The 60,848-nt window shown below is 43.3% G+C and overlaps 1 protein-coding gene and 1 non-coding gene across 3 annotated transcripts; both read left to right on the top strand.

Annotated features, from left to right (window-relative positions):
* Positions 1-13,863: 13,863 nt before the first annotated feature.
* On the top strand, positions 13,864-50,789 carry MICOS10 (mitochondrial contact site and cristae organizing system subunit 10). Of its 2 annotated transcripts, none has more exons than XM_027109942.1 (4): positions 13,864-14,017; positions 46,866-46,913; positions 48,246-48,355; positions 50,349-50,511. In XM_027109942.1, exons 1-4 carry the CDS (start codon positions 13,954-13,956, stop codon positions 50,364-50,366), a joined length of 240 nt encoding a protein of 79 aa, XP_026965743.1. In that variant the 5' UTR covers positions 13,864-13,953; the 3' UTR covers positions 50,367-50,511. The 2 variants fall into 2 exon arrangements, with proteins under 2 accessions (XP_026965743.1, XP_026965744.1); XM_027109943.1 differs by lacking the exon at positions 50,349-50,511 and adding an exon at positions 50,535-50,789 and having other exon boundaries at positions 13,865-14,017.
* Positions 34,286-34,392, top strand: LOC113622500 (U6 spliceosomal RNA). The gene has a single exon (XR_003433544.1). It is a non-coding gene; the product is annotated as a U6 spliceosomal RNA (small nuclear RNA).
* Positions 50,790-60,848: the final 10,059 nt, after the last annotated feature.

Raw genomic sequence — 60,848 nt, 5'->3', positions numbered from 1 at the left:
ACACGTGGAAAGGTCTTGCACTCGACAAGTGCTAAACAGAATTGTGAGTTCCCTTGCCTCCCTCTCCCGCATTTGGTTTCAAGCAGAAGACAGAAGTGTCTGAGCTCTCAGGATAAATGGTCCCTGTTAAGAGCATCCTGTTCTCAAAGGGGAAAGTCAGACTGAAAGTCTCATTGGTCCACAGAGCATCCCCATGAGTTTGTAAAGTAGGTTGAGGGAACTACATTTGTCTCTTTACAAATTAAGACTTTGAAGTATCGAGTACCATCCTGAGAGCATCAAATGAGCACTTTAATGTTGACAACAGCTCAGAACTCAGACTCTCATGAAGGAGCTTACTGTTCACTTTTCAGATGGGCAATGAGGGAGAAAACATCAAATGGCCCATCCACCTGACGCTTTTATATGACCTGGGCAGCATATTCAAGCTGGTGCAGGGATGAGATATAAAGTCTCCACAAGCATCCCCAGCTTGTCTCTGGACTCCTTCCAGACCACCTCCTTGTCTCTCCATTCTGCTGCTCCTTGTTCATAAACTCTCTTTGTTTTTGGCTTCATGCTATGGTTCCTAGCCTCCACCCATCTTTTTGCTAGATGGTTCTCTAGGCTTGACTCACTCTCCTGGCTCTCACAACCTCACCCATCCAAGCCATTGTTTTTGGTCTTTGTCCTTCCATCTCCCACCCTGCTTCCATAGGTAAGAAGCAGCCCATCTGTGGGGTCCACTGGAAGCGCCCCACTCCTCACCAGGACCGTAAGGGTCATGATGGCCAGCCAGATTCAAGATGGCAAAGTCCTTTCTCCCCACCCCCCATCTTTAAAAATCACTCAACAAGAAATGAAACAAAAATATTGTTTACAAAACCAGGAGACAACAGCTGCCCTTAATCACACTAGGTAAAGTAGAGAGAGGAAAAAGGCAAAGCATCCCAGTTGGTTCTGACAATGGTGGACATCAGGATGCCCTCTGAGAAGCACCAGGCTGGATCTTAACGACAGAGGGTTACTCTTATGCATCTGTTTATTCCCAGAGCTTAGCACAGGATTGGCCAAATCAAATCTCATGGAACACTTTTGAATGAATTACATCATTTTATATATATCATATATAATGAAAGCACGTGAAAAGCATATTTTGCTCTAAAAAGAACTGTTAGAAATGTTTACTACATTGCTCAGTGGAACTGCCATTACTTCTATTAGCCAGAGGGCCCTTCTAAACCCACACGCTGGGACTTCCCTGGCAGTCCAGTGGTTAAGACTCTGTGCTCCCAATGCAGGGAGCACAGGTTCGATCTCTGGTCGGGGAAGTAAGATCCTGCATACTGCACGGCACAGTCAAAAAAAATATGGTAAAAAAGAAAAAAAAATCCAGTATAAACCCACACTTTGAGGAAGAGAACTCTAAGAGATTCCCTTTTCCTGATGCTCAGCATCTCATGGCTTCAAATATTTTTTCAGACTTTCTGCTCTTTCATCAGCTCAGTTTTAGTCTTTCATTATTTTAACATGAACTTGGTTCCTATGGAGGTCAGGACTTGATCATTACATTCAGCCCTTTGCAATGATTAGGAACCAGGTAACAGCCCTGACATTTAATATTTAATTGTTTTTGATCAGCATTAATTAGTCACACATGCACACCAGATTCCCATTTAATTAAATACTCTTGGGAACACATTGTGGGCTCAGGGATTCTAACCACATCAAAAAGGAAATGTTCAAATTTAAAAGCTGGGCCCTGGAGACCCAGGCATCCATGGAAAGGAAATTCCAGATGTCTAGCAACCTCCCTCTTTCCTCAGAATCAAACCTCCTACTTCCAGCCCCCTGGAATCTAAAAATCTTAGCATTTCTGCTGAGAACTTCAGGCTGCAGCCGTCTCCTCTCTTGTCTCTCTTGGATCATCGGTTTTACCCCCTATCCTGAATCATCCCCTCCACACACAAACATGAGTAATCTCTCCCGTCCTAAAACCCGCTAGCAACTCCACCCCTTCTCAAGCTATTGCTTGCTTCCTTTGTCCCTCCTTGGAGAAAGCTCCTTGAAAAGACAGGGTGCGCTTGCTGTCTCCGGTCCTCCTCTTCGTCTCTCTCAAATCCACTGTCTTAAACTTTGGTCCTGACCCTTCCGAGGAAACTGTCCTTGTCAATGTAACCAAAATAACCTCCTTGATGCTAAATCCAATGGCCAGTCCTTCATCTTCATTTGACCCAGTTAATCATGTTCTTTTTCTTGAAACATTTTCTTCATTTGGCTTCCAGAAAACCATTCTTTTTGGTTTTCCTCCCAGGCACAGTCATTCCTTCTCATTCTTCTTTGCTGATTCATCCTCAACTCCCCAGCCTCTAAATGTTACAGCGCCACAAAGCTCAGTCCCTGGTCTTCCTTTCTCTCTGTCAATACTCCTTCCTTAGGTGATCTTAGAGAAGTCTATATATATGCATTGAACTCTCCATTTTTATCTCCAGCACAGACCTCTCCTCAGTTCACTCTGTATTTCCACTTGAATATGGACTTAGCCAGGTGCCTTAGAAATGCTCTATTGAAGAAGTGAAATCCCAGGGCAGAAAGTGAGAGAAAGGGAAAATGAGGCCAGGAGTGAAGGTAAGCAAACACAAGGGAATGCCTTATCAAGCTAGTCGTATATTCATAAGAAAACACAACTAGTGGTGTGATCACATGGAAACATCTCCAGAGAGGCCAGGGTGGGAGTCAGGGTGGAGGTGGGGAGACACCACAGCACATGGTGCTGCCTCTTAAGAAGGTAAAGTTGGGCTTCCCTGGTGGCGCAGTGGTTGAGAGTCCACCTGCCGATGCAGAGGACACGGGTTCGTGCCCCGGTCCGGGAAGATCCCACATGCCGCGGAGCAGCTGGGCCCGTGAGCCACGGCCGCTGAGCCTGCGCGTCCAGAGCCTGTGCTCCGCAGCGTGAGAGGCCACAACAGTGAGAGGCCCGTGTACCGCCCCCCCCCCCAAAAAAAAAGAAGGTAAAGTTTATTTCTGGCCTGCAGAAGGAAGTAGAATTCATCTGTTGACTCCTCATGTCTTGTCTCTCAATGATAATTGTTTACCCCTGCACCGCAGGTTGTAGTCCCTGGCCTTTTGGGGCTTCTTGAGGATGCCCACTCCCCCAGCCGTGGTTTAGAACTTAATCCTGGACTCAGAAGCATTGGGAGGAACCATATCCGCCATGGTCTCGTCGTTTGGGTCTGATGCCTGGAGCTTTTTCAGCTTCTCTTGCAGCAGGCATGGTGAAGGTGAGCTGGAGCCTGGCCCTCACCCTGGGAGAGACTGAGACAGCCAGTGGTCTTAGCAGGAGACTATTAGCTGTGGTGACCAAGGCTCTTCTTTGAGTAAGCAGTCAAGGGGCCACGGGGAGGAGAAAGAGTTGAGGAAATATGGGGCAGCACATAAACTGGGTCTACTAGGCAGCTCCAGACTTCACCTAACCGAAATGGAATTCCTGATTCTGTTCCCCCATGCAAGCTTCTTTCTCTCAGTTTTTCCCATCTCAGTGTCAATTCCTGCCTTTCTGCTTGCTCACTCTGAAAATCTTAGAACCATCCTTAACGCCTCTTTTTCCCTCAAACCCTACACCCCATCTATCAGCAAATCCCATCAGCTCTAACTTCAAAAAAATCCAGATGTCAACCCCTTCTCACTGCCTCCTTTTTCATCATTTTTGGATGATTGCAATATCCTTCTATCTGATTCTCTGCTTCTGCCTTGCCCCCAACATTCTATTCTCAACACAATGGTCAGAGTGGCCTTGTTAAACACAAGTGCATGGCGTCACTCCTCTCCTCAAAACCCTCTAATATCTTCCCACCTCACTCACAGTAAAACCAAAGTCTTTGCTGTGGCCTGTAAAGTTCTACACCATCTGCTTCCACCACCCCTCTGACTTCACTCCTGTTTGCACAGTCTGTTCCAGCCATACCGTGCCTCTAAAGCAAGCTCTCACCCCAGGGCCTTTGCACTTACACCTCTCTGTGCCTATGAAGACTCTCCCCTCAATTATCTTTGTGGTTTGCTTCCTCAGTCTTTCAGAGCCCTTAATGATGCCAAAAGCTTGACCTCTGTGCACTGGTGCCAAATCGAATCTTGGAGACAGAGTTTTGGATGAAGTAGAAAAGAATAGCTTTATTGTTTTGCTGGGCAAAGGGGGGCACAGCGGGCTCCTGACCTAAAAAACTGGGTCCCAGCCCGGCAGGGTTTTGAGGAGTTTTATAGCAATAGTTCAAGGCTGGGGTTGCTGAGAAGATGAGGGTGTGTGCAGGGCCTGCACTCCTCTAACCTGGTCTCAGGTTATCTTCTTGATGAGCTTCTCTGTTTCCTTTAATCTCGCCTCAGGTGTTTTCTTGGCTGCTCCTCCCTTGATTAGCAACTGTTCAAATCTGCCCTTTGGAACTCAGGGAAGGTCATGGAGGCTGAACAGAAAGGCTCCCATGCGCACAGGGTCCTGCTCGGGTTTCATTAACACCTCTAAAATCCATTGCTTCTCAGCCGGAGAAGGCTCCATGGAGGAAGAAAAGGCTGAAGAATGGGAGAGATTAGGAAAGCAGGAAGGAAGGTGTGACCTCTTCAAGAGCTTGTTGGAAGGTCCAAAGTGATTGCAGGAATAATTTGGTCAAGAAGGAGACCTTACATGGAGACCTTATTACTGAACTCAGGTTTAGCTGATGAGTGTTGGTTGGAAAGGAAAGGAAAGGAAAGGAAAAGTTGCTTTATTCAGGAGGCTGGCAACCTGGGGAGAAGGCAGACTTGTGTCCAAAACCCAACTCTGAAGATTCTGCTCCACCATGATAGTTTTTAAAGGGAGAGTCATTTGGGGGAGGGGGTCAGAGTCTTCCTTATCTTCCACTGTGTGCAGACTTTCTTCTGATTGGTTGGTGGTGAGGTAACAGGGCAGTGTTCCAGGAATCTTGTGCTCAACCTGAAGTTACCATCTTCCACCTGGGTGGGGGCTTTAATTCTTGCAGCAGAACTCAAAGGTGTTGTTTATGTATTTTCCTTCAGGAAGAACTAGGACCCTGCCCCATGGCTGCACTGTTGTTTCTTGACTGCCCCTCCTCTGTTTCTGCATTCCTTCCCTACCTTGATAATCAACTGAATCTGCCCTTTGGAACTCAAGGAAGGTCAAGGTGGCTGAATGAAACCTATTTCCTACAAACGAGAAATGGGGGACACTGAAAGGATTTGTACCCAGGAGGGCCCCACAGGGTCCTGCTCCGTTTCAACCTCATGTAGGAGAGTAGTGAAAGAGTTGAAGGGGGAGCGGAACTGCTCTCAAAAGGCTTTGGATGCAAAGTTAAGGAGCTAGGTGTTTATCCTATAGGCAAGTGTGTCCAAGTGAGAATCAAGGTCAGTTCATTTAAGTTTCCACTGAAAACCAGGACCTCTGAATCAGAATTCGTTCAGGTGGTCTAAATATGTCCATAAAGGAAGCAAGAGAAACCAGCATTGACAAAGGAGCAAAAAAGCTTAGAAAAACACGTGTCCTTGAGAAGAATCTTCCAGGCCTGTTCAGGAAGTTGATGGGAGAAGGTAGTTTTCCCCAAAGACACTGCTTGAGATTTTATGTATCCCATGATGTGGTAACTGGGGGTTGGAAATGGGATTTCAAAACCAACCCAACAGGAAGAACAGGGAAAGGTTGGTGTTCTTTTTTGCTGCCCTCAGGTCAGCCCTACCTGGCTCACCCTCTTCCATCTCTTTTTTTTTAGCACTAATGAGCATGTTTTCTTTCTTTTTTAAAAAATTTATTTATTTATTTTTGGCTGCGTTGGGTCTTTGCGGGCTTTCTCTAGTTGCAGTGAGCGGGGACTACTCTTGGTTGCGGGTTTCTCATTGCACTGGCTTCTCTTGTTGCAGAGCATGGGCTCTAGGCACGTGGGCTTCAGTAGTTGTGGCACACGGGCTTAGCTGCTCCACAGTATGTGGGATCTTCCCGGACCAGGGCTCAAACCCATGTGCCCTACATTGGCAGGTGGATTCTTAACCACTGCGCCACCAGGGAAGTCCCCTCTTCCATCTCTTGACAACCAATGTTGTAAGGTCAAGGAGGTCAGTGAATGTGGGAGCCACCGCCCTCTGCTGGAGGGACTGGCCTCATCCCCAGACCTGTATTTGACTCCAGGTCAATAGTTTTCAACCTTATTTGAGAATCAGAAGAAAGCTATAGACTCAAAGAAAAAAAAAGATATGCACTCCTACATAAAGATTTGCATAGTTTCAGGGATTCATGGAAAGACCCTCTGAAACACACCCATCAGCCTCCCAGGTAAAGTTGTGACTTTAGAAGCAGACAGAGCGAAGTACAAATTCAGGGCAGAGACACCCACGTCTCTGGCTGTGAGACAGAAGAGAAGTTAAGAAGAGGCTACCCAGTCTATTTTATGCCAAAAATGCCGTTTTTTCTCCTTGGATCCCATGTTTAGAAATATTTTCTCTACCAAAGAGATTGCATTGGCTAAGAAATCATTTTTGCATTCCCTAACTTTTTATTAACCCACAGAATAGACAAGTGATATCCAGTTACCCCATAATGGCTGCGTTCATATAATCTAGGTCAAAATCAAAGGTCACTTGACATTAAGTTAGCCAGGGGAGCTCTGTAGTGGAAAAATCTCTGATTGATTTTGGCTGGCCCTTGAAATATTAATACTCAAGCCATGATGATTACATTTGTACCAACTGTCACTCAGTTCACGTGCTTGAATCCAAACCAATTCAGTGATGCTATTTGCCTCAAATTCATACTCTCTCACACATCCACGTCAAATGCAGGTAATGGCAGAAAATGCACCTTCAGTTGCACCTTTTCAAGTGTTCCCTTTAAGGTCAATTCAAACATACGGTTAAAAAAAATATTGGCCACAAAGCTACACTTAAATCCACTCTGGTTGTTACTCTTAACTTGTGCTTCACACTGGGACCCTCAGGCACTAAAGACAGGACCATGTGAGAACATGGAACATCAGCTGAGCACCACTGAGTACCCGGCATGGATAGCGTTGGAGAGGTAAACATGAAAAAGACATCATTCCTGCTCGTCCTTCCTTCATTCATTCAAGAAATATTAAATGTTTCCAATGTACCAGACACTGCAAGGCACTAGGGATATAGTGATAATGAGACAAGTCAAGTCCTTGCTTTCATGGAACTTAGTCTGGTGGGAGAAGCAGGGTTGGGTGATGGAGGGGGAGAAGGAAGGAGTAAATAAACAAAGAAGATAATTGCAAATTGTGATATGCTCTAGGAAGGAAACAAAGGGGGTGTGTGGAGTTAGGTAGGGAATGGAGGTGGAGCAAGGACCTCTCATAGGTTTAGGGTCAGGGTCCAGGCAGGAAACACTTGGTCCACTCAAACTGGGGAATGGAGGAGAGTTTGTAACGTTACTATTTACAAAGTGAGAGGAATGATGTAATACCCCAGAGTTAGTAACAGTGGGAGCCATTGCTAGCATTAGGCCCATTTTTTTTTAGCATTTCTTCATTAAAAAAAAAAAAAATTATTTATTTATTTATTTACTTATTTATGTAGGGCTGTGTTGGGTCTTCATTGCTGCACACGGGCTCTCTCTAGTTGCAACAAGTGGGGGCTACTCTTCACTGCGGTACGTGCGTGGGCTTCTCATTGCAGTGGTTTCTCTTGTTGTGGAGCACGGGCTCTAGGCGCAGGGGCCTCAGTAGTTGTGCCACACGGGCTCGGTTGCTCCGCGGCATGTGGGATCTTCCTGGACCAGGGATCGAACCCATGTTCCCTGTCCTCGTGCCTCTCTGGGGCCAAGAGCACGGTCGCAGTCTCTGTCCTGCCGCAATGTGGCCTCATCTTTCGGCCTGGCCCGGCCTGCCGCCGACGTCCATTAAGCTGGCTCTGAGCTACAACGGGAAGAAGCAAATCAAAGAATCTGAAGAGAGCTGATGGGGAGGCCCATCTGAGGGGAGCTGCTGTGGGTACATCACTACCAGTTAGCGGCAGAGTAGCCTGGGATCCAGCTCTCACGATTTCCAATCTAGTGTGGTCTCTGCTAGTTTAGTTTCCTCTGCTAGTTTAGTTTCTTTGCTGTAACAAAGAACCACAGACTGGGTCGCTCAGAACAGCAGGAATTTATTCTCCCTCAGTTCTGGGGGCTGGAAGTCCAAACTCAAAGTGTCGCAGGGTTGGCCTCTTCCTGGTGGCTCAGAGGGAGACTCTGTCCATGCCTCTCTCCTGGCTTCTGGGACTGCTGGCACCCGCTGGCAGCCCTTGGCTTTGCAGTCACAGAACTCTGATCTCTGCCTCCATCATCACATAGCCATCTTCCTTCTGTATCTGCCTGTCTCTCTACATCTCTTCGTCTTCTTATGAGGACATCAGTCATTTTGGATTTTGGGTTCCTCTTACTCCATTATGATCGGATCTTAACTAACAACATCTGCAATGATCCTATTTGCAAATAAGGTCACATTCTGAGGTTCTGGGAAGGGCATGAATGTGGTGGGGGACACTATTCAACCCAGTACACCTGCTTCAAGGTAGCAAAGCATTAAGTTTGCAAAGTGTCTCTGTCATCTTGTCCTCTTTCAGGGACCCTTTCATTCAGTTTGAATCCCCCATTCCTGCTATTATATATTCAGAAGACATGATCTAGTAGCTTAATCACTTGAAAGAGCAAGGATTACCCCAATAAAATGTCACTACACACCTATCAGGTTGGCAACAATTTTAGAGTGTAATTTTAAAAAATCAACTCTTGGCGAGGATGTGGAGCAACAGGAGGTATTATACACCGTGGTGAGCAGGTAAATTGGCACAGTCGTTCTGGGCTGAAGTTGGCAGTATCTAATGAAGCTGAAGATAAACAAACCCTATTGCCCTCCTTAGTTACATATCATATAAAAACGTATGCTGGGGCTTCCCTGGTGGCGCAGTGGTTGAGAGTCCGCCTGCCAATGCAGGGAACGCGGGTTTGTGCCCCGGTGCGAGAAGATCCCACATGCCACGGAGCGGCTAGGCCCGTGAGCCATGGCCACTGAGCCTGCGCGTCCGGAGCCTGTGCTCCGCAACGGGAGAGGCCACAACAGTGAGAGGCCTGCGCACCGCGAAACAAAAACAAAAACAAAAACGTATGCCGATATGCACTAGGATATACGTACAAGGATGAGAAACCTTGTTGGTAATAGTTCCCAGCTGGAAACAACCCAAATACCCATGGAGAGTAGAAAAAAATAAACAAATTATGAGCCAAGACATGGAAGCAACCTAAATGTCCATCGACAGATTAATGGATAAAGAAGATGTGTTTTATACATATACACACACACACACACACACACACACACACACACACACTGGAATATTGCTCAGCCATAAAAGAAGAATGAAATAATGCCATTTGCAGCAACATGTATGGACCTAGAGATTATCATACTATATCAGACAGAGATGAATACCATATGATATTACTTATTTGTGGAATCTTAAAAATGATACAAATGAACTTATTTACAAAACAGAAAGAGACTCACAGACATGGAAGACAAACGTATGGTTACCAAAGGGGAAAGGGGGGAGGGATAAATTGGGAATTTGGGATTAACAGATACACACTTCTATATGTAAAATAGATAAACAACAAGACCTACTGTATAGTAGAAGGAACTATATTCAGTGTCTTGTAATAACCTATAATGGAAAAGAATCTGAAAAAGAATATATATAAACATATATAGATATAGATATAAAACTGAATCACTTTGCTGTACACCTAAATCATTGTAAATCAACTATACTTCAATAAAAAAACAAAAAACAAATCATGGATAGAATATAACGGAATACTATATAGCAATGAATCGAGAATGGACTATACATGCAACAACATGGATGAATCATAAGGCATAATAATGAGCAAAAGAAGTCAAATACCATAGAATACAGACTGTATGATTCTATTTATATAAAGTTCAAAACCACGCAAAATTAAACCATATTGTTGAAGGATGCATAATCAGATAACAACACTTAAAGAAAAGCAAGGAAATGAATAACACAGAAGTCAGAATAGTGGTTATGCTGGCAGGGAGGGAGGGGATATGATCTGACAAAGGACACACCAGGGAGTGGGCTTCTGAAGTGCTAGTAGTGTTTGTTTTACAATAATGTATGTGTCACACTGTATTCATGTTTTTAGCACTTTTCTGTATGCTTGTTGTATTTCACACATATGCATGTTTTTAAAAACAACAGCAACAAATAAATAAATAAAAATAAAAACAACAACAAAGGACAGCCACCTGGGCTTTGGAAACAAACAAGGAAGCTACTTAGTAGCTGTTCGACTTTGGACACATTACTGAAGGGGCAAGATGATATAAGACCCGGCTTAGAGAAGATATGAATCAAAAAATGTGAATCTCCCTTTAAGAAAGGAATTAGTTTTTTTTTTTTTTTTTTTTTTAAGGAATTAGTTTTTAATTGAAGGGAAACTGAAAAAATAATACTGGAATCTAAAAGACCTTTATATATGCAGGTGTTGTGCTGTAAAATGTTCTAATCTGTGTTGTTAATGAAGCTGGATTTACAACCTAATAAACTAAACAAAGAGTTTATGTTTAGTTGATTAACCAGTCGAGGCTAAAATCTATTCTACTTAAGTGACAGTTTTTTTCACTTTTCTTCTATCCAATGTAAAAAGATACTGGCTCTCTTACTGTGAAATTGCTTTATTACAAGACTCTGTTTACCCATTTGAAACGCTAACTTCTATCTTTGTGAAATTTGCTCTATACAATTGGGAGAAGTCCTAATGATGGTAATAATAGCTTACACGAAGGGTTCAAATTAGGAACAAAGCGATTCTTTTTTTTTTTTTTTTTTTTTGTGGTACGCGGGCCTCTCACTGTTGTGGCCTCTCCCGTTGCGGAGCACAGGCTCCGGACGTGCAGGCTCAGCGGCCATGGCTCACGGGCCCAGCCGCTCCGCGGCATGTGGGATCTTCCCAGACCGGGGCACGAATCTATGTCCCCTGCATTGGCAGGCGGACTCTCAACCACTGCGCCACCAGGGAAGCCCTCAAATTAGGAACAAAGCAATTCTTTAGGCAGTTTGTAGTTACTAAAACATTTTGACACAACACTATCATCCTTTGAAGACTTCCTTATTTTGTGATACAAGAAGATATTCCAGGGTCATCTTGAATTTTCCCTGCTTGAGCCCTGGAGTCTTAGCCAATTTTCCAGGGCGCCCTGGGTCCTTTAAGTAGAGAATGGTATTTAGAAGCCAAGATCTAGGTTTGCTTATTGCTACTGGTATGTTATTGCTTTTAGGCCCTCTCCACAGACAGGATTGGGAAACACACGCACACACACACACACACACACACACACACACACTTTTATATGTATCTCTATTACATTAAATACCATGAGTTCATACTGATACACTCAATTCCAATCCAACAGCAAAGAATTCTTTCAAGCTTTTTCCCTTTCCATGTTTGTAACTCCCTTCTCCAGCATTGAGAAATCTATTTTTAATCATTTTGAATGTAACTAAGTTTACAGTGAGTGTCTTGCTTTTTTTTTAAATTGCTGTTTAAAAAAATATTTTTCCCACTTGTATTGGTCTTTGCTCTCTAAGAACTATAAAAACTCCAGAGTTTTCATTTATTTATTCATTCAATCAACATATTTATCAAGCAAACACTATGTGTCAGATAATGTTCTAGGGGTGGGGCTACAGCAGTGAATAAAGCATCGTATTGGGAAAGGAACCATGGAAAGAGAGAATAATAGATACAAACTAGGAAGAAGCTGGGATCTGAACGCAGACAGCCTGGCTCCAGAATTCATGCTATACCATCTGCCTCTGATTGCTCTCGTAATTTGCTCTCTGCCTTCTACAAAAATTCACAACTCTCTTGAATCCAATAAAAATGCCTCTGTCAGTTTCTAAATCTACACAATGCAGAGCCTTGTGCATCTTCCACATTACTTAACATCTCTGAGACTCAGTTTCCAAATCTGCGAAAATGAAGATCCTAATCTCAACTTGCTGTGAGGATAAATTAAAGTACATGAGATGCCTGGTGGTATTTGTGACACATCATTTGTATTTAGTGAAGTTAATTTTCCTTCTCTTTTTCAACATAAATGCTACACTATAAAGTTCCCCCAGAACAGAGACTTTTTTTTCCTCTAACTCAACTGATCAGTCCATCATTTATATATTCATTCTTACATCCATTCGAAAAGGAGTTATTGAAAATCCAATATATACTAGGCTCGCTCCTGGTCATCAGGATATAGAAATGGCACAGCCCCCATTCTCAAGGAGCTCACAGTCACATCCAAGAGACACACAAACAATTACAATATAGTCTGATATGTAGTTCAGATGCGAGCTGGATGAAGGATGGTCATGTCATGGAAGAAGGCTTCCTGAAGGAAGTGGCTCTGTCATAGCAAGGACTAGAACAGTGGTTCTGCTGTTAAAGATGTCAAGAATAAATAAGTATATGGGTAAATGAATTCAATTCAGTTCATATATTTCATAGAAGATCCTACTGTCCAAGGCCTTGTGCTCTGAACTGGGAGTGTGCAGATGAAGAAGGGGCAGCTCAGGCCTTTAATGAACTTCTAGTTTTACTGGCAGATACAAACATCTGTAAAGAGATGTTTCAATACAATGTAGAGAATCCTGTGGGGTAGGTGAGCTCCTGCGACAGTAAGAAGATGGAGGGAGGCTCCATGCTCTATTAGTGGATGGATGAAAGGGGGCTCTAAGTTCTATTAGTGCAGGTTTCCTAGAATGAATTGTTGCAGCTTGAATATAACCAGTAGATGAATAGGAGTCATTGACAGCTTCTAATCAGAGGAATAATAGAGTCAAAACTGTATTTGTTGGTAGGATGGAGGATGGAAACGGGAAGGGAAAACTAAAGGACACCAGCAAAGAGGCTCAATTATGAATAGGAAGCTTGATCTGGAGATAGAATTTGGCACTGTTTGCAATTACTCAGGGAGAGTATGTAAAGAGGATTGATGGAACCCAGCAAACCAAGACTCTTAACTAGCTGCAGAGAAAAACAGCCCTGGATGGACCCCGTAAGGAGAAGAGTCAGAAGAGGATAATTAGGAAAGACTGGTGTCCTGGGAGTCAAATGAATAAAAGAGAAGGCGGAGACAAGAAGGATCAGGAAAGAGACAGCAGTTGTGTCCAATGCTGTACAGAGATCAAAAAGCGTCCACTTTATTTGGCAATAGGTGACTTTTTAAAAAAATATTTATTTACTTATTTAGGCTGCGCCGGGTCTTAGTTGCTGCACGCGGGATCTTCCTTGCTGCATGAGGGATCTTTCCTTTTTAGTTGTTGCAGGAGGACACTTAGTTGCGGCATGCACGTGGGATCTAGCTCCCCGGCCACGGATCGAACTCCGCCCCCTGCAATGGAAGCGCGTCGTCTTACTCACTGGACCACCAGGGAAGTCCCCGCAATAGTTGACGTTTGCCAGAGCAATTTCTGTGTTGGTGGTGAAGGCGGGAGTTCCACTGCAATAAATGAGTGAACGAGGGAGGAGAAAAAGCCAAGATGAGTAAATGAATGAATAGATCCAGCGCTGTGCCCTCACTTGCCCTGGGAATTTCCAAGGCCAACGTCGGGAGTTGGTGTTGTGGAAGGACCTTCCAGACAGGGCTCTGGATGCCGCCTAGGAAACCTGTCTGCCTCGCAACCCTTAGGCGCGGCTCCAAGGTCAGGGTCACCTCTGGCCTCCAGGCAACCCGTCACCTTGACGACCAACTGAAAAAAACCGGAAAGTACGGAAGCTGTCAGATCATCTCGCGATATCTGGCGGGCCGTCGTCGGCCTTCCGGGCCTGGGAACGGAGGCGGCTCTCGCGATAGTTGCCTGGGGTTTGAGCGCGGGGCCCGACGGTCCGGAAAGCTGGAACTGCGGGTGGGGAACATGTCGGATTCGGAGCTCGGCAGGAAGTGGGACCGGTGCTTGGCGGATGCCGTCGTGAAGATAGGTAAGGGGATCCTCGTCTCCGGCAGGCCCCAGCCGGAGCCGATAAGTTGGCTCAAGGCTCCGCTGACCCGGAGGGCGGAGGAGAAGCCCCGGGAGAGGTCAGGCCGTTTGGCCTGTTCCATCCCCTCAGGCCAGGGAGAGCTGTCCGGGCCCGGGCAGGAGGTCACTACGGCGGCTGGGGACGCGGACTCCAGGAGCCTGGGCGGCTGCCCGAGGAGGGAGGGGTGGAGAGGCAGCCCCGAGGAGGTGGGGGTCGGGTTGGCAGGTGGCAGGAGAGTTGGGGAGCTCTGCGAGTTGAAGCAGTATGCAGGGCGCAACCTTGGGCTGGAGGCTGGAAATTCTCCTCCCTCGTGTCACATCTCTCGCACGGGGCGTGCAGCTTGGCCTGGAGGCCACCTTCCTCCTCTGCTGAATCAAAAGTGCCCTCTAAGAAGGTCATCGGGAGCATTTTATAGATACTGTCAGGCTTTAACGTGAGTTGTTGTCATTCCCGAATTGTAACCTGGTTTATAGGCATCAGAGTAGTCTGGGGCCTGAAATCCGAGACATAGTGATGGTGATCTGGAAGTAGAATTGCCTTGGAAAGTAAGATAGTGATTGGTAACTTTTCAGCCCTTAGTGTAAGTCGGTGTAGCCTTTTAACACGTGCTCCGGGACGACACAAAAATTATGAAGTCACTGCTTGGAGGGGAGAGGGAAAGAGGGAAACTCACTAAGTGCCAGACTCTGTGCTTGGTGTGCAACTTAATACATTATTTAATACAAGTCATGAAATTGAGAGTCAAGTGAAGGGATTTGCCCAGGGCCTAATCAATGACAAAGTTGGGAATTTGACCCAGGTTTTCTGGCTTCAAGTACCATACTTTTCTTCAATACTAATTTTTATTATCTAATTTTGATATTTTTGTATGGAAATCTTAAAAAAGTATTTAAGAGGATTTAGGATTGTGCCCTTGAATGAAAATATTGGAAAGGAAATAAAATTGTAAGGTTCATGAGAGCAGGGATGTTTTCTGGTTCATTCAGTGCTGTAGCCTCAGCTCCCAGAAGAGTGCTTAATAAAAAATGTTGAGAATGAGTCAGTAAATGAAGTAATTTATCACAGCTACCCCTTCATCCTCGAATTCACCACTTACCGGCTGTGTGATTTCGGGCAAGTTATCTAACCTCTCTGCCTGCTTACTCATTTGTAAATTGGCAAGAATATTGCTATCTCACAGAGTTGTTTTGAGGATTAAATGAGTGAGTTTATGTAGCGGCTTCCTTAACTATGAAATGGGGATAAAGAGAGAGATTTACCTAAAAGGATTATGAAGACTGAAGGACAGAAAAGTACACAAGATACTTGCACAATCCCTGGCACTTACTATATATTCAGTAAATGGTGGTAGTAATAATTGTTAATATTGATACTGTGCCACTGCTGATCACCTGAGGCAGTAAGTAGTGTGTGTCGTTCATGAGTGGGACATTGGTGGGGCATACACAGGTGGAATAATTAAATGAAGCATGGTGATATATGATTACAGATAAAAACTAAAATAAGTTATTTAGACTTTTTGCTGTAGAGCTATTATTATAAATCAAGTAAATGGAGTGGTGGGTTGAGGGAAGTGGGCCTTTAGTAGAGCTTTGGATAGTCAGGGAGAGTGGAAGAACTTGAGCAGAGGCTGGTTGAACTTTCATGGAGGAGGAATTGAAGCACGGAGAGGTTAAGTGGCTAGGAGTGGAGGAGCTGGGGTTAGACCCAGGCATTCTAATTTCAGCACCCCCCTACTCCCTAAACAAGGCTGGTTTGAGTGGAGTCAGAATTGTGGATTACCTTAGAGAGATTCTACTTTACCTTGAAGGCTTTTGAGTTGGCTTTGGCTTTTTCACATGCATGCTGCATGTTCAACACCTTTGTCTTAAAAATCTATTACTTCCTGCTCCCAGGGATCAGTAAGTCGAGGCTAGTAGGGAATCATGAGATGGTTTTTTTTTTTAGATGTTGGGGGTAGGAGTTTATTAATTAATTAATTTATTTTTGCTGTGTTGGATCTTCGTTTCTGTGCGAGGGCTTTCTCTAGTTGTGGCAAGCGGGGGCCACTCTTCATAGCGGTGCGCGGGCCTCTCACTATCGCGGCCTCTCATTGCGGAGCAGAGGCTCCAGACGTGCAGTCTCAGTAGTGGTGGCTCACGGGCCTAGTTGCTCCGCGGCATGTGGGATCCTCCCAGACCAGGGCTCGAACCCGTGTCCCCTGCATTAGCAGGCAGATTCTCAGCCGCTGCGCCACCAGGGAAGCCCATGAGATGGTTTTAAGTAACAAATATGTACTGAGCTATGGGCCAGTCAGTGGGCAGATAGGGAAAGAGAAGGCATTTCAGTGCCCTCAACAGGGAACTTATGTGATGTAAATGGAATTTTGGTATGGTTGTCCTGGCAGTGTTTTATATAGAACAGATCAGGAGTAGAGGAGGCTAACAGTACTGTGAATGTGAAGTGATAAAAGTCTGAACTGTTAGACCAGAAAGGAATGGGTTTGAGAAACTTCAAACTTTATCCCTCATTTATAAAAAGGAGATAGTAATACCCACCTCCTGGGCTAGCACAGTGCCAAGTACATAGTAGGAACTCAATAAATGTATTTTCTTTATCTTCTCTCCAACTGGGTTAACTTTGCCTCATTTCATTTCTTATAAAGATGACTCCAAGGTTAGAACTTGGTTAAGTGGTGATGTCATTGATAGGAATTTGGAAGTAAAGCAGGAGGGGTGCATGTGCACCTCATTATACTAAGTTACATATAAGACTTAGTAACTGATCATGTGAGGTGGCAGGAGAGAGACTGTAGTGAGAAAAAGCTCATAATTTTGATTGTTTTTCTGCTTACATGGTTGAATCTGTTTGAGAATGATAATGAGGTTGAGAAGAAGTTTTTAATTTTGAGGGAGAAGCTGAGTTCAGATTTTGAGGGGGTTGTCTCTGAAGTAATGGACGTAGAGAAAGGGCATATGAGAAATGAAGCATGGAAGTGTAATTTTGTGGGACTTTCGTCTAAGAGGTATTTGAGACTATGGAATGAACACTTTTTTTTTTTTTTTTTTTGGCTGCCTTAGGTCTTAGTTGCGGCATGCAGGATCTTCTGTTGTAGCACGCGGGCTTCTCTCTAGTTGTGGCGCATGGGGTCTAGAGTCTGCGGGCTTAGTTGCCCCGTGGCATGTGGGATCTTAGTTACCCGACCAGGGATTGAACCTGCATCCCTTGCATTGGAAGGCAGATTCTAAACCACTGGATCACCAGGGAAGTCCCTGGAATGAACAGTCTTCTCTAGTGAGTGTGTTAGTTCCTATTCCTATAGGCAGTGAGGTTATAGAACTCTTTAGAAGTTATAGAACTCTTTAGAAGTTATAGAGGTTATAGAACTCTTTAGAAGCAAGCTTCTTTGGCTGCTTGCTTTTCTAGTACTTCAAAATGGAGATGGAGACTCAGGAACGGCAGCCTGCCATAATAAGATAGAGGTTTTGTAGAAGATGTAGGCAGGGAAGAAGGGCCAAGGCAAGCTTTCAGCTGCATATTGATAATTTCATATTCTCTGGCTTCAGAGAGACTGAAGGGAGGTCAAGGTGAATGGACAGCTCCCCTGGTGAGCATTTCTCTGTTTGGCACCTTATAATTAAGTGTTTTCATTCTTTTCCCACCGATTTGCTGAAAAATGACTATTTTAATTGCTCATGTTTAGCCTAGATATTGTACAGCTGAGTTAAAGAGCCCTCATAAGCATGTACTTTAGACACAAGTTGTTTTAAAAATTGTACTTCAGGGATTTACTCTGAAGCTTGAGTAATGTTCTCATATGATTTTGTCCTATAGGAAGAGCTACATTTATTTATAAATACCACCCCTCCTTTCCTATCATAGGGAAAGCAGTTCTATTTCTCCCATATTCTGGTTTAAAAATATCTATTTATTTGTGTGTAATAGGAGTATGTGGGATAGAAGATTTCTAATATGGTTTGACCTGGTGTATAGAGCTCACTGACTCAAAGAAACAAAACAAAACACACGCCTCCCTGTAATAGGCACAATAGGCCATTGTTTGTTTAAAATGTTTCTCTCTTCTTTCACTTCTTGTTCCTTTCTTTTCCTTTCTTCCCCTCAGATTTTTCCTTTCTCCCTAGTTCATCCATAAGGTTTGAGACTAACGTCTTTAAAAAATAATAATAACATTGTTAGCATTTACGAAGTTCCTAGGTGTCCTATTTATTCTCCATCACATCACTAAATTCTTTTAAAACTTTTTTTAAAAATTAATTTATTTTATTTTATTTTATTTCTGGCTGTGTTGGGTCTTCTTTGCTGTGCGTCGTCTTTCTCTAGCTGCAGCGAGCGGGGGCTACTCTTTGTTGCTGTGCCTGGGCTTCTTGTTGTGGTGGCTTCTCTTGTTGCGGAGCACAGGCTCTAGGCATGCGGGCTTCAGTAGTTGTGGCATGCGGGCTCAGTAGTTGTGGCTCACAGCCTCTAGAGCGCAGGCTCAGTAGTTGTGGTGTATGGGCTTAGTTGCTCTGTGGTATGTGGGACCTTCCCGGACCAGGGCTCGAACCTGTGTCCCCTGCACTGGCAGGCGTTTTTTTTGTTTTTTTTTTGTTTTTAACACCTTTATTGGAGTATAATTCCTTTACAGTGGTGTGTTAGTTCCTGCTGTATCACAAAGTGAATCAGCTATACATATACATATATCCCCATATCTCCTCCCTCTTGCATCTCCCTCCCACCCTCCTTATCCCACCCCTCTAGGTGGTCACAGAGCACCGAGCTCATCTCCCTGTGCTATGTGGCTGCTTCCCACTAGCTGTCTATTTTACATTTGGTAGTGTATATATGTCCATGCCACTCTCCCACTTCGTCCCAGCTTACCCTTCCCCCTCCCTGTGTCCTCAAGTCCATTCTCTACATCTGCATCTTTATTCCTATCCTGACCCTAGGTTCTTAGAACCATTTTTTTTTTTTAGATTCCATATATATGTGTTAGCATATGGTATTTGTTTTTCTCTTTCTGACTCACTTCACTCTGTGTGACGGTCTCTAGGTCCATTCACCTCACTACAAATAACTCAATTTTGTTTCTTTTTATGGCTGAGTAATATTCCATTGTATATATGTGCCACATCTCTATCATTCACCTGTCAGTGGACACTTAGGTTGCTTCCATGTCCTGGCTATTGTAAATAGTGCTGCAATGAACATTGTGGTACATGACTCTTTTTTTTTTTTTCATGACTCTTTTTGAATTATGGTTTTCTCAGGGTAGATGGCAGGCAGATTTTGAACCACTGTGCCACCAGGGAAGCCCCACTAATTTTTCTTAATAGCTCTTATCACCATCTGGAATTTGCAATTTGTTTCTTTACTTGATTGTCCCTCCTCCCTAGAATGTAAACTTCGTGAGAACCAGAGACTGTTCTGTTCACTGTTGACCCCCAGCCCCTGGGATAGAGGAGGCATACAGTAACTATTGTTAAATGAGTGATATGTGTTGCTGAGAATTTTGTAGACTCTCTGCTCAGCCTGTATCTGCTACTCAGTGTCTTTATTAACTGAATGAATTAGCATTTAAATTTTAAAAGTCCAAGTAGGGTACATTTCATGTGAATTTCTGCCAGTTCACACTTTGATCATGTGTCCTTGTACTCTTGGAACTTTTACCAACTTTTAATTTCATCTGGGCATGTAAACTATTGTCAGTAATCTTAATAATAAAGTAGTATTAGAAATATTTGGGAGTAGTCAACCAAGAAACATAAACCAGAGAGCACTGTTTTATTTAAACAAGTAGAGCATGATGTTGGTTTAAGTGGTACTGCCAAAGCCTTATTGCAGGAAATTAAAAAGGAGTGAAGACTATTACGTTTTATGAATAGCATGTTCCATTAGTTTATGTGAATGCGTCATTAATGGCTTTTGCTAATTTTATGAATTTATTTTTGTTTTATCAGATTTATTTAATGCTCTGGTTTTCTTTCCCACTCTGCTCAAGGGCTGTGCCATTTATTGATATTTTCCTTGTACATACTGAGTAGTTAGTCTTGTGTGTACCCACATGAATAAGACACACATTCTTGCTAATGAGAATAGGAGGCATAGTATTGTGCTAACACAGGAGTCTTAATAGTTCTGGGACAGAGCTGATGCGCTCACCTTTGCTTGTCACTCAGACTGGATGGGAGGTTTTATCTATTTTCTGTTTCCCAGGGAAAATAAGATCCTAAGAGATGAGAAAATCAGAGTTTATGAGACTTATGGAGGTCCTTCCCTGCAATTTGAGAATATCTAAGCCCTGCGAGTGTAGGTCATAGAAGCATTGTCATTGCCCTTAGTTTTGTTTGTTTTTTTTTTTTTTTGGTTTTTTTTTGCGGTACGCAGGCCTCTCACCGCTGCGGCCTCTCCCGTTGCGGAGCACAGGCTCCGGATACGCAGGCCCAGCAGCCATGGCTCACGGGCCCAGCCGCTCCGCGGCATGTGGGATCCTCCCAGACCGGGGCACGAACCCGTGTCCCCTGCATCGGCAGGCGGACCCTCAACCACTGCGCCACCACGGAAGCCCTGTCATTGCCCTTAGAGTGCTGTTACAACTCACTCTCGAATGCAGAAGGCCTGTGCTGGCAGGCTGTGACCTCATGACCAAGTTGATGTCTGTGTGGCAGAAGCTGTGGCCCCAGATTTGCTGGAGGAAGCTTTGAGGAGAATCTCGTTCCAGTACTTTGTGGATTGATTTGGAGGCCTTGGGAATCCTTAATGTGAAAAAACTGTGAAATTGGCTATGTCCCTTCTCCCCCACATTTCACTCCCACTTTGAGACCAGAGTAACGAATATCTAGTCTTTTTTTTTTTAATTTTAATTAATTTATTTTTGTCTGTGTTGGGTCTTAGTTGATGTGCGGGGGCTTTAGTTGCGGCGAGTGGGGGCTACTCTTCGTTGTGGTGCATGGGATTCTCATTGCGGTGGCTTCTCTTGTTGCAGAGCATGGGCTCTAGGTGCACGGGCTTCAGTAGTTGCAGCAGGCGGACTCAGTATTTGTGGCTTGTGGGCTCTAGAGCGCAGGCTCAGTAGTTATGGCACACGGGCTTACTTGTTCCGCGGCATGTTGGGTCTTCCCGGACCAGGGCTCGAACCCATGTCCCCTGCATTGGCAGGTGGATTCTTAACCACTGCGCCACCAGGGAAGTCCCAGGAATATCTAGTCTTAATAATACATGTATTGGCCAGAAAATCTAAAAGAGGAGAAAGATGTCATGGTTGGGAGAGGGGTTGACCAATGCCATGATACTTTCCTGAAAAAGGCTGTCCTTGCAAGCCAGGTGTATTAAGCATAAGGAAAAATGCAAGCCATGGACATTTATAAGCAGCCACTAGAATGTATTCCATTTAATGGACTGTGGTAGCATTCACATGCCTTTCCTTTTCTTTTGCCTGATTTTTTGCATTAGAAATAAATGTACCAATAATTACCTCTCTGTGCCTCAGTTTCCTCAACTATAAAATGGTAGTTGTTTACAAGTGATGATAAAATGAGATAATCTCTGTACAGTGGTTAGTACATTACCTGTACTTGGTAAATACTAACTGCAGGCATGTGAATGAAGGATAGCAATCATAAGTTAAAATAACACATTTGCTCCTATCACGGGTATTGTGGGTGGTGTGGAAGTCCGACAATTGGTATTCCAGTTTTATATACATAGTAGTAATAATTAATGTATACTTCTCTAAGCAATTTAATACCAGGCATTGTGGAAATTTCGGGGGAGGGGTGGACAGATGAATAGGCACTGGGCCTACCCTTGAGGGGCTTACCTTCTTGAGGAATGTGAAAAGGAGGTGGAGACTTTGGAATTCCATCTTAGAGAATTCCATCTTAGGTGTTTAGTAGGTGGACTGGTGGAGGTCTGCATTTCAGGTCTCAGAAACTGTCCAGGCATCATCCCAGAGGAGAGAGAGACTTTGGCTCCTTCAGGGAGTGATGATAATGGCTACCATTTATTGAGCACTTATTATGTGCCAGACACTGTGCTAAGCATGTTACATTATCTCATTTAATCCTCATAGTCTTGAGGGGTATTTTCCCTCAATATTTTTTTTTAAATTGTGATAAAATACAAATAACAAAATTTACTGTTTTATGGGGGGGATAAATTAGGAGTTTGAGATTAACATATAGACACTACTATATATAAAATAGATGAACAACAAGGACCTACTGTATAGCACTGGGAACTATATTCAATATCTTGTAATAGCCTATAATGGAAAAGAACCTGAAAAAGTTTACATATATATATATATATATATATATATATATATATACACACACACACACATATACATATATAAAACTGAATCACTTTGCTGTATACCCAAAACTAACACATTGTAAATCAACTATATTTCAATAAAATTTTTAAAATTTTAATTTAAATTAAAACATTTTTAAATTGACCATCTTAACCGTCTTTAGGTGTACCACTAAGTAGTATTAAATATGTTCACAGTGCTGTACACTCATTACCATCGTCTATCTCCATAACTCTTCATCTTGTAAAACTGAAACTCTGTACCCAGTTAATAACTCTCTACTCCTGCCCATACCTCCCAGCCCCTGACAACCACCACTCTACTTTCTGCCTCTGTGATTTTGACTACTCTTTTTTTTTTTTTTTTTAACATCTTTATTGGGGTATAATTGCTTTACAATGGTGTGTTAGTTTCTGCTTTATAACAAAGTGAATCAGTCATACATAAACATATGTTCCCATATGTCTTCCCTCTTGCGTCTCCCTCCCTCCCACCCCTCCAGGCTGTCACAAAGCACCGAGCCAATATCCCTGTGCCATGCGGCTGCTTCCCACTAGCTATCTACCCTACTACGTTTGTTAGTGTGTATATGCCCATGACTCTCCCTCGCCCTGTCACAGCTCACCCTTCCCCCTCCCCATAACCTCAAGTCCATTCTCTAGGAGGTCTGCGTCTTTATTCCTGCCTTACCCCTAGGTTCTTCATGACATTTTTTTTTCCTTAAATTCCATATATATGTGTTAGCATACGGTATTTGTCTTTTTCTTTCTGACTTACTTCACTCTGTATGACAGACTCTAGGTCTGTCCACCTCATTACAAATAGCTCAATTTCGTTTCTTTTTATGGCTGAGTAATATTCCATTGTATATATGTGCCACATCTTCTTTATCCATTCATCCGATGATGGGCACTTAGGTTGTTTCCATCTCCGGGCTATTGTAAATAGAGCTGCAATGAACATTTTGGTACATGACTCTTTTTGAATTTTGGTTTTCTCAGGGTATATGCCCAGTAGTGGGATTGCTGGGTCATATGGTAGTTCTATTTGTAGTTTTTTAAGGAATTGACTACTCTTAAGTACCTCATGTAAGTAGAATCATACAGTATTTGTCTTTTTGAGATTGGCTTATTTCACTTTGTATAACGTCTTCAGGGTTTACTCTATTTATTTTTTTATTTAGGCTGTGTTGGGTCTTCCTTGCTGAGCACGGGCTTTCTCTAGTTGCGGCTGGTGGAGGCTACTCTTTGTTGCGGTGCGCGGGCTTCTCATTGCAGTGGCTTCTCTTGTTGTGGAGCATGGGCTCTAGGCCTGTGGGCTTCAGTAGTTGTGGCTTGCGGAGTCAGTAGTTGTGGCTCGCAGGTTCTACAGTGCAGGCTCAGTAGTTGTGGCACACAGGCTTAGTTGCTCTGCGGCATGTGGGATCTTCCCGGACCAGGGCTCGAACCCATGTCCCCTGCATTGGCAGGCAGATTCTTAACCCCTGTGCCACCAGGGAAGCCCGTTGTGGCTGTACCATTTTACATTCTTACTTATACTGCCCAAGAGTCGCAGTTTCTTCACATCCTCACCAACATTTGTTCTTTTCTTTTAAAAAAATTTTTTTAATAGTAGCCATCCTCATCAATGTAAGGTAGTATCTCATTGTAACTTTGATTTGCATTTCTTTAATAATTAGTGATGTTCAGCACATCTTTTCATATACTTATTGGCCATTTGTATATCTTCTTTGGAGAAATGTCAGTTCAAGTCCTTTGTCCATTTTTTTTTTTATCATTTATTTTTGGCTGCGTTGGGTCTTTGTTGCGCGCGGGCTTCCTCTAGTTGTGGCGAGCGGGGGCTACTCTTCTTTGGGGTGCGCGTGCTTCTCACTGTGGTGGCTTCTCTTGTTGTGGAGCATGGTCTCTAGGCGTGTGGGCTTCAGTAGTTGTGGCACGCAGGCTCAGTAGTTGTGGCTCACGGGCTTAGTTGCTCCGCGGCATGTGGGATCTTCCTGGACCAGCATTCGAACCCGTGTCCCCTGCTTTGGCAGGCAGATTCTTAGCCACTGTGCCACCAGGGAAGCCCCCTTTGTCCGTCTTTGAATTATTTTTGTTGTTGTTGCATTTAGGATTTCTCTTTATATTCTTTTTTAAAATATTTATTTATTTTTGGTTGCGTTGGGTCTTTGTTGCTGTGCATGGGCTTTCTCTAGTTGTGGCGAGCGGGGGCTACTCTTCGTTGCGGTGCGTGGGCTTCTCATTGCAGTGGCTTCTCTTGTTGCGGTCACAGGCTTCTAGGCGCGCAGGTTTCGGTAGTTGCAGCACGCGGGTTCAGTAGTTGTGGCTCTCCGGCTCTAGAGCACAGGCTCAGTAGTTGTGGCACATGGGCTTAGTTGCTCTGCGGCATGTGGGATCTTCCCGGACCAGGGCTTGAACCCGTGTCCCCTGAATTGGCAGGCGGACTCTTAACCACTGTGCCACAAGGGAAGTCCCATGTCTATATATTCTTGATATTAATCCTTTATCGGATCTGTGATTTGCAAATATTTTCTCCCATGTATGTGGGATACCTTTTTGCTCTGCTGGTATTATCTTTTGGTGCACAAAATTAAAAAATTTTTATGAAGTCCAGTTTGTCAATTTTTTCTTTTGTTGACTGTGCTTTTGGTGTCTGAGCAGCAAAAATCTTGTTTCTCATCTACTCTCATAGTGACAGTACTTCTGATGGCAGATGTGTTGGTTTTCCACACCAAGATATTCTCTGACACCAGCTGGGTGCTCCATTACACAATTCAATTCTGACAATAACAGGATAGCACAGACCCTATGAGTTAAGGGCTTAGTCCCCTAAGACTCTCACTTCAGATGCCAATCAGAAGTCCAGATTGTTACCTACGCTTCTGACTGACTAGCTATGAATCAGAGGTTCCCATGATTTCCTCTTAGGGTTCAATAATTTGTTAGAATGGCTCACAGAGCTCAGGAAAGCAGTTTGTTTAGTAGATTACCAGTTTATTACCAAGGCTACTAAAGAATATGAATGAACAGCCAGATGAAGAGATACATTTGGTGAGGGCCTGAAGGGTCCCAAGCGCAGGAGCTTCTGTTTCTGTAGAGGTGGGGTGCACCTCCCTCCTGGCATGTAGCCCTCCTGGCATGTAGATGTGTTCACCATCCTGGAAGCTCTCAGAACCCCATACTTTTGGGATTTTTTGGAAGCTTCATCATGAAGACACGATTAATGATTAACTCAATCTCCAGCCCCTCTCCCCTTCTTGGAGGATGGGGGATGAGGCTGAAAATTCCAAGCGTGACTTGGTCTTTCCGGTGATCAGCCCTCATCCTGAAGCTATGCAGGAGCCCATCAAGAGTCGCCTCATTAGAGTAAAAGACACGCCTATCACCCAGGAAGTTCTAAGGGATTTAAGAGCTCTCTGCCAGGAACTGGAGGCAGAGACCGATATATATATTTGTATGATTTCATATCCAAGAAATCATTGCCAAATCCAATGTGGTGGTTTTTGCCCTGTGTTTCCTCTTAGAGTCTTATAGTCTTACAGGTTTTTGAGCTGTGTTCAGTTAATTTTTTTTTTTTTTTTTTTTTTTTTTGCGGTACGCGGGCCTCTCACTGTTGTGGCCTCTCCCGTTGTGGAGAATGGGGCTCCGGTAGCGCAGGCTCAGCGGCCATGGCTCACGGGCCCAGCCGCTCCGCGGCATGCGGGACCCTCCCGGACCAGGGCACGAACCCGCGTCCCCTACATCGGCAGGCGGACCCTCAACCACTGCGCCACCAGGGAAGCCCTATTCAGTTAATTTTTGTATATGGTGCCAGATAAGGAGAGTCTGATTTCATTTGTTTTGCATGTGGATATCCAGTTTTCCCAGAACCATTTGTTGAAAAGACAGGCCTTTCCCCACTGAATGGTCTTGGCACCCTTGTCAAAAACCATTTGACCATATGTGCAAGGGTTTATTTCAGGGCTGTCTATTCCATTGGTCTACCTGTCTGTCTTTATGCCAGTACTACACTGTTTTTTTTTTTTGACCGTGCCGTGTGGTTTGAGAGATCTTAGTTCCCTGACCAGGGGTTGAACCTGGACCCACGGCAGTGAAAGCTCTGAGTTCTAAGCACTGGACCACCAGGGAATTCCCAGTACTACATTGTTTTGATAACTGTAGCTTTGTAGTAAGTTTTGAAATCAGGAAATGTGTCTCTTGGTTTGTTCTTTTTCAAGATTATTTTGGCTATTCAGGGTCCCTTGAGATTCCATATGAATTTTAAGATGTGTTTTCTATTTCTGCAGAAAATATAGGATTTTGATAGGGATTGCATCGAGTCTGTAGATCGCTTTGGATAGTATTGACATCTGGTAGCAAATAATATTCTATGGTATGGATAGACCACATTTTGTTTATCCATTTATCACAATTTATCGCACGTTGATGGACATTTAGGTTGTTTACACTTTTTCGCTATTACGAATAATGCTGCTGTGACCAAGTATACCAGTTTTTACATGGACATATGTTTTCATTTCTCTTGGGTATGTTCCTGGGAGTGGGATTACTGGATTGTATGGTTCTTGGTGTAGCATTGAGGAAAACCATTAAGTGTTAAGCTGAAGAGTGACGTGGTTGAATGTCTGATTTCAGAAAGATCCCTGAAGTATTATGGGAATGAATTGGAAAGGCCCAGAATAAGGGCAAGGGATGTATTAGTATATTATTGCAAAGTCATGTCATAAGTGAAATGATCAGGTTAGAGGAACCCAGAACTAAGTTGGGGGCAGAAGGAGTGGAATGGAGACGGATGTAATGGTGACAGTACAGCAGTAATGTTTACAGAACTTGAAATGCAGGCTCATGAGCAGGAGTTGTCAGGGTGATGTCAAACCTACATAAATGGAGAGTGGAATTGCGGTTGACAGGTAGGAGAGGCAGGAGGGGAGCCCAAGTAACATTTTGCAGTTTATTAATTTCTGATATGTCTTGAGATTTGTCACTGGTTATATGCAGCTCTGTCAACAGAGATGAAAGTTAATGCTTTGCCATACATTCATCTTCATGAAAAGAAAGGGTTTGGCCTTGTGCCTTCCTTGCTAAGAAAGTAGGACAGTAAATGATTTAGCAGCTGACCTACCTTAGAATTAACCAGCAGGTTTTGTGTATTCATCCGCTAATCAATTGCGTGTAGTTAAATTGATTGTTTAAGACCATTTTAATGTTAAAAAAATACTATACTGGTCAACTAATCTATAACAAAGGAGGCGAGGATATACAATGGAGAAAAGACAGTCTCTTCAATAAGTGGTGCTGGGAAAACTGGACAGCTACATGTTAAAGAATGAAATTAGAACACTCTCTAACACCATACACAAAAATAAACTCAAAATGGATTAGAGACCTAAATGTAAGACAGGACACTATAAAACACTTAGAGAAAAACTTAGGAGGAACACTCTTTGACATAAATCACAGCAAGATCTTTTTTGACCCACCTCCTAGAGAAATGGAAATAAAAATAAACACAAATGGGACCTAATGAAACTTAAAAACTTTTGCAAAGCAAAGGAAACTACAAGCAAGACAAAAAGGCAACCCTCAGAATGGGAGAAGATATTTGCAAACGAATCAACGGACAAAGGATTAATCTCCAAAATATATAAACAGCTCAAGCAGCTCAATATTAAAAAACAAACAACCCAATCAAAAAATGGGCAGAAGACCTAAATAGACATTTCTCAAAGAAGACATATAGATGGCCAAGAAGCACGTGAAAAGCTGCACAACTGCTCAACATCACTAATTATTAAAGAAATGCAAATAAAAACTACAGTGAGGTATCACCTCACACCAGTTAGAATGATCATCATCAGAAAGTCTACAAACAACAAATGCTGGAGAGGGTGTGGAGAAAAGGGAATCCTCTTGTACTGTTTGTGGGAATGTAAATTGATACAGCCACTATGGAGGTTCCTTAAAAAACTAAAACTAGAATTACCATATGACCCATCAATCCCACTACTGGGCATATACCCAGAGAAAACCATAATTCAAAAGGACACATGCGGGACTTCCATGGTGGCGCGGTGATTAAGAATCCGCCTGCCAATGCAGGGGACATAGGTTCGACCCCTGGTCTGGGAAGATCCCACATGCCACGGAACAGCTAAACCCGTGCACCACGACTACTGAGCCTGCGCTCTGGAGCCTGTGAGCCACAACTACTGAGCCCACGTGCCACAACTACTGAAGCCCGTGCACCTAGAGCCCGTGCTCCACAACAAGAGAAACCACTGCAATGAGAAGCCCGTGCACCGCAACTAAGAGTAGCCCCTGCTCACTGCAACTAGAGAAAGCCCGCGCACAGCAATGAAGACCCAATGCAGCCAAAAATAAAAAAACAAAAAGACACATGCACCCCAATGTTCACTGCAGCACTATTTACAATAGTCAGGTCATGGAAGCAACCTAAATGCCCATTGACAGACTAATGGGTAAAGAAGATGTGGTACATATATACAGTGGAATATTACTCAACCATAAAAAGGAATGAAATTGGGTCATTAGTAGAGGCGTGGATGGATCTAGAGACTGTCATACAGAGTGAAGTAAGTCAGAAAGAGAAAAACAAATATCGTATATTAACACACATATGTGGAACCTAGAAAAATGGTACAGATGAACCGGTTTGCAGGGCAGAAACAGACACAGATGTAGAGAACAAACGTATGGACACCACGTGGGGAAAGTGGCGGGGTTGTGGTGGTATGAATTGGGAGGTTGGGATTGACATGTATACACTAATATGTATAAAATAGATAACTAGTAAGAACCTGCTGTATAAAAAAGAAATAAAGTAAAATTCAAAAATTCAAAAAACAATACTATACTGAAAGAGGCCATTGAATAGTCATGGAAAAAGAAAGCAAATTACTGTTTTTCTTTAAGTATCAGTTCATCTGATAAATGTGGGTTACCACAAAGTATTGGTGGCTCACCAAAAAGTGCCTTTTGGTAGCCTGTGTTTGCAAACTGATACCTCTCCATTTCATGGAGTGATATCAATTAGGCTAAACTAAAATACTTCAAAGGTTTCTGGTTGTTTATAGGTTTGGGTTTCAAATTAGTACATGTTAATTGTTGAATTAGTAGCCGTATTTTGTTTGTTATGTGTATTTATAAACAATGTTTGGGAGCAGAAATCCTTTTTCCATTTGCGGCAGCAATATGAATAATGGAACATTGTGATCTTCCTAGAGGAGAATTTTCTGTTAGTATTGTAGAATAATGTAATTAGGCACTATATGGAACTTGAAAACATATTTAAATTTTTGTTTTGGCTGTGGTTTTATGCTTTCCTAAAATGTGGCCTGAAACAGTTTATTAGTAAATATGCTGAATTACTTTTTCTGGCAAGTGCATTTCAGTGTTGAATCCAAGGGAAAATACAAATATTTACTTATAAAAGTCATTTGGTGTGGTAATTTTTTACCATGGCCATTGACCCACTAGTGAAATGTTAGGGCATTGCTAGATTGGATCCTGTTTATTTAAAGGCCAAGAGAGGGAAAGAGAGAGGAAGTTAACATTAATTGAATACCTGTTATGTGCCACCGTATTTGGCACAGTAATATATTATCCCTTTTTTACTCTACTAGCAATTCAGTGAGGAAGTTTATATTATCTCTTTTTCAGCAAGAAAAATAATGCTCAAAGATACTTGTAGAAATTGAGAAGTTCATTTAAAAATCCACATGAAAATGTAAACAATCCAGAACAAAGTGATTTTTTTTTTTTTTGGCTGTGCCCTGAGGCATGCGGGATCTTAGTTCCCGAACCAGGGATCGAACCCTTGCCACCTGCAGTGGAAGCCCAGCGTCTTAACCACTGAACTGCCAGGGAAGTCCCCAAAGGAATTTTTTAAAAGAAAAACAAAGTTGGAAGACTAACATTACCTGATTTCAAGACTTACTGTAAAGCTTCAGTAAACAAGACAGTGTGGTGTTGGAGAAGGAATACACGTATAAATTGGTGAGATTGGCTAGTGTCTAGAAATAGACTCATAAATATATTGTCAATTCATTTTTGACAAAGATGCCAAAGCAGTTTAATGGGGAAAGGAAAATCTTTTCAAGAAATTGTGCTAGAATAACTGGGTATCCATAGAGAGAAAAAAAATGAACCTCATTATCATACATAAAAATACATATCATACATAAGAATTAACTTGAAGAATCACAGACATATAAAAGCTAAAACTAAATATTTCTAAAAGAAAGCATAGGAGAAAAATCTTTGTGACCTTGAGTTCAAAAAGATTCCTTAAAGAAAAAAGATTTCTTAGGTCACAGAAAGCAAAATCACAAAGAAAAAAATTGATATGCTGGATTTGATCAAAATTTAAAACTTGCTCTTTGAAAGACACCATTAAGAGAACAAAAAAAGGCAAGCCACAGAATGGGAGAGAATATTTGCAATACATATATCTGATAAAGGACTTGTTTCCAGAATAAAGAATTTTAAAATTTCATCATAAGAAGACAATCCGTCTAAGAAAATTGGTAAAATGTTTGAAAAGATTCTTTGCAAAAGAAGTTATACTAATGGCAAATAAGAACATGAAAAGATGTTAACATCAATGGGTGTTGGGGAAATGCAAATTAAAATCATGAGATACCCCTATACACCCATTAAAATAGTTTAAAAGACTGACAACATTAAAGGTTTTCTAGGATGTGGAGCAACTGGAATTCTTGTACACGGTTGTTGGGAAAGTATAATGGCACAATCATTTTGTAAAACTGGCAGTTTCTTATTAAGTTAAACATACCATCTATTCATTCTACTCCTGGGTATTTATTTACTCAGGAGAAATGAAAACATGTTCACAAAAAGTCTTATATATATGTCCTTGAAAGGTGTCCTTGATAATCATAAAGTGAGAAAAGCAAATTTTAGAACATCATGTGTGATAAACGATCCTACTTATATAAATGGAATGATAAACAATAAACTTTATCCAAATTACTTCTTGGAATGATAATGATGCTTGGTGGGGAGGATCATTAACTTTGCTCTTTTTATGATGTAAGGAAATAAATGTGAGAACAATTTCTGTTCAAAAAATTATTTAGAGTTCATTTGGTTCCTACAGTTGAGGACTATGAATAATCTTTAAGTAAATATGTTAACTCTAGTTTTGTTATTTAATAGGTTAGTTTAAATAAGCTTTTCACTAACTTTGAAATTACACTGGTACCTATAAATGAAGTTTCTCATTGATTGACAAGTTAATGGGATTTGCTCTTGGTGTGGACGTGATGTCCCATTGTTGCTTTCCTTGTTTGGCCCCAGTTGAATAACTTCCATGAATACATAGACTTACAGAATGATAGATTATTAGAGCTGGAAGGAACCTTAGGGATTCATTTGGTCTAGTGGTTTTTAAATGTCTTCCAAAGTACCCTAGTGGTTGCCACTGGCGGAGGGGGGCTAGGTACAGAGCAGAAAGGGAAGGCCGAGCAAGTGGATTTCTAGTCAGGCTTTCAGCCCAGTCCCCTCCCCCTGCCCAAACAGAGCAACTCTACTTTGATCTGTTGTATTTATATGTTTTCTGCATACGATTTTATTTGGAAAAATAATTTGGATGCTTTGGGGGGAAAAAGACTGAAAACAGTGATTTCAACCCTTTCATTTAACAGATTGGAAAAATGATGTCTGGAGAATTTGAGATGTGTTTCCCAGGGTCTGTTCATACAGAGTGATTTGTTTGGAACCTGTTTCTTTCTGTTCTGGATATTGGATAGATTTGTCCACGAGACTGCTGCTTTACAACTCCTCCTGGATTTACCCAGTCACTGGGGTCCCACACACTTGGGGCACACACACACACACACACACACACACACTCTTCATTCTCCTACCACTGACCAGTCAGTAACGTAGTTTGGATCTCTGTTTAAGATAACATTTCTATTGAATGTGTTTGCTTCCTATTTCAACTAGAGACCATTTCTAACTGAGAAATGGCTATCTAGAATCATATAACTTATATGTTACAACAAACAGGGGAGTTTATCATGTTTTCAAAATGTGGTCTATAGAGCCCTAGAGTTTGTGGGGCCCATCTGGGGACAAGTACAGGGTTCAGGAGGGTAGGGCCTGGTTGCTACTTGGACTCCTCAAATAGCAGCTTAGTTTTATCTTTTGAATGTACCGGGCTTTCAAAGAAGATTTCTCTGGAAGAAAGGCTTTCTGCTTTGAAAGAAAGAAGAGGAAGAAGGAACGGAATTGTGTCCAGCCTCTCACTGTAAGGGTGAGGAAACTGAGGGCCTGCAGTGTTAACCTCCTTCAGCTGGAAAACCGGTGTGTGGGACATTGAAAGAAGAGTCGGCCTTGGGAATTCCCTGGTGGTCTAGTGGTTGGGACTCGGTGCTTTCACTGCTGTGGCCCGGGCTCAATCCCTGGTCGTGTACCATTTTGCACGGTGCAGCCAAAAAAGAAAGGGTGGGCCTTGAGCCGAGTGAGCTTGGGACAGTCTTTGGCTTCTTTGAGCCTCAGTTTCCTCTTCTGTAAATTTGGGATGCTAATCTCTACATGGTTTTGTTGAAGCCCAGGATTAGATAATAACCTAATGGTTGTGAAAGTATTTTATAAACTGTAAACCCCTAGACTGGGGGTGAAGTACCCCCTCACCCCAGGGACATTTGGCAGTGTTTGGTGCCATGTATGGTTGCCATACTGGGGGATGGGGGAGTGGGGGGGTACTGACATCTGGTGGGTCGTGGACAGGGATGCCGCTAAAACAACAGCACCCACGACAAAGGAGTACCAGCCCCAAATGTCAGCAGTCAAGGTTGAGAAATCCTGCCCATGACAAATGTAACTTCCCTAGACTTCTCATTCTTTATGACTCCCCTGCCACAGCCCTGCCAGACTACACTCACCCAACACAGGGTCGAATATTCATACATATAGTACATCTGTACACACAGACTCTTTCAGCAGAAACATAATGGGAAATGAAGTGGAAAAAAAAAGAAAAAGGCACAAACAGGATAATTAGAATGACTTTTTTTTTTTTTAATTTGGCCACACCGCATGGCTTCTGGGATCCTAGTTCCCTGACCAGAGATTGAACCCGCTCCCTCAGCAGTGAAATCGTGGAGTCCTAACCACTGGACCACCAGGGAGTTCCCTAGAATGACTTTAAAGAAAGCATAGCTTATAATTTTTAGGTCTTTTTTTTTTTTGACTAAATACATACTTGTAAAAAAAAAAAGAACTGTATTACTTAAAGTGGAAGTCCATTGGAATCTAGATAATGATTATTAACAATTTAACTTCTCTTTTTTTTTTTTTTTTTTTTTGCGGTACGCGGGCCTCTCACTATTTTGGCCTCTCCCGTTGTGGAGCACAGGCTCTGGACGCGCAGGCTCAGCGGTCATGGCTCACGGGCCCAGCCGCTCCGCGGCATGTGGGATCTTCCCGGACTGGGACACGAACCCATGTCCCCTGCATCAGCAGGCAGACTCTCAACCACTGCGCCACCAGGGAAGCCCTTAACTTGTCATTTTTAAAAGAAGTGGAGAAAGTGAATTTGAAATGCTTTTTATTTATTTATTTTTAGATTTATTTATTTATTTATTTTTGGCTGCATTGGGTCTTAGTTGGGGCACTTGGGATCTTTCGTTGCGGTGCGAGGGCTTCTCTCTAGTTTTGTGGCATGGGCTCCAGAGCATTTGGGCTCTGTAGTTGCGGCACGTGGGCTCTCTAGTTGTGGCATGTGAGCTTAGTTGCCCTGCAGCATGTGGGATCTTAGTTCCCTGAGCAGGGATTGAACCCGCGTCCCCTGCATTGGAAGGCGGATTCTTAACCGCTGGACCACCAGGGAAGTCCCTGAAATGCTTTTTAGAAAGCATGATAAGAACAAGAAATAAAGGATAAAGAGGTGTGCTCACTTCTGCAGCACATATACTAAAAAAAAATGGAATGATACAGCGAGGGTTAGCATGGCCCCCGAGCAAGGATGACAAATTCGTGAAGCATTCCATATTTTAAAAAAGGGGGGGGGGTACCACTTAGAATAACATTTTGGAAGAATATGGGATATGAAAATATGGTCAATATTAATGGAGGATGGGGAGCCATTTAGAAAAATGGTACAAGTGAGATGTGTCTGGGAGAGAGGGCAGATGGGGGGGCAGATTGCAGTGTGGCCCAGGTGCTTGTTTAACATAATAGAGACCCACGACCAAGTTGCTTCAATTGTGTATTTCTTCAGGTAGAATTTGATTAATAGTTAACAGTGTATATGGGAGGAATTGAAATCCATTGCTTTTACTTCCGTTTTCTTTATCCAACCTAAACCTGCATTAGAATGCTTAGGATAATTTGTAATTATTATAACACTCTGATATAATTGTTGACGGATTTGTAGACCTACTTTATTTTGATAAATGTTAGAAACAAATGTTTCTGATTGTTTGTGAGAACCTGCACATATAAACTACTCAGAATTCCTTTTTTGTTTGTTTTTTTTTTGTTTGTTTGTTTTTTGCGGTATGCGGGCCTCTCACCGTTGTGGCCTCTCCCGTTGCAGAGCACAGGCTCCGGATGCGCAGGCTCAGCGGCCATGGCTCACAGGCCCAGCCGCTCCGCGGCATGTGGGATCCTCCCGGACTGGGGCACAAACCCGTGTCCCCTGCATCGGCAGGCGGACTCTCAACCACTGCGCCACCAGGGAAGCCCGAGAATTCCTTTTTGATAGATTTTAAATGATTAACTGAAGCAAATGATTTGAGCAACATAATTCACTTTTTACTAGGAGGGTAGTCCTAAGAAAGCTGCTAGTTTCTTGGCATCATTTCAGATGACTACATTGAAGTCCATGAGTTGTAGGAATTTTGTTTTTAACCATTTCAGCGTAAGCCTGTATGTGAGCTTATAATATCCCACTCTGATTAGAAGCAAAAATACTGTATATTACTGCTCTAATCTTATGTTGTCTTGACATTAGTATAAATGCTACTAATCTTACGTTTTCCCAGAAGAGATTGGCTGTGACCATTGAAAAAATTACTTTTTTCCCCTTGTTCCAATTGCAACTTGAAGTTCATTTTATTTCAGTGCATAGCTTATCTTTTGGAAGACTTGTTTTTTCTTCACTCAGTGTATGAAAACTAAATTTTTGGTTTCTTAATGTATGCAAGTCCAGGGATTTGGAGAGGTTTATTTATGGGGCTTTGTAGAGTACTTATGCCTTTAAGAAAGACTGTAGGCTTCCCTGGTGGCACAGTGATTAAGAATCCGCCTGCCAATGCAGGGGACACGGGTTCGAGTCCTGGTCCAGGAAGATCCCACATGCCGCGGAGCAGCTAAGCCCGTGAGCCACAACTACTGAGCCTGTGCTCTAGAGCCCGCGAGCCACAACTACTGAAGCCCATGCGCTTAGAGCCTGTGCTCCACAACAAGAGAAGCCACCGCAATGAGAAGCCTGCTCACTGCAACGAAGAGTAGCCTCTGCTCGCTGCAACTAGAGAAAGCCCGTGCACAGCAATGAAGACCCAATGCAGGCATAAATAAATAAATACATTTTAAAAAACAGAAAAAGAAAGAATGACTGTAGAATACTACTGTAATAGAAAGTCAGCTGGGTGCTGTTTCCTAAACCTCATAGTCTTGGGCACCTTATGAGAGCTAGATTTTTAAGAAGACATTTAAATTAAATTAATTAATTTAAAAATTTTATTTAATTTTGGCTGTGCTGGGTCTTCGTTGCTGTGTGTGGGCTTTCTCTAGTTGCGGCGAGCAGGGGCTACTCTTGGTTGCAGTGCGTGGGCTTCTCATTGCGGTAGCTTCTCTGGTTGCGGAGCACGGGCTCCTGGTGTGTGGGCTTCAGTAGTTGTGGCTCGCAGGCTCATTAGTTGTAGCGCACGGGCTCTAGAGCGCAGGCTCAGTAGTTGTGGTGCACAGGCTTAGTTGTTTCGCGGCGTGTGGGATCTTCCCGGATCAGGGCTTGAACCCGTGTCCCCTCCATTGGCAGGCGGACTTTTAACCACGGCGCCACCAGGGAAGCCTGAGAGCCAGATTTGAACAGCAAGGAAAAAGTTCCTTGCTCACAGAGGTCCCCGAAATTCAGACAAGCCATTCCCACACTTTTGTGAATGCTGGTCTGGGATAGTCACCATTTGCACCAACACTACCTTAATTGCAAAACCATTGGTATATTTTTAAAATATTTGACCCCCTTTTCCATCTCTGCATCTCTGTCCATGACTATATCTTTACCTAAGCATCCCTTATCTAAGAATCATCATAAAGTGTGGTCACTCCCACTCCTCAGAAATTCCTAATCCCTGGTCAGAGTTGTGCTTTAACCTGTCCTGCTTACCTTTAGTCCTGCTTAAGTTTAGTACCGTCTCGCATTTCTGCTAGGCATGGAGTACACAAAGGCAGGGGATGGGGGGAGTGTGGTGTTGAGGAGAGATCAAAGTATGTAGGGTCACATTTTTCAGTCAGATAGCAGAGAAGGGAGAATCAGAAGCGTGGACCTAGCTCCCACCTGGCCTACTGCAATGGCTTTCTCCTAACTGGTGTCTCCATCTTGGATGGAGCCTTCAAATCTGTCCTCATTGCTGTGAGTGGACTGTTGTAAAGTACACATCTGATATGTTGTTTCCTTGCTTAATTTCTGCCACTGCTTCCCTACTGCTTGTAATAGAGGCCAAGATCCGTAGTTTGCCATAGGAGACTGTCTGGCTTTATCTCCCACTGCACACGGTAATTTAGTGACCGGGAGCTCCTCGTAGTGCGTTTCTCTCGTCCCCTTCTCTCCTGCCCCCTTCTCTAACCCTCCAGGATGGTTTGCATGCCCTTCTCAGTGCGTCTAGCACATCCTGTTTCTGTCATTGTTCCTTGTACTTCGAGTTTCTAATTATCAGTAGGCTCTAACACTAAATAATGAACTTACTGAGAGCAGAACCTTATTTCCTGGGGCCTATCATAGTGCTTGGCACACAGTGGGTGTTCAGTTTGTGTAATGAAGGAAATGCCCACACATAGTGTTGGCTAGGATGAATTTTGGAAGGTATTTAGTTTCCTTTGGTAAGTCAGGTTGATTAATAACTGTATATCTGTGAGGAGGTCACACCGGTGGCAGGGTTAACATGGTGACCGAAGACGAGGTCTCTGGAGTCAGACTGCCTGGGTTCAAATCCCAGACATGTGACCTGAGGCAAGTTACTTAACCTTTCTGTGTCTCAGTTTCTTGGTCTATAAAATGGGGCTAATAAGAGAAGTTTATTGTGAAGATGTAATGAGGTAATTTAATCCTGAAGCATTAGTGCTTAGCAAATGCTCTTCACTTTATGTGATGTTATTTGGTGTTCATGAAAACATTGTAGATGTTGCATTTTTATAAATCAAATTATATTTTAGATTTGTTAAGGGAATTTGGTATTAAAAGGTTATTTGATGACTTTTAAATAGCACCAATGTTTATTTTTATTTATTTATTTATTTATGGCTGTGTTGGGTCTTTGTTGCTGTGTGTGGGCTTTCTCTAGTTGTGGCAAGCGGGAGCTACTCTTTGTTGTGGTGCGCAGGCTTCTCATTGCAGTGGCCTCTCTTGTTGCGGAGCACGGGCTTTAGGTGTGCGGGCTCAGTAGTTGTGGCTCGCAGGCTCTAGAGCACAGGCTCAGTAGTTGTTGCACACGGGCTTAGTTGCTCTGCGGCATTGGGGTCTTCCTGGACCCGGGCTCGAACCTGTGTCCCCTGCATTGGGAGGCGGATTCTTAACCACTGTGCCACCAGGGAAGCCCCATCACCAATGTTTTTATAATTATCCAGGCAGAAGTTCTCAGCATTTTCTTCCCCACTGCACCCCCCTCCCCCCAAAACCCCAGATACACATACACACACTTAATCAGTTCTTAAGTCCTGTAAATTCTGCCAGCAAAATGTCTCTTCTTTTCCAAGTAATCCTACACACCTTAGTCAGCTGAATCTTCCTAAAGCACAGCTTCAGTCACGTTATGCCTTTCTAAAAACTCTTCAGGGAAGCCCCTGCCTCCTGAATTAAGTGCTGTGCAGACTGCTTGGTCCAGCTTCTGGTGCCTTCAGAGGCCCCCGTCCCTTTCTAGCCTTGTCTCCTGCTCTCAGAGACACGCCTAGACTGCCCCCACTCCCATTTCCCTGCACAAGCCCTGCTTCTCTGTGGCCGCTGGGTAGGGTGCGCCACCCCCCTCCCCAACTCTTGCTGTTAAAAGTCTACCATTTAAGACAACTCAAATGCCACTTCTTTCTTGAAGATTAAAAAAACCCCAAAACTCTGCTAAATGTGTTCCCACCTTCCTGGCAACCAGCAGAACACTGTCCCTCTTCCGGCACCAAGGATCTGCTTTTGTTCAGTTTTCTGGATACCTGACTTGTTATTCCTTCTTGATCCCAAGCTCCCCAGGGAAGAGACTGTCTTATTTATTTCTGACCCTTGTTGAACCCAGTACTCTTGCCCTTCAGTGCTCAGTAAATATTTGTTCTTGAAATGCTTTTTGTGGCAAAAGAAGGCAGTTACAATTACTGTGTGCAATGCACTGTTTTTCCAAGCTTTTTACACATTTTATATTGTTTCATCCTTGCTATTCCCCAGTCAGGGATAGGCAATATTAGTATTCCTGTTTTTCTATAGAAAGAAACTGACGCCTAGAGAAGGTATATAATTTGTCCAGGGACTGAGACATACCACATACCTAATCAGTATTCTCAGTCATGTTTAACCTATGTTACCCCCAAGTCCACATAACCCTATAACTGACGTGTAACCACTGGGTAACATTTCGCACTTTTTGAAGAATAAACACTACATACTCTAGTGATGTGCTCCAAGAGGAAAGAAATTTATCCCCAGTGCCTTCTACTTAATAAATGCTAATAAATATAGATCAAGTAAATGTATAAGGAAAAGAAACCATTGGTTCTTGTTTCTCCATTGGTTTTTCATTTGAATCAGAAATAGGCAACAACGTAATAGCTATAATGATGTATACATAGGGTATAATGAATCCCTGATTCTTTTTTTTGCAGTACGCGGGCCTCTCACTGTTGTGGCCTCTCCCGTTGCGGAGCACAGGCTCCAGACGCGCAGGCTCAGCAGCCATGGCTCACAGGCCCAGCCGTTCCGCGGCATGTGGGATCCTCCCGGACCGGGGCATGAACCCGTGTCCTCTGCATCGGCAGGTGGACTCTCAACCACTGAGCCACCAGGGAAGCCCCCTGATTCTTATATTTACTTTCACAAAGATGAGAATCCAGTTACTGATATTGATGAGGAGGGGCTGGAGGTATTGAGAGGGAAGGGACTTGCTGGAAAATACCAGTTGAATACTGTTCAACTGTCCCTTTTGAACAGTTTGAATTCATTTTATCTCCAGCCAGTGCGCAGAGGGAAGTACATCCCAGCTTGACTTGTTGACTGTTTCTCATTGATTCTAAGTCATTTCAGAGTTTTGTTATCACTCTTGATAAGTCAAACATCTGTGGTTTCTGTTGTTTTCTTGAGGGATTGAAGAGTCACATAGTCATAAATTACCCATGCAGAGCACTACAGTCCAGAAAATCCAGAAAAACACTTTGTGTCATGTAACAATAGAGTAGTCTCCCTGCTGCTCTCCTGACCTCTCCCTGAGGTTTATCTCTGCGGATAGGGAAGAGCCATGATTTTGGAGTCAGACAGCTTGGGTTTGAATTCCCCTTTTTAGTTGTGTGTACTTGGGTAAGTCACTTAACCCCTTTACATTGTTTCCTCTTCTGTAAGACAAGATCATAGTACACCTCATAGCTGGTTCTGTAGATCAAATGAAATAATATATAGAAACGGTAGTACAGTGCCTGCCACTCTATAAGTGTTAGTACCTCCAAATCGCCCTCCCCCCATAAATGTAACACATGGCATCTTTTATTGTGTTTATTGAAACTTAATAATTCTTCATTTTCAATGTCCCTCTAATAATTAATCTTCAGAGCGTCTTCACATTTTCCTACATACTATGCCCACATGTGAATTAACTAACTATATTTTAGTAAAATGTGTACAGCCATGTTTCTTTTTTTCATTCTTGGAAAGTTGTACGACTGTCAGAATTCTGAAAGCTAGATTATGTGCTATATGCACTCATTTAAAAGGACCCTTTTTGTGAGTTTGGCTTTTCTTCAAGCAGAGCACACGAGTAATGACTTCCACATTTACCTTCCCTATCTTTACTGCTTTCTGCTGACTGCTTTACTTGTTCTGATCAGAATCCTGGTATTTGATGTCCACCCTAGAAATTCCTACAGATGTTTCAGCCTCTGTCTAGTCCGATAGGCAACAGGAAGGTTAAGGTCTTGTAAAATAGCCACCTTCTTAGTCTATTTCCTACATTCCCTGCAGCAATGTTGACTTGTGAGAAGCTGATTAACACAGACCACATTTACCATCTCTGGGCCTTTGGTCTGGCACACTTTCTTGGTTAATTCACATGACTTGGCATTTACACATGGACACCTGGGACAATCTGTCTTTGCCTCAAAGGATTAGGTAACACAGTTTGGAGTTGACTTAAAACTATTTTTTTCCCCCTCATAAATTGGGCCCTGAGCATCTTCCATAAATCAGGAATGTTTCTTGGAAATGTAATTCTCACCAAACTCAGTCCCAAGGGTACTTTTCTATAAAAGCACGTTCTTGTTTGTCTGTCACAACAAATGCATTTGATGATTGTAATAGTGTTGATAGAAACATGATTGAACAGGAAAGCACACCCATTCTAAATAGGCCAGTTTCATATTAATCCATGTTCAAAGCATAAATATAGTTTTATTAAACACAAGACAGCTCTAGGAAAATCTTTATTATATCTTAAAGCAAAATGTTCTAGTTCAGCAGTGAGTCTGAAGGAATCCCCTATTTTTTAAAAAACATGTAGCAAAACCTGATGTATTTCTATAAACAGTTGCTAATGCCTATGAAATAAAGTCAACTATGCAAAGAGTGGGAAAAATAGATTCTGATTTTCAGCTGTGGTTCACCCACAATGTGATCCTCCACAAGCCAGGGAGTTGTGTTTTAGTAGAGGATTTAACTATTACCTTACAGTTTTGAGATCTTTTGAGTTTTTTTAGAAAGGTAGCAGAACTTAACTACTTTTTATTGAAGTCTGTGTCAGACACTGCAGATACCTTTACCTTTTCCTAATACAGCAACCCTAGGAGATGGTTTTCACTCTACAGATGAGCACGTTGAGGGCGGGCGAGGTTAAAGCACTGACCTAAGGTCAGAGAGCTGGCTGGTGAGGATGGCCCAGCGGTCTGAACTGGGCCTGTCTCGTGACAGCATCAGTGCTCTTGCCATCCCACTCAGTGGGAGAGTAAATCTCTCATTTTTTGGAAGCTGTATCTTTTCTTTCAGACATTTAAGAATAAAGTTGTTTGGCCCATGGCTCCTAGGATCTTGAAACCTTGCTTATAGTTCCTGTAGTTTCTCATCTTCATAAGCTGCCAGTTGAATGTGGTAGTTAAGGTTTTGCTCATACATCTTGTTATATTATAAACTTAAAATGGAGTTGCTTTGCAAGTTTAATTTTTAGATGCAGATGAAAATTTAGCATTGATAACTACACATTAGACTTATGAATTTAGGAGCTTTGTTTAAAATGTTAACTATAAGCTGGAGTGAGATCTTAATTATATAATCAATTATTGATAAATAAAGTGGGTCTATGGTCTTCTTTCCCCTATGATCAGTTTTTCATAGAAATGTTTTCTAAGTGACTTTCTAAGGATTTTTTTATGCCTCTCCCAACACTGAGTTATTCTTCCTCAGTTGAAAGTCCATTGGCAATTGCGACTTCTACAAAGTTGATTCCACAGGAACCTTTATTGCTCCAACTTGTTCTGCTTAGGGACTGATATCCAAAGTACACTTCTGGGACTTCGCTGGCAATCCAGTGGTTAAGACTCCGCGCTTCCACTGCAGGGGGCCTGGGTTTGATCCCTGGTCGGGGAACTAAGATCCTGCATGCCATCCGGTGCGGCCCCCCCAAAAATTCAAAGTACATTTCTACCCCAGGACTGCAGTCAGATTATGTAGCCTGCTTCTTAATTCTTGCAGATTATGTTTGCTTTCTCAGTAATTTCAGTGAAGTCAAGCTTTATGATATATGGCATGGTAAGAGCAAAGACTTTCCTAAAAGTTGCATTGATTAACTAGAAATGGTCCATATGTCACAGTGAGGGCCATCAGCATAGTTCCGCTCCCCCCCACACAAAGTGTGGCTTAGGGTATACACTGGTATCCTGCTGTTGGTTGTTATTCTTTTAAATTTGTTATAAACTCCACTTGGGGATGTGATGAGGCAGTATTTTTTATGTAGTTAGTGGAGCAACTTCTCTGTTGTTTTGTTACTAAAATAGTATCAGATGAATTGTTAAGGAATTGCTTCTTTCTAAAAATGTGTGTTTATCTACTAGCTGGTTTTATGATGTCCTTTTGGGCACTAAGCATGCCCTAAAGTGCAGGGTTAGATTGATTCAGAGTAATTTCTTTTTGAAAGAATTTGTGCCAATTCTTTTTCCTTTCTAGAAGAAATGGTTTCAGAGCACGGGCTTCCTGCCTAATGTCAATTCCATAAGGCTTCTCTGTTATGGGGTGGGGTTTTTTTTTGTTGTTTTTTTGGCTTCTTTGCCTTGCTCCCCACCCCCCTTGGTGGACTTTGCCATTAGGAAGATGTGTACCTACAATCAGGCATTTCTTTACTTTAGGGTTATTTGTCATTCCAGACATCATGGGCCAAAAGAACAGGCTTAAAAGGGGAGGCAGAGTTATATAAATTTTATTCATAGTTAAATATTTGCTTCCAGGGAAGGTGAAAAATGCTTTGTACTTTTTCCTTTGGCTTTTTCTTCTAAGAGAACTTGTCATGCAACAACAAAAAAAAGTGGCCAAAGGCAGAGAAAACTCTTCTCTTTTCCATGTTGGTTTGTTTTCATTGTAAGACAAACCTTTCATGTTTTATTGTTATGAAGTTTAAACCTGGCCTAGAGGTGCCAATCTTTAGTGGAAACAGCTGCAGAGTTGGTGTCCCCTAATCAGGTGGGACTTTCTTTGAAGCAACATGTTGCCTTTTAAAAGAAAATTGAGCATGTGAGAACTTGAACCTGTAAAACTCATCAGCAGTTCCACCACTGTTTATCTCTTAAATAACCGAGGTAGCTAACTTAAAGTTACACGTTGGCATTTAAACATCATTTTCCATATTATTTTTTCTGAAGAGAACAGACTTGATATTTTGTGTCTTAAAAATATAGAAGTGGAGAAGAAAAGTCTCATAGGAATTGAAGATGTAGCAGCCCAATTTAACTAAGACTGTAGAGTACACTCCGTCTTTGGGCTAGTCTGAACTGTAATTTTGATCTCATATTTATACTTGCAGGTAAATGCCTTTAATCGGAGCAAAACTGGATGGTCAGGCATATACCTGAACTTAAATGAAGTCTAGAGAGGGAAGATTTTCTGCTCTGTACTGGTTGATGTTGAAGCATTTCTCCTCTTTGTGGTTGAGTGATACTGGTAGCAGTGGGTTTAGCATCGTTCTTGGTCTACTGTTAGGAAAAGTTGAGCATCAGAGAGCTTTCTTTCCTTGGGGGAAAATAGGAGAGACAGGCATGGAATCAGAGGGACAAGAAAAATGCTGAAATATTTTCCTTTTGGGCTTTTGATTTGTTTGCCAAAAAATTGCCTTCCAGATGGAGAAGACCAAAAGCTCAGATTGTAAGCCATTATGTTTTTACTGGCCTAACTCCCCATCCCATTGCCTGGTTTGAAATCTGTAGGCCAGTCCAAATTCTTTACCTCATTTTCTAGTACCAATTTACTGTCTTACTCATCTTCCAGCTGCAAGGGGGTGAGGCAAGTTGCTTTGAAATTGAATCCTGTGCCATTTTATAAACCGAGCAACAGCAGATTCTTGCTGAGGACTATCGATTGTGATAGTTGCCATTTCCCTGAAGTTCTTGAATCACACCTACCAGGTAGACTTGTGTCTGTGACATGTGCTGTAGGATTAGTCTGGGAATGAATCGGAACAAGCCCATCTGGCCTTGTGCAGACTTGTTACCACCCTGGTTGCCTAGTGTTCTGGGCTGTTGCATAGGAAGCACAATTTGGTTTTTGGCTGTATCCTACTTCGTTGCCAGTAGAAATCTTGACACTCCAATTTCCCTTGGAGGTAGTGATTGTTTAGGGGTTTAAGTTGTAGGGGAATCCAGTGTCAGGACATAGTGGGTATAGTGGCTTTGGAGTCTGACAGACTTGGGCCCAGTTCATTGCTCTTCCACTAACTGAGCATGTCCTTGAGCAAGTTATTTTCTGCATCTGGAAACTGGGGGGTAATACCATATCAGGGTGGTGTTTGGTTTAAAAGATAAATTTTTTTTTTCCTTTGGTAGAGTAGGGAGGGAATGTTGGGTACTCATGGGAAATACTGATGTTTGTTCCTTTTCCTTCTCTTTATAACAGCCTTGAATAGGTTAACTATAGTGGTCTGTAAACTGACGAGTTTTCCATCATTATATTAAATTACATAGAAATTGGGATGACATGAGTGATCTTCAAATGTTGCATTTTAAAGTTGGGCACCAGTACCTAATGCAGAGTCTATTGGACAGTACAAAGTAATGATTTTTAATTAAAATTCATATTTGTATAGGATATAGTCATAGGAAGGAAACACACATCATGGCCACCTATAGACGGTAAGAGAAAATTATCAGAAATCATTCTGGATAATAGCATAAACACTTTCTTCAGGCCAGCATCAGCTGGATTGTTGCATAGGTGAAGCAAAAAAGGTGTGGATTAGCTTGTTTGCTCAAGACAAAGTTCTCTGTGTTTGGAGCAGAAAGGTCAGGTTTGCTGACTGAGGAGTACTTTGAATGTTCACACTGCAGTAGCCTAAATTCATGGTTAGACAGGAAAGAAGCTCTTGGAATTTCAACAGCACATATTTGAAAACCATTAAGGCAAGTGAGAATTGGGACTTTTATGTGGTGCTTAATTGTAAAGAGGTTGGTCAGGGTCTCTGTTGGACCTTGGAGCAGACACTTAGTAAAGAGCGTCAGAGTACTCTGAAGAGTCTGAAAACAATTAATCTGTCAAGTCTGGGGAAAAAAAAGTCAGATCTTAGCTGTCTTCCTTGGCACGTATAACTTACTTTTTTGATAATGGAAAAATAAGTTTATCTCAAAGTTTGGGACATGTATCTCTACAGTATGTGAGATGATTTTTTTTCCTAAAGTAGTACCACAGGTAAATGTTTTTATTTTAATGGTTCTACATTCATTTTAACACACCTTATGAAAAAAAATACAGCTAGCACTCAGATCTATGATTATACCAATATTTTTTAAGTTGAGGTTGAATTTATATAATTAAATACATACATTGATGGTTTTTTCAAAGAAAATAAGTGTGCAGGTGAAGTACGCATTAGCAAAAATTATGACTGTAGCAGTGACCAAGGTTTCAGAAATATTGGTCAAAATGAGAATTTAACCTTCTTTGTTTTCTTTTTTTAACCCCAAGCTTACGTTCCTATGAAGTTTGATTTAAAATTAGGTATTAAAAAAATTTTTTTTCTACCAGATCATTAAAAGAGGCTTGCATCTGTTCTTTTATTTTGAAAGATAGTGGTTAAAAATGCCCTATGAGTAAAATGAGGAGAGGGGATTAATCTTCACACTTGAGGAGGTGCTTTCCCTCTCTCTGGACACTCTGACTTGTGTTTGACTTGTGACAACCTTTGGCAACTGTTCTGGATCACTCCTTTGCATCTTCCTCAAAAAGTAGCCATCACTCGGGCTTCCCTGGTGGCGCAGTGGTTGAGGGTCCGCCTGCAGATGCAGGGGACGCGGGTTCGTGCCCCGGTCTGGGAAGATCCCACATGCCACGGAGTGGCTGGGCCCATGAGCCATGGCCGCTGAGCCTGTGCGTCCAGAGCCTGTGCTCCACAACGGGAGAGGCCACAACAGTGAGAGGCCCGCGTACGGCAAAAAAAAAAAAAAAAAAAAAAAAAAAAAAAAAAAAGTAGCCATCACTCAAAGTGCTGAAACGACAAGGGGAGCTTCCTGCTCACATTGTTTCCCTGATGTGCTGGCTGTGGCACCGCTGCGGAAGGTGGGTGGGAGAGCCCAAGGTGCTGGACGCTGTTCGCAAGCAGTGCAGAGAGCCTCTACTCGGGAACTGCCTCCTGGTTTGTTCTCCCATCCCTAAGACTTGTTTAGACAGAATGGTGAAGAAAGTTCTTATACCCTATTGGGGCAAAGGGACCAAAGTCATAGATAAAGCCTCTGACAACAAGAAGGAAGGTTAGAAATGAGAAAATCATCTCTCTACCAAATTAAAAAATCTGTTTTATAGGTGTTCACATTTATGAAATGTTCGTTTTGTTTTTGTCATTACTATTAAGATATTTAACATGTTTTTCCTCCCTCTTTGTAGGTACTGGTTTTGGATTAGGACTTGTTTTCTCACTTACCTTCTTTAAAAGTAAGTGTGACTCTTCCTACCTTTACAACATAATGTCCTGGTGTATAGGTGCACATGGCAGGGACACTTCTGGAAGGCATGGCTACATGGCTGCCAGTCCATCCTTTTATGGGTTTGGGTAGGCCTCTAAAATGAGCTAGACAAAGACCATGGACTCAAAAAAGGTCAAAATGGGCTGGGCATCTCCAGAATTCCCCCTGAGCATTGAGTCAGGGTGCCTGATATCTTCATTAAAAAAAGCCTGTACTTTATGCCAGTGAGTCATTTGGCCAAATCTACACTCTCAGATAATTCTAATTAATTATAAGTTTTTCTAAAGGAACTTGAAAACGAGAGTCCTGCTGGTAGTAAAAAAGTAGACCAGAAATACCCATGCTTTTTGGCCAAAAATTCTCCTAAGCAAAGGGCAGGAAATGTCACTTTCATTTTGTGGAAGAACTTCTGCAGTTTGGATATTGAATAGAAGCCAAAGGGGTCACTTTGACCTCTTTCCATGAAGAACTGGTGGGGAATACACAACTAGAGAATCATAATTCACACATAGTGCTGATGTGAAATAATCATGGCATTGGCTTAAGAAAACCTCATGACTTACTAGAATCAAAATATGTAGATATTGGTGAAATTCTATTTTTTAAAAAATAAATTTATTTATTTATATTTATTTTTGGCTGCGTTGGGTCTTCGTTGCTGTGTGTGGGCTTTCTCTAGTTGCAGCGGAGGCAGCAGTCTGCTCTTCATTGCAGTGCACGGGCTTCTCATCGCGGTGGCTTCTCTTGTTGCAGAGCACGGGCTCTAGGCGTGTGGGCTTCAGTAGTTGCAGCACGTGGGCTCAGTAGTTGTGGCGCACGGGCTTAGTTGCTCCGAGGCACGTGGGATCTTCCCGGACCAGGGCTCGAACCCATGTCCCCTGCATTGGCAGGTGGATTCTTAACCACTGCGCCACCAGGGAAGTTCCAGAAATTCTTACATATTTTAAAAATTCAAAGACCTTACCGAAAGGTGGTTTTATTTCTAAGTTTAAGAGTTAGTTAATATGAGCAAATGGTTAGAACTGACATAGAAAAGTTAAGAGGTTCAACTGTGTCTGCTGTTTTCATATTGTACGGCTTATTAATACCTCAAATCTAGCAGCATGGGTACTTAATAGAGCCCCCTTTCCCATTTTTTGGCTGGTGATTAAACATTGACAGAAGTGTGTGGCATATTATAGTCAACAGTATGATGCATGTGGAGTATTTATTGAACCCTAAGCAAATGTATTTAAGCTGGAGAAAAGCTTTATTTTCTCTTAATGGTTCCCTATTGGGATTTTCCTTTTCTGCTCACCAGGAAGAATGTGGCCATTAGCCTTTGGCTCTGGAATGGGCTTGGGAATGGCCTACTCCAACTGTCAGCATGATTTCCAGGCTCCATATCTTCTACATGGAAAATATGTCAAAGTATGTACAGAATTGATATTTCTCTTTCTTTCTCCTGAGTCCCCGCAGAATTCTTTAGAGCGCATATAGTTGATAAATACACTGTCATGTGACTGCGGCACCACCGAGACCCTAAGTGCTCAGGAGTCTGCCTCAGCGTTTATCCTTAGGGTAAAGTAGATCCGTATTAAATATCTGATACCTGTAGGTAGCACTTGTGTTCGAGATCTCAGAGTGCCCTGTAAACATCTCACACACGTTCAAGCTAAACCTAAAGACTTCTGAACTCAGCCATTATTCTGCTTTCTACTGAAGAGCGCAGGTTCTTGACTGTGAGTCCCACATGATTCTGCCGAAGTCCTTGTCTACAGATGGGTTTTTAATGATGCAGACAGGATGAAAAAGTGTAACACATGCCTCAAGAGGAAGGAGGTAGCACGGTTCCTAAGGTTTTTGTGTGTAGCAGCCCTTTGGACAGAGGTGGTATTTATTTTTGTATCCCCAGGGCCTGGAACAAAGTAGGTGCTCAAATAAATGTAAAATGAATGAATGAAATAAATTGTATGTCTTATTAGATGTGCTAACGGCCTCAGGCTTATTAAGGCATAACCTTTATAGCAACACAAGCTTCATGAAGAGCTTCACATTCTCTGGATGTGTAGAATCATCTACTTTCTTGGTTACCCTTGAGCTAGAATCACTGTGATCTGGGCAGCAGCAGGGGGCCAGTGGAAAGAGCACAGAAGCCAGGACACCCAGATGTGAGTCCTGGTCCATCACTTGCTTTCTATGTGCTCTTGAGTTTTTCACTTCTGAGATTGTTTTCTGTCTGTAAAATGAGGGTAGTAATTTCTGCCTACAGGGTTGTTGTGAGGATTAAATGTGAAATGTTTTTAAGCTATGAGGTGCTATATATATATATAAATAGAAATGTTGGTTATTATAATTGAGGCCAACTAAGAAAGGGTGACAGACTCGTTTGTTGTTCCACCATAATAACAAGTAGGGCAGAAAAGGAGGTACAAATGAGTGTCCCAGTTCTGGTCAAAAGCTGTAGCCACGAGGGTGGCCGAATCTTAAATGACAGTATGCCACCACAGCTCGGTAGCCTCTATCTGAGAACGTGCTCAGAGGGTCAGCTGCCTACTGAACAGCCGGTGCGGGCCTGGGGAGGGGACTGGGAGCAGGGGAGTCGGCCAGTGGGGAAGCCGGGCAGGCGTCTCGCAGGCCCTCTGTAGTCATGCCCCGTCCCCGCGCCAGAGCCAGGGTGAGCTGATCAGAGGGACAGCGCAAGTGAGCAGAGGCGCAGCTGCGGGGCGTCAGCGCTGACGACAGGCGCTTTCCACTGCTCCCTGGCGCCTCGCTCTCTTGGCACCACGGCTGAAGTTAGAGGAGAACATAAAGGAACAGGGAGAGGAGCTTCAGGTCTTTTAATTGTTTGAAATGTTTTCATTGTTCCAAACTGAGTTGTCATGGATAAATGGCTCAGGGGTGGTTATATGTGGATGTATTTAACGGCTGAGAGTTACTGTGGAAAATATTGTTACAGTATTTACAGCCTTGTGCGTACGGCTCCAAAATGGCCTTTTGTAACTTTATCTGAACTGGAGTCTGTGCCTTGATGTTGTCATCCTCCATTCTCTGAAAAGAGGAACAAAATCCCAACTTGGGGCTTTTTCAATGTAGTCATATCATGGTAATTGCTTGCGGAGTGCCTGCTATGACCTGTGGACCATCCTAGGCGCTCCATCTTTACATTCTTTCTCTAGACCTCTCTCCCAGTAGATTTGTGAGAGAGGTTTTACTACCCTCATTCAGCAGATGAGAAGGCCGAATTTCACTGAGGTTTAAGAAACTTGCCGAAGTTCCTGTCATTGGTAGGCCATTTGATTCCAGAGCCATGCTCTTTCCAGTCACCTGGGATCCGTCCCTTTGATGGGTTTTAGGAATATAGTTATCCAGGTACAGACTGTTCAGCCCTGTTGCGTTCCTTTTCTATTTTCCCCCCTCAAAGATTGAGGAGCCACTCTGAAGAACCTGGGCTGGAAGGATACAGTCCTCTTGTGAGACAGATTTAAAGCAAACAGAGTGGTAAGGCTTGGGGCCCGTCAGTCCTCTGGGTCTGACCTGCAGCAGCAAGTTAGAGAGGGTTGTCGGAACGCTGTGTGCACAGTTCTAACCTGAGTGTCCTTCCTTACAGGAGCAGGAGCAGTGACTCACGTCTGAGAACATCCCGGTGGGAGGGAAAGAGAAATCACGTTTATTCCTCAGGAATACTGAAGTGCCCTGGAGTAAGCTGACACTCTTCTGTAACAATGTTATCAGTAATGCTTTAAACTCCAGCACACTGTTTATGTATTTGAAACCAAGTCTGTTTCTTGTTTTGTATTTTCTCTCTGGAAATTGCAAGGAGGTGGTCTTGAAAGAAATAAATGAAACAAAAATAGGCAGCCCAGTGCATTGCCTGCGTTTCTTTGCCTTTAAAGGGTCTCTGAGCAGGAGGAAAAGTATATTTGGACTGCCAGCAGCTGTAACCGCCTGGTCCCAGCCTCTCTTTAGAGCCTTACTGGAACCACAGCCGTTGTGCATTCCTCCCCACTCGCCCCTTAACGTGTAGTTTCAGAGCTGCTTCCACCTCATAAATCGGAGCTTGGAGAGTGCTGCCGCGTTGTCCGAAGAAGATGACAAATGCCTTGAGGATCCTCGCTTACTCTGGCCGTTCTTTAAAACCCTGTGTTCTCATCATCGGCCCTGGCTGGGCACGTCTCAGCTGTGTCTGCTGCGCTGAGGTCGGGTAGTGGGCTGTCTTGGCAGGTACGGGACCTCGCTGTGTCTGTCAGTGGCCCACTCCATTGATGGCGTGATTCCCCACAGCTTCAAGGAGCTCAACACCGTCCGGGCCTCAGCACTGGGGGCTTTGTCCTGGGGGCTGGGGAGAGCTCGTGGCTCACACAGCTGGCCGGAAGGCCATGTTTGGGGTTGATTTCATCTTCACATAGCAGCTGAAGTCTGGGGACAAAAGGGCCACTACTCATGCCCCTCTGTGAATTTATACCTTTGGTTTCACTTGAACCAGGGAGGCTAGACACAAAAGTAGTATTGTAGCAATTTCTTCTAAAAATGTGCAGAATCTCAGAGCTCAGTCTTTCAGATCTTATTTCTCCCTCTTTATAATAAAATTAAGATGGGTGGAACTTGATCCCACTTGTCCCTTTAAATGCTGATTGAGCATCTGCCGTGAGCTGAGCACTGTTATAGGCAGCAGAGATAAATGGATGAGAGACAAGACACAGGCCCCTTTAAGGAGCTTAGAGTCTGAAGCAAAGACAGACACTCAAACCCTTTCTGACACTGGACGAGGAGTAGTGTAGACAAAGTGCAGTGAGAGCAAAGGAGAAGGAGCAGCTAAGTCTCCTTAGGACGGCCTGGCAGAGGAGGGGAGAACGCGGGCTGAAGCTTGAAGTTCATTGGACCTTCCAGACAGACAGGAAGAGAGGGAAGGTAGCTTTTGCAAAGGCTCAGAATCATGGCAATGCGTTTTATTGTTGGGGAACCACAAGAAGGTCAGTATAGCCCGAGTATGCAGGGGCAGGAGAGGTGTGGAGGGATGGGGTGGGCATCAGGGTGGAGCTGGTGTCTGACCCCAATTCAGGAACAGTGATTAGACAATTCTTGTAAGTGTAGGTATACCTTCTCCCCTTTTCCTTCCTCGTCCTTCACCCCAGCCCCCTTCCCAGAAAGGTGTGCTAAACTCTGGACCAAAACAGGCAGCAGTGGCTCTCGGCCCTACAAACTGTCCAGGCTCCTCTGCTCTCTGGGCTTTTTCATTTCTTTGGATCAGTTGAAGCCCAAAGATGGGCCTGAGCCCAGGACTGGAAGTCATGGCCCTGGCCTGCCATAGCCATTCCGCTGCTTTTCACTCTGCCCTCTTCATTCCATGATCAAGACACTCATGTAATTGAAAGAAAAATAACCTTACAACCCGTTTCATCTCTTACACTTTTCTCCATATTCGCTTTAAAAGTTACTGTTTCCTCCCAATTCTTCCATCTTTATTCAGGCAGAGAGAATAACAGGTCCCCTCCGAAAAAAGACAAAAACAGAAAACACAGCATGCCCACTAATTCTCTAGATGTGTCAGTAGAATATGGAGTGGAAATGGACACTGGAATCAGACTTCTCTATGTCATTCGTTATTAGGTTTTAGGCATTTATTCGGATGGACCCCTTTGCCCGGCATCTTTGAAACACCACTTGTGTGTTTTGAGAAACTGAGCTCTGTGAGGGAATAGTTCTGGGCAAAGGCCAGCCAAGGGAAGCATTGGCTGTTTGCTTTAACTCCAGAGTACTTTGTATTCCCGCCTTGTAGCTCTTAGCAGAGACTGGCCCAAAGCACAATGCTCGATCTTGTCCCCTCTCCCTGCTCCCGTCTCAAATCACCTTTCAGAAAGTCCCAGCTTGTTGGCAAAGGCACACATTCTGTTCTACTTTAAGTTTCATCAGAAATTCAAGTCCTCTGGGGCCCTGTTCCCTTGTGGGCCTGTGAAACTTTGCTTTTTGTCTGCACTTCTGGAACCAAATACAAGGAAATTCATGGGTTTGGGGAGAGAGTGATGGGAACCCAACTGGGCACAGGATACTGGGATAAAGCTGTGGCGCCCCAAAAGTGGCCTGCCCTGCCAACATATATAAATCCATACAGTCTGAACTTGACACTGTATAATTTGGCCCAGAACAATATGTATTTTGAACTCATTTAGGTGAATGACTTTGGCATTCTGAGAACCCACTGGGGGAGCCTTTATCAGGCTGCATTTGCCTTGTGCAGAAGTATGCCTTTGTTCTGAGAAATGGCCTCAGAACACACTCTGTTGAGCTGTCTCCTTGATTGTCATCCTCTCTCACCCATTTCAAAAGATCCACGGATGCAGTCTTGAAATCCTGCTTGCAGGAGATGCAGAAATTGGGGATGAAGGAAATATCTATGTACTTTTGCTTTTAGTTTTCCCAAACCTCAGTTTACTTTTTTTTTTTTAATGTAACCAAGCCATAATTATATTTTACTTGTCATGGTTCAATCTGATTGTATTGTTGAAGGACTATTTTTGAACCTGTCCAAATAAATTCTGCAAAGTTTTTCCACAAGGATGTACTTGATGGGGCTGGAACAACCTTCATCCCGAGTGGTGCTGAGACAAACGAGCTCCTGTGGCATGCTTTATAATTACATAAATGCCAAGGGGTGGAAGGGGGAAAGTGGAAATTCTCAGTACCGAAAGGAATGTTAAATTTAGAATCACAAGCTCATCTGGAAGTTATCACCACTCTTTTCTCTAAGTGTGCTGCAAGCACCACTTCCCCTCGGACACTAAAGTATGTTGCTGGGGTAAACAGACCTGGCAGGAGCAGGGCAGACGTTCCCGTGTTTGCTGAGCAGTCTTGTGTGGAACATGGGTGAGAGTCAGGGTGACTGCTCCAGCAGTAAAGTGCCTCGAAGGGAGGGCACGGGCAGGGAGCAGGGAACAAGGGAGGGGCAGGGCCTCCACGGGAAGAGCTTAGGGTTCCCAGCTGGACGACCTGGGTCTGAGTCCCTCCTCCACCACTTAACTTGCCATGTGACGGTGGGAGTTGCTTAGTCTCTTCAAACTTCAGTTTCCTCATCTGTAAAGAGAGGAAAGGATGATTTCTACCTTACAGACATTGCGGGTCAAATATATATGCTAACACAAGTATTTAAAAAGCAGATGCTGCTATTTGAATCAGAATAGAGCACATGGTATTAATGGTAGGTAGTCAGGGGACTGTTCTAGAACAGGAAGAGGGCATAATCCTTGGGTTCAAGGAGTTGGCTCTTTGAGTCTAAGTTAGCAAGATCTGAGGGAGAGAATGGGTGTCTCAAATGAGTTCCTGGTGATTAAAAGCCTAAAAATTGTTGGAAAACACTATACTGTGCATCTTCATGAATAAGCATCAGTGTCATTTGTTTTCACCCTGCTCCATTGAGACATGCACGAGTAAAGCCTCCTGAAACTCCACCTGAGCTTTTCAAAGACCAGAGTTACTTACTGAGCACACGGCCTCAGTGCTGTGCCAAGAGGGGAAGGAGGGAAAAGGACACTGAAGAAACAGAACGGGAACCCGAGAGCTCCAGGGGCTTCTGGCGTGGTAGGAAACAGGACAGGGCCGGAGCATTTGCATTCAGGATAATTGACTTCAATAGTGTGATTATCACTTGAGTTCAGAGCCAGAAGATGTAAGTCGGGGAAGATGATGTCAAGAATTCTGGAGGGGGCTTCCCTGGTGGCGCAGTGGTTGCGAGTCCGCCTGCCGATGCAGGGGACACGGGTTCGTGCCCTGGTCTGGGAAGATCCCGCATGCTGCGGAGCGGCTGGGCCCGTGAGCCATGGCCGCTGAGCCTGCGTGTCCGGAGCCTGTGCTCCGCAACGGGAGAGGCCGCAACAGTGAGAGGCCCGCATACAGAAAAAAAAAAAAAAAGAATTCTGGAGGAGTTCAGGAGTGGGCAGAAGATGAGCGTTTAATAGGGAAGAAACTGGGACTAGAAAAAGGAGCTCATTATCAGCTGTCACTCATGTTTATTCCTGGTCTAGCCAGATTGAGCCTGGCAGAACTTAATTTGATCTCTTCAAATGAATACTTACTAATAGTTTGTATTTATTGGGCACCTACTGTGTGCTAGTTACTATTCTAAGGCTTTATGTATATCATGATACTTAATTTTTACAACAATTCTGTGAGAGAAGTACTATTATCTTCATTTTATAAATGAGGAAACAGATTTTTTGTTTTTGTTTTTGGCCTCTCCTGTTGCGGAGCAGAGGCTCCGGACGCTCAGGCTCAGCGGCCACGGCTCACGGGCCCAGCCACTCCGCGGCATGTGGGATCTTCCCGGACTGGGCACGAACCCGAGTCTGCTGCATCGGCAGGCGGACTCTCAACCATTGCGCCACCAGGGAAGCACTAGTTTTTTTTTCTTAAAGACATAATTTATAGACAGTAAAATGCACCCCTATCACCAGGTAGAAAATGGAAACACTTTTTATAAAGTATACTGGTAATATTCACTACCTTTATGTTTTACTTTTAAGGGGTTAAATTTTTTGATAACTTTTGATTTTGATACAGAAAAGTTGTGAAAATAATACAAGGAATTCCTTTGTACCCTTTACCCATGTTTACCAATTGTTCACACTTTTTCTCATTTATCATTCTTGGTGTATGTATAGTATTTTTGAGAGAAGTTGGAAATACGCCCATTTACCCCTAACTTCAATGTATATTTTCTAAGAATAAGGATATCCTCTTATATAACCACAGTGCAGTTATCAAAATCAGGCAGTGTTTTAAAATTTTATTTATTTATTTTTGGCTGTGTTGGGTCTTCGTTGTGGTGCGCGGGCTTCTCATTGCGGTGGCTTCTCTTGTTGCGGAGCACAGGCTCTAGGCACGCAGGCTTCAGTAGTTGCGGCACGTGGGCTCAGTAGTTTTGGCTCATAGGCTTAGTTGCTCTGCGGCATGTGGGATCTTCCCGGACCAGGGATCGAACCTGTGTCCCCTGCACTGGCAGGTGGACTCTCAACCACTGTGCCACCAGGGAAGTCCCAAAATCTGGCGATTAACGTTGATAAAAATAGTATCTAATCCACAGTACATGTTCAAATTTTGTAAATTGTCAAAACAATATATTGTCTATCGATTTCCCCCAGTCTAGGATCCAATCCAGGGTCATGCCTTAGCTGTCGAGTCTCTTTCTTTAATCCAGAACCATTCATCAGCTTTTTTTCTTGATCTTGACATTTTTGAAGAGTGCAAGCCAGTTATTTTGTGGAATGTTTCTCAGTTTGGGTTTGTCTGATGTTTCCTCGTGATTAGATTCAGGTTTTGCAGTTTTGGCACAGGTGATGTTGTGTCCTTTTCAGTACATCATATCAGGAGGCACATGATGTCCATTTGTCTCAACATTAGTGATGTGAACTCTGGTCACTTAGTTAAAGTGGTGTTTGCCTGGTTTCTCCACTGTAAATTTATTATTTTTCTCTTTGTAATTTATAAATAAGTTGTGGTGAGATACTTTTGAGGCTGTAAATATTCCTGTTCCTTATCAAGCTATCATAGTTTTAGCATCCATTGATAATTTTCTAAATTCATTATTCCTTATTATTTGACATTCTATGAGGAAGAACTTTCCCTTTCCCCCCATTTATTTGATCATTAATTTATGTCAGTGTGGACTTGTGGATTCTTGTTTTATTAAATTGTTTATAATCCATTACTGTCAATATTTATTCCTCAAATTGTTCAGATTTGTCTAATAGGAGCTCTTTCAAGCTGTTGCCTGTATCCTTTGGCATATCTAGTCCATTCTTTAAGCACGAGATATTCCAGACTCTTGTATTTGCTTTGCCCCACCCTTGGAGTCAGCCATTTCCCCAAGGAGCCCTAATTCCTTTTAGTGGAGAATGGTAGTTAGAAACCAAGATCAGTAAGTGTGTTCATCGCTATTAGTGTGTCATTGCTTCTAGGCCTCTCAGCAGATGGAGCTAGGGAATAGGGGTGTGTGTGTGTGTCCTCGAGTTTGTACTGATTTTTTTTTAAATTAATTAATTTGTTTTTATTTTTGGCTGTGTTGGGTCTTCATTCCTGTGCGCGGGCTTTCTCTAGTTGAGGTGAGTGGGGGCTACTCTTCGTTGCAGTGCGTGGGCTTCTCATTGTGGAGCACGGACTCTAGGTTTGCGGGCTTCAGTAGTTGTGGCATGCGGGCTCAGTAGTTGTGGCTCGCGGGCTGTAGAGCGCAGGCTTAGTAGTTGTGGTGCATGGGCTTAGTTGCTCCGCGGCATGTGGGATCTTCCCGGACCAGGGCTCAAACCCGTATCCCCTGCATTGGCAGGTGGATTCTTAACCACTGCGCCACCAGGGAAGTCCTAATGTTTCCTGTATTTTTAAAACCCCTAAATTAAGTTACTTTTTAAGTGGGTGGCCCTGACTGGTCATTTCTATGGGTCAGTGACTTTCAATTGGAAGAAAGGCTTCCCAAAATTTTTACCATAGAGCATCCTCTGTTCTCATCTGAGCTGCTTCCCTAGGTCACTATGTAATCATGAGCAAGTCACTTGATCTCTCTGGGCCTCATTGTAAGACAGTTGTAATGATCCCTTCCTGTCACACAGTACAAATGTGAGGTCAGGCATTGTGTTCTTGAGGAGAAAAGTGAAATAGCCAGCTAAATAAGAGTCTCTTATAATCAATTATGTAACAAATTATTGTCAAAAGAATCATCCCCCTTTAAGCTGGAGGTTTATCAATTGTGATATCCCATGACAGACTCTTTCACACCCCAGAAACAAAGAGAAGGCCCACCACTTTACTTCCTCTTTTCTCTATAGTGGACTTCATGGATAAAACCCAAGTTCTGCTTTGTTTTTTACCAGGAAAAGTCCTCTTGTCAAGGAATATCAAGGTAATTATAGACCTTTCCTTAATCTATGTAGATACCCTTCTTGAAGACCGGGAGATAGAGCCACAGAAGGTGAGGCATAGAACATGTCAATTAGTGGCCACATCTAGTGACACCTCTCCCTTGGCCCCAGAAAGCAGCCATAATACTTCTTTTTGGCCTGGACATGTGATCTGTAAAGCCTCAGTTTAGTTGAGGAAGGGGACCCTTGGGGCTTGCTCTCACTTTGCCAGAATCTCTGCAGATCTTCCAGGGGCCTCCCAGCCTTCAGCCTCTCCCCCTACCAGTTTTAACTCGGTTTAATGCGTGTCGTTTTCTGTTCAGACAATTTCGATGGTTCCCCGATAATGCACAAAATATCGGTCCACATTTCTTAGCCTAGCATTGAAGGTCCTCTACCATGTAGCCCCTATCGCTGCCACCTACTGTATGCCCCCTACCCCATCCATGGAGTAAGATAGAGGCCAAGAGCAGGGGCTCTGGAGCCACACTTTTGGGGTTTGAATCCAATTCTGACACTTACTCGATGCTATGGGGCCTTGGAAGTGATTTGCTCTGTCCATGCCTCAGTCTCCTCATCTGTAAATGGGAGCAATGTTATTATGAGAACATATGAAAAGCCTTTTGGACAGTGCTTGGTGTATAGTAATGTTAGACTATATTATTACTATTGCCCCCTTTAAAGCTATTCTCCACACAGCAGCCAGTGTTAAAACATAAACTGGATTATGTCAGTCCTCTGCTCAAAGCCTTCATCTCACTTGGCAAAAAAGCTGAAGTCAGTAGAGTGGACTCTGAGACCCTACGTGATCTGGTGCCAGTCTGACCTTGACTCCTACCACCAGCTCCCTGTTCCTCTGCTGCAGTCCTTCTGTCCCTGCTTTGTCTGAACACGTTGGATGTTCTCTCTCTTCTCCCGGGTGTCCACACAACTCGCTCCCTCATCTCTTTCAAGTCTTTACTCAGTGTGTGTCAGGGAGACCCTTCCAGACTGCTCTGGTTTTTGTAATCCTCACCCTCCCCCCCGCCCCACCCCCCCAACACACTTCTCTGCTTTCTCTCTTTGGCCTTTATCATGATCTCACAGTTTGTATCCTTACCTGCTATTTTGTTGGTTGTCTGTCTCCTCCCACTAAAATGTAAGCTCCCTGAGGGTAGATATTTTTATTATTTTGGAGTTTCCTTCTTTACTGCCATATCCTTAGTACCTGAATACAGCCTGGCACATAGTAGGCACTCGATAAATATTCACTGAGAAACTGAATGTTAGTCTGTTACCTCTATTTCAATCAAACTAGTTATCTATTCCTGAAACACGTTTTCCTAGGAGTGACAAATTCATTCAAACAAATACGTTTATTTCACAAGCCAAATGTATCCATTTTGGTGACTGCCTAGAGGAGCTGTGTTAAGAAGGATTCTGAGGCTACATCTGGGCCAATCCAGAAAGTGTGTGTTAATGGTCTCTTCTTGTGGTGCTCTGAAGGTCTGAGGGCCACATCTTTGTCCAGCGCAAAACCCTTTTTCCGGGCCCTTTCTTTCTTAGCGTGGACTGCTTTCTCGACTTGTCGAAGTCTTGCTCATACCTCAGAGCCCTTGTTTAAATCCTCCTTCTTCCAGCAAGCCTTTCCTAGGCATGCCAGCTCCTTGGGACTGCTGCCTTCTCTGAACCCCTTGGCCTCATGCCTGGGCAGCTTCCCTGCCAATGAGCTTTTCCTTTGCTCCTCTACTTCCCATTGTCAGTGTGTCTGCCCTTTTCCCTTCCAGGGCAGGCCTTATGCCTTACTCTGTTTCCAGTTCCTGATGCTGCGCTGGACACTTAGTAAGTGGTCAAAAAAAATAGGTTGTTTTAATCAAGACTTGGGGAGGTAGGCAACAAACTCCTTCCAATCAGCTTAAAATTGTAAGATACTGGAGAAGTTCAGAGAGTCCAGGGAAAGGTGAACATCAAGGGCAGAGGGGCGAGAACCAAGCCCCTCATCAGCTCCTTCAGCAGCCAGAGTGCTCTAGAATTCTGCCCCTAATGCGATTCAGCTCCCTGGCACAGTCCCCATGCCTCTCTGTTTGGATTCCTCAGAGAGAGGACTTGATTGGCCCAGCCTGGGTCAGGTGTCACTCGGCCACAGGAGGACAGGTTCATGGAGGACAGACTTGGCTGCTGAGGTACCTTGTGTTGACTGGTGGGTGTGGTTGGAAGCTGATTCCCTGGTAGACGGGCTGCACAGACACCCAGGTGATATTCCTTTGTGCCTTCCAGTTCTCCAATACCCATGTTCCTAACAGGAAGAGTTTTCAAAGACTTTATCTGGTGCACAAAAACCTTACGGAAAAAAAGCTGTTCTGTGGGATATTAAATACAGAAGGACCAACTCTTTAGTAGAGAGAAAAATTCTCCTGCTCTCTGTGGATATACATGGGCTGCTGGGAGCTGAGAAATGGAAGAAACAACGGAGAAGGGACATTGTAAAAGAATTGACTTGCCTAACGCTGCCCACCACCCTGGCAGCCCTGTTCACCGTGTTTACCACAGCCACAGGGTGGAGGAATTCCAGGCACAAGGCCCTTCCCTGAGAGCCCGGCTCTGGTGCTGTCACTTGGAGGTGGGTGGGTTGTTACCGTGGGGTCAGGCAGCCCCAGCTGAAGAAACAGGGAGAGTGATGGCGGGAGGAAGCAAACAAACAAGGAGCAAAGTGAGGGGTTGGGGGTAGCCCCTGGCACCCTGTCCCTGGCATTTAGGTCACATTCCTGGTGACGTTGGTATGTTCATTCTTACAGATGAGGAAACAGCCATAACCACCACTGCCTCTCTGGAGTGGAGAAAGGACATTCCTTGGAGTCAGACCGACTTGAGTTTAAATTTCCACTCTGAAATTCCCCGAATTTAGATCTCATCTCTGACCTTCCTCTCTTCTCATCTCCCCCTTCTTAGCAATTAATCCCTCTTGATTTTTGGTCTCCCATCCTACCTACAAAGGGCATTTGACATTTTTCCAGGGGACCAGTTCCCCTTGGGGCCTCATTTCTGCTCTCCAGTCGGCCAAC

The sequence above is a fragment of the Aethalodelphis obliquidens genome, unplaced genomic scaffold (genome assembly GCF_003676395.1).
Source record: "Aethalodelphis obliquidens isolate GAN/ISIS:26980383/991018 unplaced genomic scaffold, ASM367639v1 scaffold9, whole genome shotgun sequence".
Classification (NCBI taxonomy): domain Eukaryota; kingdom Metazoa; phylum Chordata; class Mammalia; order Artiodactyla; family Delphinidae; genus Aethalodelphis; species Aethalodelphis obliquidens.
The sequence above is the reverse complement of the archived record's forward strand: the minus strand, read 5'-3'. Positions and strand labels throughout refer to the sequence as shown.

Bases quoted from the DNA above. Each gene is read 5' to 3' on its own strand.
- MICOS10 (XM_027109942.1), top strand. From the start codon at position 13,954: ATGTCGGATTCGGAGCTCGGCAGGAAGTGGGACCGGTGCTTGGCGGAT. The intron at 14,018-46,865 runs GTAAGGGGATCC...CCCTCTTTGTAG, and splicing joins GGATGCCGTCGTGAAGATAG to GTACTGGTTTTGGATTAGGA. The intron at 46,914-48,245 runs GTAAGTGTGACT...TCTGCTCACCAG, and splicing joins CTCACTTACCTTCTTTAAAA to GAAGAATGTGGCCATTAGCC.